The 62,933-nt window shown below is 45.1% G+C and overlaps 1 protein-coding gene across 1 annotated transcript; it reads left to right on the top strand.

The window, feature by feature from the left end:
* The first annotated feature begins 36,509 nt into the window (after positions 1-36,509).
* On the top strand, positions 36,510-61,643 carry LOC133351696 (transcription cofactor vestigial-like protein 4). Its single transcript, XM_061567109.1, has 5 exons — positions 36,510-37,456; positions 47,334-47,556; positions 55,217-55,517; positions 57,744-57,852; positions 59,224-61,643. Exons 1-5 carry the CDS (start codon positions 37,354-37,356, stop codon positions 59,667-59,669), a joined length of 1,182 nt encoding a protein of 393 aa, XP_061423093.1. The 5' UTR covers positions 36,510-37,353; the 3' UTR covers positions 59,670-61,643.
* The last annotated feature ends 1,290 nt before the right edge of the window (positions 61,644-62,933 follow it).

Here is a 62,933-nt window from a genome sequence, read left to right as displayed (position 1 = left end):
TGATCGAATGACCCCATGGACCTCACCTGGTGTAGGGAGGCCCTCGTCCATCCAGCAGTGGATTGACATATGGCTGTAGATGTACTCAGAATTGAACGTTACACTCGATGAGAGCCACTTAGATGCCGTGTCTCAATGGAACCAACTGTGTTGGCAGCGGCTGAGTGAGACGGAGATTGAAAGCACACCAACGCAACACCACCGCCGTCATCATTCACACGCGTTCTCTAGTGTGTGTGTGTGTTTGCCGAAAGAAAACGGCAGCGTTTTAATTGGTGGCAAGTAGCCGCGGTGATTTTTGGACTGCGCTAAGCGGTTGCGTATTCGTTTGAGTTCGTGTTTGTAGGGGTGTCTTTTGACGCGACTCTTTGATGAGTGGTAACACCTGGTGGGAGCCATCGTGCATGTGGTGTGGCGGATGGTCTCTGACGCACAGCGTTCGGGCAAGCGACTATAATTGAATTCACTATTGAGCGGTTGAAGTGACCGACAATGTGAACCTTACATCAACAATTAACACGCATTGAGTGCGTTTTGGCCAACGCTGCGCAAGAACAAATGCAGGAAGAAGTAGAAGAAAAAAACTCACCACAGTTATCATTAACAATGCCAAACAGTCATTCATGGAATTGACCAAACATCCCAATGTGGGGACACCTCCTGAAAGATGAAAGAGTATGTCAGACTCGGCGATGCTTTCCTGGATGAGTAAAGGGCATTATTGATCTTATTGTTAAAACAGTAGAGCATGGTGTGACGGGATAACGTTTCAGGCAGTGGGCCTTCTTCACAGTGAGCAGAGCGATACTAATGCGCGGGCTTTCGCGGTCGTGCCATATACCTCTCTGGTGTGTGTTTATCGGGTTGTGCCGCGTGTTCTTCGGCCACGATATCCGACAGTTTCCCTTCCTGAAGAAGCTCGGCAGCAGCGTGGAGCAAAACGTCGGACATCGGCCTCGCAACATGCGGCACAACCAAAAAACACACGGTGGCGGTGTAGGACCGTTGCTCAATACGTTCGTGTGTATGCCGAACTTCTTTCGCACCGTACGTAGCCAACCGTGCTCGGCGGGGGAAGGACAACAAACTGAGCGCAGAACTAAAAATATGCATTAGCTTCTTGCTGTGCATACGAGTGTATTTCTGTTGAAAGGCAAAGATAGCGGAGAAGATTGTCAACGTGTGTGCAATGGTTGGTGATTCAATCAGATCCCACTCTTGTCACTGACAAGTCTTCAAGACTGTCCCTGGTGTTCTTGTGCATCACGCAGTGTTGTGTGGAATGGAACTCCTCCTCCTCCTCCTCCTGCAAGTCGAGTCTGGGCTTGAGCCACCTCGGGCTTTTTAGCGAGTCGTGGCAACGTGCAGCAAATGTGCTCCGTGCCGTCAAAGTTCATTTCGTGGGCCGGAAGGGATGTTCGTCGGAGCAGGAACACGAGTTTGTTTGTTTTTGCAAAACGTTGGTTTATAGCGCACGGTTCAAATTGGACTCTACCGTTTTGCCTTCGAAGCCCAGCTGAGGTTTCCCGAATGAGCGTGCCCACACGCAGCAGAGGCCGCCCAGTGTCGTTTTCAAATGGCCCCAATTTGGCCTGGGCCTTTACACAGTTAGAGGGCCTCGCATGAGGCCCATTTCTTTATCGCTAATGAATTAAGGGGGCCCTCCCTCCGCCCACAGTGGCTGCCCAGAGGCCTGGACCGCCAGGGCCTCCAGGAAGGAAGCGCTCTGGGATGGCCCTGCAACACGCCATGAATATTTATGGAGGATTTAACTCCTTGTGGTAACATTATGCTACACTACACTTAAAACTGTATTCTGTTTGCTGCATCAGATTTTTATTTTTAAATACATAGCAAAATATATAAAGGTTTGCTTTTTTATTTTAAGTGAGTGAATTACAAAGTTAGTGTCAGCTCTTTGACTGACAAGTCTTTGCCTAACCACATTTGACTATAATGGATTTTAGCGATTAACTGTGGTTTAAAATTGTATTTCGCAATGTAATTTTAATAATGTCATAGCCCATGCTAATATGTACAAATGTATTTGCAGTGAGTAATGTTTAGAAAAAAACTTTCAATATTAAGCTCACAACCATTTTGCGTATCCATGAAACTTAGATTAAAAAATACACTTGTGCAGCTGTTTTTATTGAGGCATATCATTTTTCACATATCACTTCTGATTGTGTTAATAATATATTATATCATTACATTGCATAAATTGCACATTTTTAACCGTGGAATGTAGAACGTTAAAGATTGTAATATCAATCAAAACTGTTGAATGGGGTTTTTTTCCAGACTCCCTTGCACAAAAATCCTATACTATTGGAGTAAATAAAAATCCCTAAGTATCCTATAGGGGCATGGTACTGAGGGCACCGTAAGTGAACCTTACATTATTCACTTACAGACTGTTTTGGAGCTTCTTGCTCTTTAATGATATCCTGCAAGGTCATTTTGAATACCCTTTTAGATGCTTAGTGAGTTGGAAATAGACATAACCTCTGACGATTATTGTGAAATTTGCTTTAAATTCTTACCATGATTTATAATTAGTTTCTATTGGGTTAGGTCGTGTCGATATAATTATTAATTATATATTTTACTCTAACCCTCCACCACTCGACAGACACAATCAAGTCGTCACGTGGGAGCTGAGCTTTTGTTGACACTTAATACTCTACAAACTATTGTTATTTCACCAGGTAAGGCCCATTGAGCTATATAGCTTCTTTTCAGGAGCAACCTGGCTATCAGAAATGATAGCTCAACGAATTGGCTTATCATGTGGAAATGTGTAGCAGCCAAATACTCTAAAAGCATGTTTCCAAACGTGGAGGGGAAAATCGGAGGACCTGGAGAAAAATCCACACGGACACGGGGAGAAAACATGCAAACTGCAAATATACAGCCGGTGCCAGGGTAGGGATCGAACCCACGATCTCCTGTATACCAAGCGAGGTGGTTAAGATCTCGCCACATTGGCGCCCAGCCAAAAGCACGTGACGGTTGAGCCTTTTGATTTAAAGCTTTCGTGACTGCAGGGATTCATATTCTTGGTTCTTTCGGTAAAGTCACGTAGAAGGGAAATAAAAAAATAATATAAATATAAAACAATACAATTTTCTTGCTGTGGATTTCGCACCTGATGATGATTGCTTGTGTTGCAGTCGAAACGTCGTGAGAATTTTTATTGTTTTATATTTATATTATTTATTATTTCTCTTATACGTGGCTGAGTCTTTGTTAACACGTGATGATACTGGTTGGAACCTCCAGCGAAGCGTCGTACAAATATTGTCAACATGATCATTGCTTTTTAAAATTCCCTCCCTCCAGGTTTTGTTGAAAAACCACATCAATTGGCACATTTGCTCCACGTGACAACTTTATTTGATGAGCTTTGTCGCTGTGATGATCTAACACAAAATAAACTAATTACACTGATCAACAACAAAAAAAACATTTTTTTTCTGGCCTAGACTTTTGCAGCTGTTTTAGACTAATTTCAGGGTGCTGATTCCAAATCTGATCTCAGATTTGCTCTATCACATCTCATTTTTATGCTATCGGCATACCCCATTTTCATTGATTTTCCCCGAAATTAACTCTGTCACTTATGATGGCAAGTTGTTGCGAGTAAGTGACTGCTTTAGTGTTAAAATATGGTGCTGTATTTTTAGGATAGTGTGTTTATAATATCATTTTCTGTAGATATCCACATTTATTTAATATTTTTCTTCTGTAGTTTTTATTGAAAATTCTATATTTTATATCTCAAAAACCTGATGCGATAGGCAAAAACTGATGCCAGATTCGGAATCAGCACCCCAAAATGACATTAACACCGTTGAAATATCTTATGCCAGAAAAAGTGTGTTGACCAGTGTTATGATTCGTAGTATCAGTCGTGAAAGCTTACGTTTAAAACGAATTAATCATCTTCAGCAGCCACTGTTCAATGCTGGATGAAGGAGGCTTCTTCCCTCCACCGTCACCATCCCTCGCAGTCCAGCAATACCAGGATTCGTGTGGTTCCTTCGCATGAGCCAATGTTAACTGTTGCGTTGTATATTCCGTATCAATATCTTTTGTAAAAAAAAAACTGCAGGTGTAGTTTTTTTGTCAAGTAAAAAAAACCCACAGTATTTTTGGCTCACTGGGAATGAAAGGGAAAATGTCAACGTTCCAATCCTCAAGCGCATGATACGTGCATCAAACCGGTTTTCATTCGTATATATTTGGCAAGCAAATGCTTCACGTCCGTCAGCCCTGCAGCCACAACAGAGGCGTCACGATGGACACACAAACAAATCGGTTCTCAAATAAAACCACGACACTTTAATTGTGCCAATGCGTCACATCGCGATGGGAGTGGTGGACCACAGCAAACCCCCTGAGTCGTTTTTATTACGAACAGTTTCAGTTTAACCTAGAGGATCGTTCAGAATTGGGTTTTTTTTTGCGATAATCCGTTAAGGATGTTTTTGCAAGAGAGCAGGATAAACTTGATCAATTTTAAATAAACCTTAATGGACTGTGTTAGCAATAGCATAGCAGCAAGGACTGAAAATATTCTACCACTGTCATTAACAACAAACACTGCCTGTATTAACTTAAAACTATATCAGATGACATTTCATCTGTTTTCACAGACCTCGCATAATTTAGTTTTGCAGATTGAGATTGACGAGTTTTATTGATTGACATGTTTTATTACAATTATTATGAGACGGTCCTATAGTCGGATGTTTGACCCAATCCACCGGTGATTATTGGCACGTCGGAGTAAAATGTAGTACTCGAAAAGTGCCCATGCATCCTAACAGAATGACACTGTTTGCTTTGCGCAGATGGAGTCAATAATTCTGTTAATCTGCTCAATATGCCGGTCGCCTCGCGGCCCAAAGGCTACGTAACCCCGGTATATCTTTGGCAGCCAAACACCAGTGGCTACCTTGGATCTTGGCGACGCCGGCTTAGTAACCCGAGTCATGAGCACCTCCCGACTACCATTAAGGGCAGTGTTTCTTTGTGATGAGTGGTAAAATTATTTTCATCTCATGAGCCAGATCTGTGCGTGTGTGCGTTATGCAAATGCCCTGCTCACGATCGGGAGTATTTTCGGAAGGTAAAAACACATCATTATTATTATGATTATACTAGCCGTCTACTTAGTATATAGTAGTGTACGAACTGTGTGCGAGGCGTTTTACACATCCAGCGTTGAAAGGATGTATAAGCCAATTGAAAAAGCACCGCTTCTGTGAATGTTTATACCCATTATTCTTTAGGTGTTCATCCGTGTTTGTAAAAAAAAACTAAAAGAAAAAGCAACAACAAAAATGACCGGACACTCGTTTTCAGTTCCACGTTTAATTAGTCACTGGCCTGTTATTAAACGCATACACTTACCACTCTTTCGTTTATGACTGTTTTACTAGGCCAACATTTTACGCTTAACATTATTTTAACGTGCAAAAGAGAACATCCTTCAGGATTCGTTTTTTTATATTTCACGATTTTGTTTAGACCTTACTATCTAGGGTACTGCCGTGTGTGTAATGGTTACAACACTCTACTTGCAAAACCCAGAGATTGCTGGCTCAGTAAAGTGGTGTTACCCATTTGTACTGCTGTCCACCCAACAGGGTACACTGACCGGCAGGCCGCAAGTCCTTGGGTGGAGTGTGGTTACTACCGTCGCTTCCAATATGTCTGGCCAGCATGAAGGAGTAGGCCAAGATACCCTTTTTTTGTAGGACTCCTTCTATTGGAGGTCCTTCTACCAGCAGTGGTATGAACAAAGTGATGATTGTGCAGGGCTGCACATTTTCTTTTTCACATTTACGATCCAACCGGATGTTTTATTGAATGGAATACGTATGAAAGAAAACGTCCTGATTACACTATTTTAACGGTATCAGAATGTTAGCTGGCCACAGCTAACACCAGTTTTTTTTTGGTACATATCTAAACTGGTCGTGACTCTCCCTCTCAAAATTCACCAAACCCGCATCGACCAGCACGGTGAAGGGTATAGTCCAGGGGTCGGCAACCAAAATAACAAGAAGAGCCATTTCTTTCCAATTCGGTACAAAATTCTGTATTTCAAGAGCCGCAATGCATCTGGGTACATACGTACTCATCGTCAAGAAGCAGCCCGTAAAGAGCCGCATGCGGCTCCGGAGCCGTAGGTTGCCGACCCCTGGTATAGTCAAACGACCTTCTCGGCTGACACGGCGTGGGCAGGCCTTCAACCAGATGTGGATAAAAAAAAATGGCCTGTAAATTATGATTGTTGTCACCATAAAATATTACAGAAATTCATAAAGAACCCAATTATGAACCTTATAAGAAGTTTAATCCACTTTGGATTTTATTGACATTTTAAATTCCATAGGACGTTTTGGAAGAGTTGAACATACCACAACTGTGATTATACTTTACAGACGGTTTTTATTGACTCTCGAACAGAAAAACAAGAACAAGAATCACTTTTATAGGCACAGTAGTTTGTGAATACAGACGTCTCAATATTGCCATTTATGATAAATGGTTCAAATGTCGTGTCTTATGTTTCACCCTCTTGTCGTGCCTAACAATGTATTGTTTGTATCGTAACATTACTGACCACGCTTGCCAGAAGTTCTTAATATCAAAAGTATTTTAAATTCTTATCGTCGATGTATTTTTTTAAATCTTGTAACCAAATTGCAGTACAGTATATCCTAAACAAATGTTAACCTTGAACCTGATGTCATTAAAGGAACTAAAGTATATAGACGTTGTATCGCAGTGGTATGTTAAACAGAATATTGTCTTGTCGTTTTTTCATCGCAATTATAGCGACACTTTTATACTCGTATGCATGCCAATGATAGTAATCATTTGCAATTGTACAGCGCACAGTATTCACTGACTCCCGTAGAAAGGGAACAATTTCCAGGTGCGAGGACATGACAAACCACAATTATAATCACGATACGGTATTTCTCAATAATTCTCGTCAGTCAAGCACTTGAATAAATTTAATTCAAAGGTAAAAAAGTGGATTCAGGTTTTTTTTTCTTTTTGCGTTTTATCCTGACCCGCAGATGGTAGTTTTTGGAAATGGACATCAACGGGTATAGATTGCCAGCCCATGAGATAAGGTTGGTGGTCAGTGCCACAGTGGGTGGGTGGTCAGTGCCACAGTGGGTGGGTGGGAAATTATACCATGCGGCAGGATCGACCAGAATCAGAATATGTATTTATCCTGGAGGGAATCCGATGAACTATAACGCTCTTTTTCCACAGATCTCCAGTAGTGGCAGCAGGTTTAGAATTTTACAAAAAGAGACGATATAAAAAAAAGCACGAAAGGAGTGCAAAGTTTAAGAAAGGTAAGCAAATCATTTTTCATAAAACTACATTATTTGTATTGAGCAATTATGCCAACACGGTTCTGTGGCAGCATCCATGATTATTGTCATACATGTGATTATTGTCATACACACACATGATTATACTGGTAAGAAGCTCCTGGTTACACCAGCCCACAGGGGATTATTGTGTCCGTCCGTCCGTCGTTCATCCAAAAATGGGAGGGGTGGGACAGGGTAGAGAGGTTAGGGTGGGGAGGGGTTGGGTGGGGAGGGTGGGGAGGGACTGGGTGGGGTGGGGCTGGGTGGGGGTGGGAGGGGTGGGGCTGGGTGGAGAGGGGCTGGGTGGGAAGGGTGGGGAGGGGCTGGGTGGGGAGGGTGTGGCTGGGTGGGGCTGGGTGGGGGGTGGGAGGGAGGGGTGGGGCTGGGTGGGGAGGGGCTGGTCACCCCGTGGTGCCCTTATAAAACTCAACGTTTAACCTACTCACGCCGGCTTGTGCTCGCCCTCACAGTCGGGCATATTTGCGGAATACACCATGACACCGTTGACCCTGGCCATTGACCGAGCAACCCAACGTTCCTACCAGCTCCCTCCGCAGGAATGTGTTTGTCATACACACACAGAAAGCTGTTTGTTCGCCAACTTGAGTGACACCAATGATTTAGATGACTTACATTTGTTGGGACATGACGTGATTTTTAAAATAAGTTTGCAGACTTTATTTTTTTAGAAAACAAATAATTAAATTGTGTGTATACGTAATGATAACGTCGTTATATCTGATTGAAATGAATAGTATGCAAATAAAATACAATTCCAGCCATTATCAATCGATTAATGAATGATGGCCTCTCCACACCATGTCGGTGATGTTTTTTTTTGTATTTCAACCATACTTTACCACGCTGGTCCGTGCAGGTGAGTGAACGTTATACATTTGTTTTTCTCATCTAAGAAACGTATTATTGAAAATGCTCAAGTGATCTTGAGAAGCCTGCATAACCTAATTTGCCAGTAAAAATATGATAATTGGTTTTTTACCCTTCTATCTGGCAACAAAACTGACGCCTTTTTTTACAAGGAGTCAGGTTCCAATGGTGTAAATGCTTACCCCGAGCTCTCATATTCTGATGGTGCATTGTCTTTGAGATGTGCGCCTTTTGGCGTCATCTGGTCCAACCCATGTGAGACTAGGCTCTAAGGAAAGCTGTCTCGGGTGTGGACCAATCAACTTCAAGGACAGTGCACATTATCAGAGTTATGTTCTTTTGTTTGTATTATGACTGCAGGTATTGCGGTCTATGCAAACATGACTCCTTGCAAAAAGGTGTCAGTTTTGTTGCCAGATAGAAGGGTAAAGAACCAATTATCATATTTTTACTGGCAAATGAGGTCCCCATAGTGTAGATGCTTGCCCCGAGCTCTCATACTCTGATGGTGCATTGTCCTTGAGTTGTGCGCCTTTTGGCGTCATCTGGTCCAACCCATATGAGACTAGGCTCGAAGGAAAGCTGTCTCGGGTGTGGACCAATCAACTTCAAGGACAGTGCACATTATCAGAGTTATGTTTTTGTTTGCATTATGACTGCAGGTATTGTGTTCTATGTAAACATGACTCCTTGTAAAAAAAGGTGTCAGTTTTGTTGCCAGATAGAAGGGTAAAAACCCAATTATCAAGCCTGCATAATCCAACAAAAAATACATCTTTGTCCTTTGCCCCAACAAAATAGTGAAAACAATTAAACATTTACAAAGTGCCACGTCTCGTCTGATTCTCGGAAGCTGTACTGGGTGTTGTAAGTTTGGGCTGCGATTTGAGGCCAAGAGATGGCGGTGCTGAATGCTGCCACTGTGGATGCGTGGTGGGATTTCTCTGGGGTTCACAATTTTCTCACACATGTAAGACTCTCATTTATTTAAATTAGCCAAATAAGTGGAGTTGAACCATCTTGAAAAAAACTTTTAAGACTCGCTGAGACTTTCTGAGGCAAATAAATTCAACTATTATTATTTTGCATCTTGACACTAATATAAGTATAACCCGTAAAAACAAAGTTTTTCACTCTAAATCCTTTATATGCGTGGCGGCTAGAGTCCTCTCGTCCTCTGGCTTGAGATGGCTGCCACCTATGGGTCAGATGATTGTCTGCCAGTATTAAGCAATTGGTAATTAAATATTTAATTTGTTTTCCCTAAACAGTGTAAAATTTTGGAAAGTTTTTTTCACGAACATTAATTGTCTCGCACAACGAGTCTGTGTGCAAAATGTCAGCTCGATTGGATCACGGGAAGTGGGTTAAAAAACGACCGAAAGATTTGCACGGTCGTAAGCGTGCAAGCACGCAAGCAAGCAAGCGAACTTAATATAAAGAATTTTTAAAAAAAGTGTTATCTCTTCCAATCCAGAACACCAACGAGGTGGAGTTGGCAAAGTACCCTCTTAAACTGCGATATATGATTCCTTAAAAGTGCTGTGAATGGCAACGCACAAGGAATGATTTTCTGTTTCAGTTCAGTGCATTTATTAGGTATTGGCCCTGTGAGCCATGCGGCTCTTGAATCGGGGGCAACCGCCACAAACAAAAACATGAACAAGAAACATCTTGAAGTGACTACGCGCAACGGAAAAATCCAGGAAAAAACAGCAAAGTCTTCCAGAAAAAGCACCGTTACCCTGAGCAGCCATCAGACGGCACCATTGAGCCACACAAAATCCTCGATGCAGTTTTACGCTCAACCTTTCGGTGTTTCATAATCCTGGGCGATTCCGGTTTTAGCCTTGGCCGTGAGACTTACATCCGCATTGAGGATAATCGTTTTTGTTGTTGTTGTTGGGGATAGAAGGCAAATCTCCCTTAGATTGTAAGCTAATATCAATGTACCGTATTCAGCAGACTAAACAATTCATGCATTGAAATAATTGGTCGACGAGACACATTAGTTGATGGAATAAAATATTAGTTGTGTTGACCGACAGATGTTTGTCCAAAGACTACTTTCCTGCTCGTAATCCGCCGCAACAATGCATAATGTACCGTGTACATTTTTTTGCTGCATTGCATTGAACGGGTTCCGTGATGTGGGATGGCTCTTGCCTCTGTATCTGGAATCCCAGCAAACATTACTTAAGGGATTCACAAAACCAGTCCGGCTTTTGCTCGCTTGAACAAACGATGCAGGAAAGAAAGGGTGTTCAGATTTCCCGAAGGTTGATGGACTAAATTGTAATTGTATTGTAGATTTAGATGGTTAGACATTTTTTTTACGTATGACAGAGGTAGCCTTATTTTATAATCAACCCATTGGGAACAGAAATCTGATACATCATCGTGTCATTTGCCCTCGAACACTGTTAATAAGTTGAACGTTTCATTTATTTATAAAAACAAAACTTTTACCCAACTACACGTATCTGAACAATAATAAGTATAACCCGTAAAAACAAAGTTTTTCACTATAAATCCTTTATATGCGGGGCAGCGAACTTAATATAAAGGATTTAAAAATATATTCGCCTGTGGAGGACGCGGGGATTGATCCCGCGACCTTTGGCATGGGAAGCGAGGGCGCTACCAACTGCGCTACTCCACCACGGCCTGTGGAGGGGTTACGCTCTGGGCTCTTACACTCTGACGTTCAGCCAAAGCCATGAATGCGTTCTATTTGAATACATGTAAAATATTTTTTTTTGCCTAAAAAGTGTAAAATTTTGGGAATGTTTTATCACGAACAATAATTGTCTGGCACAACGAGTCTGTGTGGAAAATGTCAGCTCGATTGGATCACGGGAAGTGGGTTAAAAAACGACCGAAAGATTTGCACGGTCCTAAGCAAGCAAGCAAGCACGCAAGCAAGCGAACTTAATATAAAGGATTTAAATAAAAAAAGACATCTGTGAATTATGGGGGGGGGAGATTACAATCCTGATCAAACCCACAGGATTGAATATGTGACTTTGAGAGCCAACAGCAGTGGTACTGTGTTTGACCCAGCAGGGGGTCGTGATGATGAATGCTTTTAAAGAACCACGCTCTTTGTTTTACGGCAGCAATGTGTGCGCCCGTGCCAACTGCCACTCCCCAGCTTTGAAGGTCAGTGTATAAACCCAGCAACCGGGATCGCCGCCCACAAGTTTTACACGCCACGGAAACAAGAGATACCAAATCGAATTTCTTTGTTAATCATTACAGTACTGTATACCTGAAACGCTGCAACAATGACGTAATGTTGTTGCCCCCCCCCTCCCTCTCCCACCCACCCAACACCTCCGATAAACACTTACGTTGGTGCGAAAAAAGTTCAACATACACACGCAATGGTTAGCGCCACTCGATTCGCGGTCCAGAGGTCGCCAATTCCATTCGATCTCGCGGCGCGGCAGGTCGAACGACGCCGCAGTTTTTAAATCCTTTATATTAAGTTCGCTTGCTTGCTTGCGCACTTACGACCGTGCAAATCTTTCGGTCGTTTTTTAACCCACTTCCCGTGATCCAATCGAGCTGACATTTTCCACACAGACTCGTTGTGCGTGACAATTTATTTTCGTGAAAAAAGAATTTCCATAACTTTACACTTTTTAGGAACAGTTTTATTTATTTAATTACCAATTGCTTAATGGTGGCAGGCAATCATCTCACCCATAGGTGGCAGCCATCTCAAGCCAGAGGACGAGAGAACTCTAGCCGCCACGCATATAAAGGATTTATAGTGAAAAACTTTGTTTTTACGGGTTAATTTTTTTTCTTCTTCCAACCCACGCCCACTGCTGCCTCTGTTTCTGCGCCAGTTGGATGAGCGGGGTTCGTACCGCGGTCCATTGGCAGGTCGCGTACGGCGGGGTCAAGTGTGGGGGGCTGCCCATCGTTTTTCCTCCCAAGCGTGGAAGAGAAGACCGAAAACTCCCGTCATGGAGGGGGGAGGGGGGGGGGGGCCTCTTTAGAGCCCTCTCAGGTGGAGGCCTTTCCGCCAGCGGCGGCGACCGCAAGCAGTTGCAGGGCTGCGCATTTGCCTTCGCTTGTACATCCAATCACTGCGAGTCTCAAAGTAGCGCTGTGGTAAATTCAAATGGGGAAAAAGGTACTGGATTGAGGCGCATGGCCCCGCTTGACACATTAACAGATTGTCAGGTGTGCGCGGAGCGGCAGCGCCTTCTGTGCTACGATCCCGGCCACCTGAGATCGATTCCCCTCCACGGCTAACATCAGTGGTGAGTAATGTCTGAACCAGTTGGTTCCCCCCCCCCCGCCTCCTTCACCAACCTGCCATGATCGAACATCTCCCATGACCCACACTGGCATGGGGAGGCCTTCATCCAGCAGTGGAATTACAAAGGGCCGTGCATGATTAATGAGAACAGTATTATTATGCCTTTCAATGGATGTCATTTGTACTGGGCAGGGACCTAAGTAACCACTGATGAGGGCTGCATAGGCTGTGGTGTACTACAGCCTGCAAGCTTTCTAAGTCCAATCAACGTTGGAACGTTTTGCCAACGTTGGCACGCTTCCTGGGAGGTGGCTCCTGCTTTTTAAAATGCATTTAAAGCCATGTCAGGAATTGTCCTCGTTAACACATTAATGGAATAACCCTTACCAAATGTTTGCTGTGGCTCAAGCACATTTAATTTGCACTGGGGGAAATTTCTCTGGGACGATACTTGACACAGTTTTCACATGCTAATAACATGCCTTTTAGAGGCAGCGTAGCAAGTCGGTTATTCACCAATCTGCATAAAGTTGGAGTCTTCTGTAAGAATGAATAGTATATGAATATTATCCAATTTCTGTAATATAAACCAGTTCAATTGAGGCCCTTTGTCAATCTTCTGCTGAAGGTTTCCCCACTCTTTGTTGGTCGTGAGGGTTATTTGACCGGACTTCAGCATGCTGGTCATCAGTGTGGATCTGTGAAGGTTGCACCGGGGACTGGATCAGATATAACTATGTTAACCATGGCCAGGAATCAAACTCAGGAGACCAGGTTCATCGTGTGGTGTGATAACCACCCAGTTAAGAGGAATATCCATCGCAAAATGTTTGATGCAACTAAGAAGCTTTGTTTTCTACTGGAAACATCCCTCTTGGACACGACAACTATATGATAATACTAAAGATGTTTTGCATACTTCTTACTATGCTCGTACTTTATACAGTACTGTATTCCAATTTGCACAAGCGCGTTCCAATGGTGTGCTGTAAATGCTCCTGCTTCGATGCTGGTGTCCTGAGTTTATTAACAGCCATTCATTTACCCAGAAATGCCTCGCTCAGTCTCCAACACCCCGGCTTTTCCACTGCCACATCTGTGCCGAGTCAGCACGGGACCCTCACGGGTACAGGTTGGTCTCCACTGGCTGCCGTGCCGAGCCGTAACCAATCCCCGTGATGCGTTGGCCTCACAAAACGTCTGATTCTGTTTCTGGGCCGAGCAATGCCATGGGCCGTGCCAAAGACGCGTTCATTGTCCGCGATGTTAGTCGCTACTGCTTCACTGCGTCATCTACATGCATCTCGACTGAGTTCATCGCGTGTGCTAAATATTTCTAGATTTGAAGCTTTCGTGACTGCAAGGATTCATATTCTTAGGTTTTTTTCTTGATACAGCTTTCGTGGCTGTGACGGTACCATCTGAAGACGGAAGCTTGTGTTGCCTCCGAAACGTCGTGATTTTTATTTCATTTTATTTTACTTTTTAATGTTTTTTTACCGACGTGACTTTACCGAAAAAACCTAAGAATATGTGCTAAATATGTTTAGCAAATTTACACCATTAGAACCTCATTTGCCAGTAAAAATTATGATCAATGTTTTTTTACCCTTCTCTCTGGCAACAAAACTGACACCTTTTTTTTTTTACAAATTAATTGAATCGTTTTTTTTGCCAGTTACCTGAGTTTAATTCTTGCCCATAATGCTCACCATAGTGCAGTGCCATCGAGTACTTTTTGCGGTCTATGACTCAGACCCCTTTAAAAAACGGCGACTAGCCGCACACATCCTGCCTGCCAAAGGTGGGAAACCCTTCCCCCCCCCCAAACTCCACCAATCAGCAACATTCCAGCCGCACATTAGACCAGAGGCGAGTGAAACCCTTACAACCGTTTTTCTTATCTGATTAGTCGAGCGATCGAAGCTATAATAATCGGCCATCGGGTAATTCCGGTGGGCCGGCTCTTGTGATAGACCGTGTTGGTGAGCGTGCCCTTGGACCCCCCCTCCCAGCCCCCTTTACCCCTCCCCTGGTGGCCCAGGAAATACACACAACAGGGCTCAGCTCATGCGTGAACACAGGCGTTTGTTGATCGAAATTACAAAGAGCGACACTCCAGACCCACGCAATAGCTGAGTGGCTGAGTCACGTCTAGAGAGAGAGAGATACCAGATTCCCCGCCCACCAGAAGCTTGTGTATATTAACTCTTTTTTTTCTTTTTACCAAGTAGGGCCCACTGATCCATATAGCTCTTTTTCAGAAGCGACCTGGATATTACAAATGATAGCCCAACGAAGTGGCTTATCATCGCGTGGAAATTTACAGCAGCCAAATATGCTCGCTCTGTCTCCTTTCTTTTGTGTACAGGCTTTGTCAAGATATATATCCCACTTCAAGTGATATACATTTTTTGGAGAAAGTTGATCTGCAAGCTGCCTCTATCATAGAGACATCGACGCCTGGTCGGTGTGGAGTTCAAGCACAAATGAACCCCATCGAAGGGCTCGCTCTCTAAGGGCTCCCTCTCACTGAGGCCAATCTTCCATCAGTGACACGAGCAGGAAATGACAACGCCGCAGCCTCAATGCGTTTCCTTGCTCATAGTTTTTTTTTTGCGATTTGATGATCTGGATGCGGGGGCCGCGTACGGTATTGAATCATTCCGCGCTCGTCTCTGTGAGATACGCGGGATTCGGGGATTAGTTGACCGTATTCTTGATTCTTTCGGTAAAGTCACGTAGATAGAAAACAAAACATCCAAATTACAAGCAAAAAACCCACGACGTTTCGATCGCAACACGTGCGGTCTTCTTCAGGTGGAGAGAAAGAGAAAACAATAATTAGTTGACCCTACTTCGCCACGCCGGTCAGTAAACGTGGTGTGAAGGCGGTCTCTCGTGCAGCATGAGCGCCCGCACACACTGCTCCGTACCGCTCTGACTGTAGGTATGTCTCTGGCAGTGTCTGTGTGCTTTTCAACGGGTAGAGAAAAGGTGATGCGTTATTTGTCGGCCCCCTTCTGCTCGGTGTTGCCGGCTTGGCAAGCGGTGCATTCATTCAGCTCTTTGTTGTCGAGGCAGAGAGAGTGAGGGCAGTTGTGGGTACGGTACTGGGTGATTGCGACTGGTTATAGCCGGTGTTGCTGTTTTCCAACCCTGGTTGGTGCTTGGATGAGCAACCGCCGTGCAACTAGGTTGCCATAGGCTGCTTCGTATGTGTAGTGCGCGAATTAGACGCAGGCTTGTACTTGGAGGCAACACTTTTATTTAACACAACGGGTAACTCTTCAACAGGATTGTAACATAGGGTGGTGACCACCACGGCTGACTACTCTAATACTCGCGGGCTATTCTATCACCGGACCGGGCAGCCAACGGGCTCGTGCTGGCAAACACTGTTCCACAGAGCGTTACGTATTCTTTATCCCAATAAATAATTGTACTCTTTTCATTGGACACATCCAAACGTACTCATTATATGAACATGACAGGAGGACACAATGTGTAAAACACATCTGCCGTTTAAGAAATGGATTCTGGGGAATATTGTGACGCGCGATTGAACATAGGTGCCAAGTGTTTTGTCATTTTGTTAAAATCGATAACTGACGCATTGACCTGCATTTACAGGAAATTGGGTAAGTAAACACTAAATGGACATCCGAGCAAATTGATTCCTTGGAATAAAAAAAACGGCTAAAGCTATGGATGTGGGCGCCACGGTGGCGAGATGTTAACTACCTCGCCTAGTAAGCAGGCGGTCGTGGGTTCGATCCCGACCCTAACGCCTGCTGTACATCTGGAGTCTGCGCATCTTTCTCCTTGCAGTCGCGTGGATTTTTTGCCGGGTCCTCCGGTTTTTACCATCCACATGTCGAATCAACACGCGTTTAGAGTATTTTTGGCTGCCATAAATTCCAACGCGATAAGCCACTTCGTTGAGCTATCATTTGTGGCCAGGTCGCTTCTGAAAAAAGAGCTACGTAGCTCGGTGGACCTTACCTCGTAAAATAAAATAAAAATGTATTGTTATTGTTTAATGGTTATCACACGGGTCTTGCAACGCAGACGTCCCCAGTTTGATCGCGCTCGCGGCACGGCAGATGAAACAATGGAGACGTTTCTTGAACTCCAACCACCTCTGTCCAACTCGGCAGCATAAATGGTCATGCTAAAAATCTGGCAATCGATCAGCAGGTCACCTGCGGTGGGGTAAAGTGTGGGTAACTCTTGACTCGACCAAGCCGTCCAGCCGGAGTGGAAACGTTGTCAGAAACACCTTCTGGAGTCCATTTCCCGCTAGTGTTGACAAGTCTTCTTGGTTCTTTCGGTAAAGTTACGTAGAAGGGAAATAATAAAATAATAAAAGTAAAACATAATAAAATAAAATTTAATTTAATAATAAAAGTAAAACATAATAAAATAAAATTTTATTTTATAATATTTTTTATAATATTTTATAATATTTTATTTTAATTATTTTATTATTTCCCTTCTACGTGACTTTACCGAAAGAACCAAGAAGATTAATCCCTGCAGTCACGAAAGCTTTAAATCGAAATTTAGTGTCGACAAGTAACAGACATTGCGGGGCTGCACATTGATTTTCGCAAGGGTGTGCAAGGCTGCATTCATTCATCACGATGCGTTTACCGATTCGCAGGTGTAAGAATCGAATCGACGTTCTGCTATTCACGTCTGGACATTCCCAAAGGGCATGTCTGTGTGTTTGAGGTGTGTCCGGGGTCATCGTGGGCAGTTTGGGGTGAGGTTGTTTTGTCGAATTTGGCTCTTCTTTGGTTAGTTAAGTAATAGCCATGGAGACATTTAAATAGGGTTTCTCTGAGGGGGGCTGCGTGAAGATTTTGTAGCATGCTCGCCCAGATGTTGCCTCTGTCGGCACTTCCTACTGGGGCACCATTAAGGGAAGACCTGGTTTTGTCGATTTTCGGTCGTGATACGGACGCTTGTTTTGTTAGCAGAGCCACTACGTTGTTTGGGGGAGCAGTAAGGTTTAGAGATAGGTCCTTATCCCGCAAGGCCGCTCTGAGTGACGTTCTTATATTCATCAACTATTCAATCGATTCGCATGGCCCGTCCAGCCACTGGCGACGGCTATACAATATTTGCCATAACGTTCCTTTAAGAAAGGATGGGGGGGGGGGGGGAGGATCGTTCCACCTCTGGTGAGATCATGAGTGAACAAACTGCACTGGGCTTCAGTTGAGAACAACACACAGGAGGATGTACAGGGCGATCAATTCATAGACGCCCCACTGATATCCCATGATCCCTCTTGCTCAAGATTACGCATCATCGAATGTTTAAAGCAAACACGCAAGGTTGGAGAAAGTGTTGCGGGAGATTGTGAAATGATTCAATACGTGGATTGAGATTGGTGGGGGATACGTAGAGGATTTTAATTAAAATGTTATCTCTATACTGTCGCCCCTTTAAATTGTATTTCTATAAATGAATCACTATAATATAGTACTGGCTTGTCTTTTGTCAAGTCAATGCTGGATGAAGGCCTCCCCATGTCACGCCGGTCATGGGAGTTCTTTGACCATACTTCACCATACTGGTCAGTGCATGTTGTGTCTACCGTGACGGGGATCAGGACCAGTTCGGATGTACATGTGAATCTATCACTCGCCGTTGATGTTTACAGTGGCTGGGAAGCGGGGCATCTCGAAACGGATCAGCCATGTACAATGGTAGAAAGCGACGTGAAAGAATGAAACGTGAAGACGGTAGCCAAAAAATGTTTTAGCCAGCGGGCTGAAGTGTGAGGTTACAAAACTACAAAGGGGGCAAGACATTGAGCAGTAAATAACACGAAACTCTGTTTAGCATTGTGTAGGGGGGCCCAGCATGTGATCGGTGTGTGCTTTCGACCCCGGCTGCTCAACGTCTCTGCGTCGGGCGTTATTTAAGCCGGGGCATGAATAAGCGATGATTTGGTCGTCACGTTTGCAGTCTGTAACGTGAGGTGCGGTTTGCGTCTCATTGTCTGGCCATCTCCTCTCATTTTCTCCAGGGCATATCATCCCCCCCCCCTTCCCCTCCCCACCACCACCACCACGTGGTGCCGTGAACTTCACCCTTAGGGAATTCTGACCACGGGTTTTTGCGCACTCGCGCACTGCGTTGGTGCTGTCACCGTAGATTCCGTCTGATGGCGAGATAAGGTGTGGTTGCGTGCACGGAGCGGTGATGTCACGACTATGTGTCAGTGGCAAGGAATCCGAGTCGTGGAATTTTTTAGAGAAAAATAAAGTAAGGGAAATCGCTCGCTGTGTTTTTATTTTCTTTCTTTGTATGCCGACAACTTAAAATGCAATCCGACGTAGCATTGATGAGGCCAGATACAGTGATGGGGTTTTTTTTCCCTTGCAATATTTTATCTATCGAGGTTGTATTGATTGCAAATGTTCGATTGTCATCACGACATGAGACAGGAAGGTCGTCATTTCGGACTCTCGCCAAGCAGTGCATCCATGTGGCCACACAATTCTCTCGAACATAAATCCCTTTTATCAACACACTATGGGTGTTTACACAATTGGAACCTAATTTGCCAGAATAAAAAACATGATAATTGTTTTTTTACCCTTTTATCTGGCAACAAAACTGACACCTTTTTTTACAAGGAGTCATGTTTGCATAGACCACAATACCTGCAGTCATAATGCAAACAAAAAACATAACGCCTTTTGGCGTCATCTGGTCCAACACCATGTGAGACTAGGCTCTAAGGAAAGCCGTCTCGGGTGTGGACCAATCAACTTCAAGGACAGTGCATACATTATCAGAGTTATGTTTTTTGTTTGCATTATGACTGCAGATATTGTGGTCAATGCAAACATGACTGTAAAAAAACGTGTCAATTTTATTGCCAGATAAAAGGGTAAAAAAACAATTATCACACTATTGGTGTGTTATCCCACACACACTGTTACAGAAAAAATAGTCCAATATGCGTGTTTATTCTCACAGCTGGTGCTTATCCGAATTAATTAAGAATACAAATTTAACTTGATGGGTTTTCTTTGTGCAGTCTAGGTTCAGACCATTAATGCCCTACACTTGAGAATTGTAATTAATCACAGATGGCTGCAACCAAGAAATTATCCCACGATCTCAGCAGTGCTCGCTCAGTGTCTGTGACCCCTTGACCCACGCAGTCACCTCCAGGGATTTGAATACGTTGTGATTTCCCACATGTTTAGTTACTTTGTATAAATGAGCACGATCAACTGGAAAATTTTACATATTCTTCTTATTATGCACTTACTTTATTTGGCTTTGGCCTTCAACATGCTGGGCTTCTGTGCATATACAGAGACAATTTTGTTCATCGTTTATTGGACCATTTGAGTCAAATCGCAAAGCTATCACTGCCATTCTAGTCCATGTTTTTACATGAGCAAACCTTCCTCCATACACATGTAAATTATGCAACGTGCATTTAAATACCTCTGTTGAGCGCAAGAGACACGGAGGCCTGGATTGGGTTAAGCCCAATAAAGCTGGCAGGTAACACCACCTGGCATGAAGTCAAGTTCTTCAGTCATACGTAGATAGAGACAGGTCATCACAAATTAAGTGGTCAGAAATTGGAACACTGGCCTGGCAGTGAGGAGGTGGTTTAAGAGACAAATGGGAAGGGCACTTCAAATTTGATCCGGTTGAATATGCACGTATGAAGACAAATAAGCCACAGAATATATATCCGAATAGAAATTTGTTATTTTTACACCGTAGTGCACACATTTCTCTTATGAGTGTGGCTTTTATGGAAATTCCACAGACCGGTACGCGGGCAGATAAGGCACGTGGTGCAATGGCTGGAGAATTGTGAAATGCGCCGCAAGTGTGTGCTGTTGACAAAGAGGCATTATAAATGCATAATTTATTCCAAGTACTCTCCGTCGTGTCCTCGTTCCGTGTTGATAATACAGAGCTGTTATTCATCACAGGCAATGTCGCAGCAGTTACTTATGTCTTACTCAAGAGACACATTAGGAAGTGATTTTAATATGCACGGTTCAGCGTCTTTCTCGACAAAGCTCAGATGGAGCTCGCAGATGGGCTAATGGACTACCACAATAAGGCAGTTCGGCCAATATCATCTTTAAAAAAAAAGAGGCGAATATACATAATAGACTGGTTATAACCAGTGTGTCCGTACTTTAGCTGAGCAGGCTTGCAGCATCATTAGATAGGTGCGGCAAACTTCAATGCGAGAGACTGAAACCAGTGGTGGCTCTGGGCATTAGCAACCGCCATTCGCCACTAAGTGGCGGTGACGTCTACACGACGCTTGTGCCAGGCCATGTGCACCTTGAGGCCACGTGAAGTGTCGAACGCCGAACGCCCGCTGGCAGGAGGTCACGGGGCAGACCCAGGTGCCACGGGTCGACTGACTCAGATGACCGAGATGACTGGCTAAAGCACCACCTGTGTCCCCTACTGTGACAATGCAAATGCTGAGACCCCACCAAGTAGCTCAGGGAGGCCCCCTGATTAAAAGGAAACATTTGTGCTTGAAATATCAACTCTAATTAAATAAATATAGCAAAACTAATTAACATTAATAGCCTATTCATCTCCAATTTGTCTTGCAGATCTCTTCTCTCATCTCACTCCACGAATGTGTGTATCCACATTTGCTTATTTAAATCGTTTCTTTCGAACTGCTTTTTGTGTTTAGTTTGTTTTCCTTCCCTGCCGCACCTCTGATGAGCACGGTTGGCTAGATACGGTACGAAAGAAGTTCAACATACAGGGACTCCTCTACTTAACAATATTCGACTAACGAACCTTCAGAGATATGAACAAACCTGTCCATATCTCCAGTTGCCTGTTCGGACTGAGAGTCGTAAGTTCAACCGCCGCACAATAGATGGCGGTGGTGGCATCTACATCTGCAGAACGTGAAAAAACAGTGGCATCTACATCTGCAGAACGTAAAGAACCAGTGGCATCTACATCTACAGAACGTAAAGAACCAGTGGCATCTACATCTGCAGAACATGAAGAACCAATGGCATCTACATCTGCAGAACGTGAAGAACCAGTGGCATCTACATCTGCAGAACGTGAAGAACCAGTGGCATCTACATCTGCAGAACGTGAAAAACCAGGGGCATTTACATCTGCAGAACGTGAAGAACCAGTGGCATCTACATCTGCAGAACGTGAAGAACCAGTGGCATCTACATCTGCAGAACGTGAAGAACCAGTGGCATCTACATCTGCAGAACGTGAAGAACCAGTGGCATCTACAGAACGTGAAGAACTAGTGGCATCTACATCTGCAGAACGTGAAGAACCAGTAGCATCTACATCTGCAGAACGTGAAGAACCAGTGGCATCTACATCTGCAGACCATGAAGAACCAGTGGCATCTACATCTGCAGAACGTGAAGAACCAGTGGCATCTACATCTGCAGAACGTGAAGAACCAGTGGCATCTACATCTGCAGAACGTGAAGAACCAGTGGCATCTACAGAACGTGAACAACTAGTGGCATCTACATCTGCAGAACGTGAAGAACCATTGGCATCTACGTCTGCAGAACGTGAAGAACCAGTGGCATCTACATCTGCAGACCATGAAGAACCAGTGGCATCTACATCTGCAGAACGTGAAGAACCAGTGGCATCTACATCTGCAGAACGTGAAGAACCAGTGGCATCTACATCTGCAGAACGTGAAGAACCAGTGGCATCTACAGAACGTGAAGAACTAGTGGCATCTACATCTGCAGAACGTGAAGAACCATTGGCATCTACGTCTACAGGAGATTATACACATTTTAAAGCCAATCTCCCTGTTTAGTGTACATTCCGTACAAAATATTTGGAATTGACAGGCGTAAAGTTGGACTTACAAATCGACTTACGAACAGACCTCTGGAACCCCACTCGTTCCTAAGTAGAGGAGTCCCTGTATATACATAGCATTTGTCTACAAACAAAATCAACAATACAACCGTGATGAATATGTTGTTTTCCTCTTGAGGCAAATGTTATTGACGATCGTGTTTATATTTTGCCAGCACCACTGGCAATACCAGCATCACGCATTTTGTTGTTGTTGTTGTATCACTTTTCTCAATCTAATTTTGTCACTTCATTCGAGTGTTGCTGATTGAAAGGGGGTGAAGGGGTGGTGGGAAGAAAATGTGATTTCTGTTTAGGGTCCGCCCCCCCCCCTGCCCCATTGAGCCAGCACCACCACCGGCTGTAGTGGCAACTCGAGTGGATATTTCGCCATCCGAGTCAACGCAGAAGCCGCGGGTGAAATTAAGGGCTAAACGGGCGCGGCACGGGCTAGAGAAGAGATGGAGTGATGTGGTACAGGAGGACGTGGAGCTGAGTGGACTTGCCGATGACCGGTACCAGCGGTGTCAAGATCGGCCTCTGTGGAGGAGGCTCGTGAAAGACGCTACTGGGCAGTTGGAGGCAGTCGCCCTCCAGCAACAACGGAGGGCGGAGGAGCGACGCTCACAACAACGAGCGGAGCGCCGGGTGGCTAAAGCACAGCAAGTTGGTACAGTAGGGGGCACAGGTGGTGCATCAGCCAGTCATCTTGGGCATCTCGGTCAGTCGACCCGTGGCACCTGCTGGGTCTGCCCCGTGACCTCCTGCCAGCGGGCGTTCGACACTTCACGTGGCCTCAAGGTGCACATGGCCTGGCACAAGCGTCGTGGTGACGTCACCGCCACTTGGTGGCGAATGGCGGTTGTTGTTGTTGTGTCTATGCGGTAGTGTAGTGGTTAACGCGCTGCGCTATGAACCTGGCGACCCGGGTTTGATTCCCGCTCACCGCCAACACCCAGTGACGATTCTCTCAACCGGTCCTGGGCCTCCCCTAGGTCGACTCAGCCGCAAATGAGTGCCTGGTGCGGTGTGGAAACATCGCCACGAGGGAGAAAAAGAGCTGCTGGGCACGGTTCTGGCCACCCACCCCCTCGTGTAACGTTCCTGCCTTCGTAGGTGCTCGCTAACAGCACTTGCCCCAACAGTATGTTAAGGTTACATAGGGAATCTTTGCATGTTGTACTGTGTATAGACACAGTGGAGAGAAGAATTATGCAACGATTTGTGAACTGCGCTGTGAACCCAGGGACAGGAGTTCGATTGCCGGCCCTGGCTCAAGGTGATTATCTGATCCTGTAATTGAGTCTCCTCGTGTGCCTCGAGGCGTGTGTCAAACGCGAACAGCAATTGCCCCGACACCCCACGTAGGCTATAAGGGGGTTATTGCATATATAGAGGGTGCTTCAACAAATGTGTAATACACGTAGGCTTTCGCGACCAATGTTATTCATAATCAACGTTTTTGGGTTTAGATCGCGTTATTTATAAATGTGTCGTAACCCTCCACCACCCGACACGGCCAATCAGTAAAAAAGTGTCACGTTGACAAAAGACAAATAGTTCACTGCTTTAGCCCACCGGTGTGTTGAAGCCACAACATTTACAATTTGAGTACGACGTTTCGCTGGTAATTGCATCCAGCATCATCGGGCAATTCGCCAGAATGGTGAGGCTCTGCTGTGTCTCCCGTTCTTACTGATTGGCCGTGTCGGGTGGTGGAGGGTTACGACACATTTATAAATAACACGATCTAAACCCAAAAACGTTGATTATGAAATGTGTAATACACTGTAACATTTCGATTTAAAGCTTTCGTGACTGCAGGGATTCATCTTCTTGGTTCTTTCGGTAAAGTCACGTAGAAGGGAAGTAATAAAATAATAATAAAACATAATAAAATAATTCTCACGACGTTGCTTGCGCTGTGGCCGAAACGTCGTGAGAATTATTTTATTATGTTTTATTTTTATTATTTTATTACTTCCCTTCTACGTGACTTTACCGAAAGAACCAGAAGACACTGTAACATGATAACAAATGTAATGTTAATAGCTTGAAAAATTCAAAGATTCTCCACTGGTTCGCCATCGTTGTTAACACGTGGCCTGGAATTTTCTCCAGGTGGTCGCCAGAGCTCGGAGGCACATTTATCGTGGTATTGTTGCAATACTCTGGATGCAATGGTGAGTGGGTTAGTGCACTCTCCTATGAACACAGCAGCCGCAGCTAGCATCAGTTGCGAGTGATGCGTGACGCTTTCCTGGCCACCTCCTGAGGTCAAACATCCCGATGCAGGAAGGACCCTTCTGACACAAATGGTTCTGAGACTCGGTGGAGGCTTTCCTGGGTAAATAAATGGCACCCTTGTATGTTGTTGATATTGTGACAAATTTATATCCGATTGTTTATGACAATGGTGGTTAATCACTCGAAGCAGTTTACATTTTTCGTATACAAAAGTCACGTCTGTGAGCACATTTGCGTCCAAGTCGGACATAAACATTGAAACGTTTATATTATTAGCGGATATAAACGCCTCCCAAAAGCTGCATACAATGTCGTACAACTTCGCATATCTGACTGTGGCATATGCACCCTGACCCACCCCTCAGTGCAGTGTTTGTGCACGGCTTGACAAGACGTTCACAAATGCGACGGTAGAATTGGAAATAAAAATAAATTTCGATTTAAAGCTTTCGTGACGGCAGGGATTCATCTTCTTGGTTCTTTCGGTAAAGTCACGTAGAAGGGAAATTTGTATTTATTATTTTATTATTTCCCTTCTACGTGACTTTACCGAAAGAACCAAGAAGAGGAAATAAAATACTTTCCAAAAAGGGAAATCTGTACGTTTAAACCAGTTTTAGCATGGTGCTCTGTGTTAGCTCTATTCGGACACTATGTGTGTGAACATGTTTCAATACACACATTTCTTTGTAGGTTCATTCCTAAAACATATATATGAAGGCTCCCTCAATGGACTGGGTTGCCAGCTTGTTGTTGGCCTGCTGTTGAGTGGACTTGCTGTGCTCAGGCTCGTGCGTACCCTCACTGGGCTTTGCCTGCTAGGGTAGCGATGGTTTAGTTTTATTTGTATGTATTTTGGGTGATTTGTTAACCGTTCTTGTACTTTGCACTGCGATCGCTTTTTTGTATTGGCCGTTGTTGCAGCGTTCTTACCCGCCCGCTCTGAGCTTTATAGTGCATCGGATTCCTCCAGTATAAACAAATATTATTTTATACGGGGACAAACGTGGACAATTATGGCCCACTTCAAAGATAGGATGGATGGACGGATGAATGAGTTGCTCATACAAAAACCATTGACAATCTGCTAGGTGTGTGTGACCAGATTTTGTATCACTAATGACACCGTGCACACTTTTTTTTATATGTCTTAATTTCCGGAAACGTCTACCAACCCAGACAATATGGTAATTGCTGATTCTGATTGTACCAATCTCTTAGACCAGGGAGACCGGCAACCAAAATTACAAGAATAGAAATTTTTCTCGAATTCGCTTTAAAACTAAAAAAAACTCACTATTTCAAGAGCCGCAATGCCTCTGTGCGGTGAACACGAGACGGTGGTGGTCCTTAATAAACGACGTCACAAAGCGGTCCTTCAGGAGCCGCACGTGGCTCCCGAGCCGCAGGATGTCGACCTCTGCTGTCGACCGTCAGGTGCCTGAGCGTAAGCCAGAGGTCGCAACCGGGTACCCGATACCCGTACCCTACCCGATACCCGGCTACCCGTACCCGGCCGGGTACGGTACCCGTTTGCGACCCTGGTGCGGCCGGGTAGGGGTACGGGTAGGCCGTGAGTCACTGGTGAGTCACCGTTTGTCACTCATTTTGGGTAGGGTACGGGTATGGAACGGGTACCCGATACCCGTACCCTACCCGATACCCGGCTACCCGTACCCGGCCGGGTACGGGTACCCATTTGCGACCCTGGTGCGGCCGGGTACAGGTACGGGCAAGGAATCAAAACCCGTTTGCGACCTCTGGCGTAAGCGGTGTTCCCTTTGTGTTGACACTAGCACGGAGGGTTACAGAGGCCCATCCTCATTTCTAACATTTCTTGAGTGCTTTTAGTCCCCGGTAGGGAATGTGAAGAATTTCTAGCTGATGTATGCTCGGAAGAAAAAAAAAGTTTGCTCAATAGGCTTCCAAGGATAAAGCGAAAAAGATATAATAGTCATAATAGCAAGAGTTCATTCTTTCCATTGGATTTTTTTCTAAAGGAAATTTCCTTTCTCTGAAAGTCTTCACTTTAAAAACAGAAGCCCTAGCTGAGTTCCTGCTGAATTGCTTTTCTGCATCATGAGCCACAGATGTTACCAGACTAATGTGCTTGGCGATGCTTTAAAGTCTTGCTGCAATTACCATATTCTCTGGGTTGGTAGACGCTTCCGGAAATTAAGATGCATCAAAAAACGTGTGCACGGTGTCAATGGTGATACAAAATCTGGTCACACACACCTAGCAGATTGTCAATGGTTCCTGTATGAGCAACTCATTCATCCGTCCATCCATCCTATCTTTGAAGTGGGCCATAATTGTCCATGTTTGTCCCCGTATAAAAGGGTCCTCTTCGCCTCGCCCCATTATCCTGCATTCAGTTCTTCAGTCTCATAATGAGACCCCAAGAATTTCTCATCTGACTCTGCTCCCTTTCGCCCAAATGTGTATGGCTAATTCCTTACATAGTCAGGGAGCCAGCCTTACTCCTCAGCCTGTTCTGAGCGTTTTCTTCATTCAGATAAACATTTACATTATTATGTATTCAATATATATGTGCTATTGCTACTGAATAAAACGTAGCCAGTGCAGTGTACTGTTTTTTTCTGAAAAAAATGCAGGGATTATTTGTCTTGCTCCTTGTCAATAAAAATATAAAAGTACTCGCCTTTTGCCCGTCCAGGGACGGGTGTATTGCAGTAAATCTGAAACTTTCAAGTGCAAAGCAGACCGCGACCTGATATATTCACTGCATGACTGAGTGTGCAATTTGTAAGGGCGCGGTGACACAGACTTATTTCCTTTTAAGGTTATAATCCCTTGTTCATCACGACGTCCTTTTTACTCCGATGTCTCAACAGCGTGACGGAGATCACGTGACGTGCGGGTTCTGCCTTTGTCGTGAGGGTTGTGAGTTGACGCCGAGGAGGGGGAAGGAGGCGCCTCGCCCCCCGCCCCATGTGGAGTGACGTCACCGCTAATTATTATTAATGTTGGGGGGTGTTCATTTGGAGAATGTCACCTGTTCATGATTATTAATGAGGGGGGCTGTTCGATGTGGAGTGACGTCACCTGCTCATGATTATTAATGAGGGGTAATGGTCGATGTGGAGTGACGTCACGAGCGTTAAGGACATTCCTGGGTGATTATAGTAGGTATACTAATTATCAAAACCATGACTCGTTGCCAAATTTGACAAGTGATGTATCTCATTGGAACAATATAGTACTCATATTTATAAATTACTTTCGAGGGTAGGCATGCTTTTGCATAGAGAAGGAATGACACCAAAGGTAAAACATGTATATATTTAAATCCCTGAAAAATAATTTTGGATGAAGGCCTCCCCATGCCGCGTCGATCATTATAGTTTGACCATTGGTTAAGTTTGGCTTGGTAAAGATGGCTTGGTAAAGATGGGTGGTCCAAGACCGGCCAATATATCACTCAGCATTGTTGTGAATGACACTTTCAGTTCTCGCCTAGTAGTTAAATACCGCACGTACATTTTGCTTGACTTGATGTTAGCCATGGCTGGGAATCACACTCAGGCAGCCTGGTTTACAGTTCATAGCGAATTGCAATAACCTCTGCGCCATCTCTGCACCATGAGCTTTAAATCTCGTTCGGGTGCTTCAAGCCCTTGGGATGGTTATTAATGTGCCGCTGCCTCTGCTCACCCAGCAATAAATGTGCACGCGATGCGTGGGCACGAGCCATGGCATTATATCGCCGTAATTGTGAACATCATATTAAGGTTTAGAGTCACACACACAGTGCGTGCACCTCCTGTGTAATCTGACTGATCAATTTGAATGAATTGCATCGCAACAATGCAGTGCGGGTGTAGCGGTGACACAGTGAGTAACGCGCTGCACTACTACGAACCTGGCGAGCCGAGATCAATTCCCAGCCAAAGTGGTAAGGGATATCTTGACCCTTCCCCCAACACCCCACCACCTCATCAACCTCCACTGGAAGTGAGGTCAAAACAACCGGTTGAGACAATTGGCAAAATGTTAAATGCCCTCCCCCGCCCTCCTGCCTCTGTCCACTCAGCGGTACACATTCGTTAGACCACAATTGAGTCGACCGGGCCATTTCCCGAAGCATTGCCGATTATGTATTTTTTTTCTTTTAAGTTTTGAGTTTTATTTTGGCGTTACACAGATTGTCCCGTTGAGCCAGTTTCGCATTTGTAAACGTCGTACAAGGGAGATCCGTGGTGCTGCGCGATCACATCAACGACAAAAAGGGAGACACAAAACTGAATTATTGCCGAGAACAAGCACAGGGTCCTTGGGGAATACAGCACAGCGAGGTCATTGCGATTGACAAACGTGTCGGCGTGCTTTGTTATTTGAACGCGTGCCCCGCTGCCAACGCGGAATCACGAAAAATAATTTGTTTTCATTGCGTGTTCAATTCCGTGGAGAAACGTTAAGTTGGGTGCGGGCAGGACGCGTCGCTAGAAATGGGGTTGGTGATCGAGTCGACGAGGCCGAACGATGGCTTGGCAGCCAACGGAGCGAGCGGGGCCCCCTCTCAAGAGGACGTTCGCCGCAGAGGTGGAGCGATGAAATCAGCCGGCATGCGTTGTGCTGGACGGGAGTTGTTGCATTGCGAGACCACGAGAGACAGCGGCGAGTCGGGGGGAGCCCGATGCTGACGGTGGTGATTGTGTGACACCTGCGGCCACGATGTAACACAAAAAAAATTAACACGTAAAAACAAAGTTTTTCACTATAAATTCTTTATATGCGTGGCTGCTAGAGTCCTCTCGTCCTCTGGCTTGATATGGCTGCCACCTATGGGTCAGATGATTGTCTGCCACCATTAAGCAATTGGTAATTAAATATTTAAATGTGTTCCCCTAAACAGTGTAAAATTTTGGAAAAAAAATTTTCACGAAAATAAATTGTCACGCACAACGAGTCTGTGTGCAAAATGTCAGCTCGATTGGATCACGGGAAGTGGGTTAAAAAACGACCGAAAGATTTGCACGGTCGTAAGCAAGCAAGCACGCAAGCAAGCAAGTGAACTTAATATAAAGGTTTTAAAGATAGAGGATTTATTGAATCGACAGGCGACAAAAAACATAACAATTCATCACGTAGCGAGGTTGTGAATTGCGACGGGCACAGTTGTTGGTAATGCGTGGAATAAAACATGATTTGTCGATGATGCTTTTTTCCCGAATTTAACGTGTGTAACTTCGCGATGGAATTGCATTTGATGCAATTCTGCACACGTTAATTATTTTCTCAATTTTAATAGCTTTACGTATCCATTTGAAACGGTTTAGGACTTGAGCATTTAAATCCATTAATGTATCCAGTTCAAGCATTTCAGGACTTGATTAGCTACTAATGTCTATGCTTATGTCAATGTAAAACTGTTGCCACTGTAAAACTGTTCATTTGTCTTAACATTTCCCATTTAATTAAAGCAACCCACCACTTGAAGGGATCTTCATCCACGTCGGTATTTCTCCACCCTGCTCTGTCAGTCAATCTTTCCACCCCTCCCGCTTAGAGGTGCCATTAACCGCATCTTTTATCCAGCGTGTAGTTTTTTTCCTGTTGTCAGAGTGTTCATAATGCTGGTGGCGAGGACATTTTAATCTTAGTCGGGCATCTGGCCAGCCTGATTCAACTGCACGGCCTCTACACTCGGGCGACGTCTGCTTCGGTTAACGTCGCTCTGAACGTCAGGGCTCTGACAAACACATCTCAATTGTCTACTTTGGCTACAGTGGGCCTTTTTGCCTACCTTAGCTACGGGTCAGGAGCAGGTTGAACTGCTCGTGTCATCCGAGCTGAGAATGGCAGTCTTCAAACTTAACACTGAACCACTGCTGGGTCACATATCATCTTATTTGTTGTCTTCAATGCCCCTTGTGTTGGCCAATTCCGGGACTGATGTCCATAATAATACGTCACATATCTGACCCATATCCACCCTGACCAACTAGCCGCCCACACCAAGTGCAGTACTTGTGCATGGTGCAACTCATATTCAATAGATGTTCACTTATCCGACCTTTTGATTTAAAACTTTAGTGACTGCAGGGATTTATATTCTTGGTTATTTCGGTAAAGTCACGTAGAAGGGAAACAATAAAAGAATAAATATAAAAACAATACAATTATCACGACGTTTCGACTGCAACACAAGCAATCATCATCAGGTGTGAAAACCACAGCAAGAAACTTTTCTTGCTGTCGAAACGTCGTGAGAATTTTATTGTTTTTTTATTTTATTGTTTCCCTTCGACGTGACTTTACCGAAAGAACCAAGAATATTATCCGACCATGTCACATATCCTCCTATACCTCATTATCTATCTTAGAGAGATCATTGAGGTTGTACTGTAATGCTGTCTGTTCTTTAAATAAGGCCTCAGCAAACACCAAGGGCTTATTTTTCCGAATGATACGATTTGGGATGTTTGACCAGTTCCACGAATGAGTGTTTGTTACGTGGTAGCAAACTAGAGAACCCAGAGAAACCCCATGAATTGAGGGGATAACATTCAAAACTCCGCACAGAAGCGTTCAAAGCTGTTGTACTGCCGTCTTCTGGTCCAGTTGCATCGTATTTGGGGGTATCACAACCCTGCGTGATCTACCAACCCTGGGCCTCCAATGTTGTTGGATCGCACTTCCGACATAGTGGAAGTCTGGCATGCCCTGCTGACGAAGTGATGGACGTGAACATTTGAAGCGCATGGTCAAACAATGTCAGTGAACATTCTATGAACAAAGCGCTCGCGCATGCAGCCAAACAACCTTTTTCATGCTGAAGAGGCAGGGACCATGTGTAGATGTTTAAAATACGCTGTGTTGTGGAAAATAATTCCCAAGCCAAGACTTACTGTACGAGCAATTATCAAACACAATCCAAGCGAATTATGTGCACCGACATTAGCGTAATGACAGTTAACCTTTGAAAAGTGTCCAAACGCTGAAAAAATATTTGCAATCGTGGCTCTTTGGTTCTTTCGGTAAAGTCACGTAGATATCAAATTAATAGATGTGCATGCAGCCAAACAACCTTTATAAAATTAATAGATGTGATCTATTAATTTTCTATCTACGTGCCTTTACCGAAAGAACCAAAGAGTATGGATTCCTGCAGTCACGAAAGCTTCAAATCAAGATTTTTGCCATCGTGGCAATGAGGTTATTTCGTGTAACAAGAGCCCGCCACGGTGATTTTTTGTTGTCGGCCTTTGCCTATACGTTGTCAGAGAACCCAGACAACATTTGTTTAAGAAGTCTGCCTCTGCTGATTAGACTCTGAAAGTTGAGGCCAGGCCAGAATGCGCCGACCTTGGCACATTATTCCCCATGGACAAATCAACTCGTATGCACCCTGCTGATCATCAGATCTCGGATGCTAAGCAGGCATGAACCTTGATAGTGATTGGATGGGTGATCACACGTGCACCAACAGGAGTTAGAGGCTACGGATTGTGTTTGGTGGGCAGCAGAGGGCAGCCGTTCAAAAACAATTGTTGTACTGTACAATTGCAAAGCCAAAGTTCCCCCGTATAGTATTTAACAGACTGTTGGGGCAAGTGCTGTTAACGGGCACCTATGAAGTTCGGCACGGCACACGAGGGGGTGGGGGGACCAGCACCACGCCCGACCGCCTTTGTCTCCCCAGTGGCGATGTTTACACCGCACACCAGGTATTCAGTTGAGGCTGAGTCGACCTAATAGTGTGCAATACTCCTGTACACCCTCATCGACGCTCCTTGCCTTCACGGCGTGAGAAGGTCCTCAGCCAACAGCGGGTTGACAATACGGGCCGTCACATATACAAACAGATGCTTATGTCAACGATGCTCCAGAAGGACCCTAAAATACCTTTGAACCTAAAATTTTATTTATTTATTTTTTACCCAAAGAAATACATCATTGTCTGCAAATGAATTAATTATTCATTCATTATAAATAGCATTCCCATTTTCCAGATGGAGTCAGTGTCTCCCTGACTCGAAGTTGAGTCACGGTTCCTGTAGCGGCTTCTCTCAGAGGAAGCAGGCGAGGCGAGACGGAAAATCACCTCGTCCACAACGCTGGCGACCTCTGGATTGCAAATCCAGTGTGCTAACCGTTAATCATACCACATCACTCCATAGCACTGCAAGGAACTCAACATAATAATATTAATTCCATATGTTAATCCTGTAAAGACTCCCTAAGTGTTACTACCAGCTTCCAGGAGGGCCCCTGCATTGGAATGTTTTGTCAGTTCGACGAATGACTATTTAGTTTCATGTGGGAGGAAACCGGAATAGCCAGAGACAACTCAAGAATACGACGGGGTAACACCGACATCTCTGCTCAGATCGAATCGATGCACAGACTTAATTCAGCGAGTAGACCAAATCTATCCGTGGACTAGAAACCCATCGCTGTTGAGCCCTCTCTACTGCTGGCACCTCGCACCTCTTGGCAACTCCATGCCTACGACACCTGGCAAGCATTAATTTACAACAATCCAAACACGAACCAGCCACGGACCTTCTTAGTTTCTGACATACAACAAGATGCAGGGGCAATCAAGGTGATTTACTTTGTGAATTTGGATATAAAGCCAACATTTCCACATTGGCCAGATCGCACATTAGACATGGGTATGTATGTTGAACTTCTTTCACACCGTACGTAGCCAACCGTGCTAATCGCAGGTGCGGGACTTCGATCACCTACAGTGTAGGAATAGTTTTCACACTCTACCCCATCATGCCAGGAGTGAACCTCCTTTGATTGCTGCAGGGACCGAGGCAGTGGTGGTGGCGATACAAAGCTATTGTGTTTCTTGTTTGATTTTCATGGCCGCTTTATTGTCGGTTCAGTGTGGGTGTTGGGTTTTTTCCTCTCCTGCTAAGTGCCATGCAAGGAGACTTGTGCGGAAGGCACTGTAAAAAAAAATATGTCATGCTCTATTTACTTTTGTATATTTTTATTTATTTTACCCAGAAAAGCTTCACCGAGTCTCAAGACCGTGTTCAGGGGGTCATGATCCTGCCTGTTATTTATTCATAGCGTTTATTTATTTATTTTCGAGTGCTTATGCGTTTGTGAAGAAAATTCATGCACGCGTTTGTACATACGTAGAAAATAATCACTCAGTTTCCACAATTACAATGCTGTGTGGTTTTACATATCGTGTTCTGCAGCTAATAAGTTGCTCTGGAAAGTAAGAGCCACCCCAGACTTATGCCAAGTGTCAGTACGGTCAATCTCGCCGCCACAGACACACACATACCCGATTATAAGACGCACCATCCTTTTAAAATATTGGGAGGGGGGTGTATGCCTTTAAATCCAGAGACTACGGTAGCGTCTGAATGTGACCACATCTCACAAAACTGCATGGAAACAGTGGGCACATTTATCCTATAAGAGAGTGACAATCAACCATAGGCAGAAGAGAAGATCAAGGACTTCAGCCTGAACGTGACCAGACGCCTACTATGCTGTACTGCTCTCCATTATTACTCTTATTAATTCATAAATGGGAGCAAACACACACTACTCGTACACAGAAACCACACGCTGTTTATATTACAGCTTGCGGTTGCTCAGCTTGTTGTGTGCGTCAAGCTGTCGTTATTGATCGGGGCATTGATACAACAGCTGAGTTGGGTCGTTGTTCTTTGAGTTCTCCCACCCCCTCCTCCCATTCGGTCATCTGGCAATGGTGCACGGACTGACCTTGGCAGCACCTGAGCTCACGTAGACGAGGGAACCAAAGTGCACGCGATTCAACGATTAGGCTCGATTATGACGAGAGAGAGGGGGGGAGGGAGTTATGGTGGTAGCGGTGGTGGTGACGGTGACGGTGGTGGTGGTCGTAGCTGAACGAAGCTCAATTTGGAATGTCCTTCGTGAAGGCAGTTCGCACGCACTGTATGCGGCTGTAAAAAAAAAGAGGCCGGATTTGTTATTCATTTACTTGTGAAGTGACCGTGACTGGGTCTGACTCACTCAGACATGATGGGTCAAAGGACACGAGGGGGCAGGCATTTAAAGAAATGATTTAAAACGAGTTCTGCCACTTGCCGGTGCTGCAATTTAGTAAATGCATCGAGGGAGCTGTTGTCACCGTTTTTTTTTACGGTCTTGTGGGTGCTAATGTGACTCAGTGCGGGAGGAGCAAGTGGGGGCCTAGAGAGCATAGGGTGGGCCTGGGCCGAGACGACTTTAATTATGATAAAGCAGCACATACTGCATTGAAGAGCTATAGCCGAGGGGATATGATACGAGGTGGATTTGTTTAATCCATCAAGGAATCATGACTGAATTCAAGTCAACATATTACAGGATACCTTTATTTAATTTTAATCTACCCCCCCCCCCCCCCATGGCTCCATTGTCTCTCCAACGACAGATACTTAGGTGGACCAATCAACTTCAAGGACAGTGCATATCATTATCATCATCAGAGTTGTTTCTTTTTGTTTGCATTTTGACTGCTTGTGTTGTGGTTATTGCAAACATGATGCCTTGTATAAAGGTGTCAGTTTTCGTACCAGTTGAAAGGGTAAAAACCTATCACTGTACTGTATATGTTGTTTTAACAGCAATATTAAGATGTTTTCACAACAAACATAAACACTGGGTCAATTGGCTCCTAATTTCTCGTGAGCAGGGATAATTATGAGGACAGACGTCTACATTGCCGTCGTTCTGCTGAGAGCATCTCGACTATTTTCCCAGGAGCCTTTAGTCGCATTCCAACTTTGAATTCCCAGCAGCAGCAGCAAACTTGCAAATACCGTCACAGCACGGGAGCTTTTCGTACTTCCCGCAAGGCAAGAAGACAGCGAATCGCTAAGGCGTGCGGCGTTCACCACAAGCAGCTCCCCGAACTGTACAAGTGTGTAAATGCAAACGCAAGTACGCTGTGGTTTGTCTGCCGCATATCCAGCCACAAGTTGCAACGTCCTATTCACGTTGGATTCGAACGTTCTCTCTCCACCAATGGTTTGCGGGGTGGTGGGGGGTGGAGTTGTGGGTTTGGTAGCTGCAAAACCAAAAATGGCAGGGAAGGAGGGGGTGCCACCCAAAAGTTGAGGGAGTGGCAGGGCTGAACATGGAGAGAAATTGGAGAAAAGAAAATAATGGGGGTGGCGGGGGCATGAGTGGTAGATGAACCCCCAAAAAATATATTATTTCGACAAAAATTGCCGCATACCGAACATAGCGAGGATGTCTTAAGCCCCCTGTAGTTTTTCTTTTCCTGGGCGACAGGCACATTTGTGCGTAGCGGCTGAAATATTTTGAATACATAGGGAGGAGTGCCTTGGCTGGGAGGGGGGGGGGAATAGGAGAGAGAAAGGCGGGGTGCGGTGAATGGGAAGAAGTCTGTGTGTGACTTTGAGGCAGCTGGCTGAGAAGGGATTGTAAAAGCAGGGGAGGAGGTTTTGAGACGGGGAGAGGATTAAAAAAAATGTAATAAATGGAAAGGCCCCCCACCTCCACTCCCACCCTACCCCACACCGGGTCGCGTTGCACCGCCACCCACACCCAACACGCCCAATGCCTCCTCCTCATCCGAGCGGGGTACGCCTCGCTAAGGAAGAGGGCCAATGGTAGCGTCGAAAAAGAATCTTTCACCTGGAGCGGGTCTCTCTCTCTCTCTTGTCTCCGTCTCTCGCCTTTCGGTTTTTTTTCCAGCCATTTCGCTAATCAACGGGGAGGCTTGCTGAGTCTGGCTGGGAAGGCGGGCATGCTCGGTTTGACAAGATAGCGGATTTTATTTTGGTTTGTTCGCTCGGCGGGTCGTTGTGTGCGCGCGCGGTCAGCTGCGAGATTTTTTTTTCTGTTGCGTTTGAATTATTCGCTTGCGGCTTTCGAGCTTATCGGCTGAAGATGTTTTGAGTTCGCACCTAAATCAGCCCCCACTGTGGACTCTACGCCTACCCACCCACCCTCCCATTCTTTACATCAGCCGCATGCGCTCCTCCTTCCTCCTCCATCCTCCCGCCACCAAACACCACCACCACCATCGCCTGCGCTCACCCACCCAACCCCACTTCAAATGCCACCTCCCAACTTGCCCTACCCCCCACCCCACCCCTCTTCTCTCCTGCCGGGCTCAAACCTCCTGCTCCGGCGAGGGCAATCGGCAAACGCAGCGTGAAGCTCCGCTGAGAGCCACCGCAGAGGGATGGATAGTCGCGCACGTAACGCGTTAAACGGCACACGTTATTAGCGTTAAGACAACAGCAACAACAACATATACATGTTTCTTTCAACCGAATGAATGTCGCCGATTTATCATCGGCGGTGACTTTGGCAACGGGCAAGTTTCGAGAGAGAATTAAGTTGACAAGTTCTCCGCGCACACGCGAATCTCGATTTCGGTTTTAAATTGTTTTTTGTTGAGAGGCGCTTTCCTGAAGTTTGCGAAGCCTTTTTTTATTTAAGAAACAACGGTGCAACTCCCTTCGAGTTCATTTTCGTGTGAGCTGACAACAACAACAACAGCAACGCCTTGAGAGAGAAAGAGAGAGACCTTGGCAGGCGTTCCCACGAGGACCCCGGGAGAGAGCGAGAGCGAGTGGTGTGTGTGTGTGTGTGTGCTTGGGGTGGTGTGTTTTGGGGGAAAGAGAAGACATGGAGCTGGCAAGCTGCGTGCAGCCGTCGCTCAAGGAAGAAGGAGACGCGCTCTCAAGTGCCCACAAAGCCCCGAGCCAGACCGTGGCACTCCACCCTCACGGTAAGGACAGCCGAGGAAGCGCTGTCATCGGCGGGCTGGGCGGGGGGGATGGAGAGGAGATGATGATGATGATGGTGGTAGTGGCGAGGCGGTCGTCTGGGTTGTTGTCCCTCCTTCCCCATCACACTGCTCCGCTATCTTTCTCGGCTTCTATGGCAGCTGAGTCGATTTCTTGACGCTATTGATCGACAAACAGCGATCGGTTCGCGACGCGCCAGGCTGCTGATGATGCTGCTGCTGCTGCTCTAGCGGCGAATGTGCCCGTCCCGTTAAGCCACTCTCGTGCGTGTCTGGTGAAGTCCGTGGTTGGTGGTGGTGGGGTTATAGAGCAAAGACACCGCCGGTGAAACGGGACAGGTTGCTGGTGGGTAGATGTTGGGGGGGTACGAGCGTTCCGCAATAGCATGCGAGAAGGGGGGGGGGGCATTCACGCTAATATCCCTCACCCCCAACTATTTGTTGTTGTGTGTGCGTGCGCACAAGGGAAAATCATCATTCTTAATTTTGGAGCTTTCGTGACTGCAGGAATTATTCTTTGGTTCTTTCGGTTAAGTAAATAAATTAAATAATAGCATATTGTAATATGCTGTTATTTAATTTATTATTTTATCTTTAGACGTGACTTAACCGAAAGAACCAAAGAAAATCATCATCTCTACGACGTCTTCCTACTTTACAGGAGCAGTGCTCGTCACTGCCCGCGGTTGTAAATGGCAGAAAAACCCCGAACTTCACAACTATTTATGGCTGCGAGGGTGGTGGGTTGGGGGGGTTCTTGTCCATTAACGTGGTTGCTGAATTACAGGTAGGCTGCAATAAAACTCCAAACGAAGATAAGCTTTCCGCACTGCAATGTGGCGTTATGGTAATGGCAGTGTGTGCAGGAATGTTTTCATCTGACCTCAATAAATCCATGCTCGTGGGTGCTGGGACTTCGTGATGGCACTGCTGCTGCTGCTGATGCTGCTTGCATGCGTTTATAGCCTTGAATGCGTGCACGCACACACACCACACACACGGTGTATTGTTCCTCGCTTCGCGTGCCCTCTCGCCTTGTGTCTTGCGCAGAAATGCATTGAGCGTCCGAGGGCGACGCGCTGATCAAAGACGCGAGACGTCGCATCGTCGTAAACACCCGAGTGGAAAATTTACACGTAAAAAATACATGTTTGGTGCAGTACTGTGGACTAAGTAGTACAAGGAGACCGGAGTCAGAGCAGCAAGTTGGGTTAACGTAAGCGATGTGAACGATTTGATGCAACTGGGGGAGCATCTGGTGCAAAGTTCTTGAGTAGACGTCTTGGTACAGAGATGAATGTGGAAGCAAGACCATGATTGCAGGCGTCTTTGAGAATGGGCATTGCACAGATAAAGAGAGATGGTAATCGAGATATGTGGATTTATGCTTGGTTGTTAACTGAGAATAACCATATTTTTTTTATCTTACAGTAGTAGATGTGATTTTACTTTTTTAAATAAAAAAATTTGATTAAAAAATGTAGAGTGGTTGGCACACTACACGATGAACCCAGAGATGTGAGTTTAATTCCTGACCGTGGCTAACACCGGCGACTGATACCTGAACCGGTCCTTGGTGCAATATTATCATGGAAAAAAAACCTCCCAGGAATGACACGGCACATAGGCGCCGTCATGAAGCAGTGAATTCGCCAAAGGGTTTCCCTCTGTCCACGAAAGAATTTGCGTTTAAACCTGCAAAATTATTTCACACTCAATTGCCGGAGTCGGGCTCATCCAGTTTTGCACGCACCGAGCCAGAGTTGGAAATGTCACATTCCTATGACAGGAGTGAGTGGGGTAAAATCACTCTTGACTGCCCCCCCACTACGTGGTCCTTGCTTTATCTGCCCCGGAGGGATGAAGAATTGTGAGTGGATCCCCGACTAGAATTTGAACTCGTAACCTTCACACTGTACTGCTGTGCCACCTGGACATATGATATTATCCCATGGTGTCATGATCGCAATAAGATAGATTACATAATGCAGCACACGTTCTACTTTAACGTGCAATGGCTCCAAAGTTGTTACGTATTTTACCGTGTTAAATTGAATCCCGCTTATTGACGTACAAGGAAAACACGCTGATGCCCCTAATACTTTGAATGTGCTAATATTTAGCCGGTACACCTATGATGCTAAGCAGCTTTGAACCTGGATAACACTTGGATGGGCGACCACCATGCATGACAAGTTGTTTTTAGGCTGCCGTGGGGCAACAGAGAGACAACACCACAAAAGCCATTGCATTGTGGCTTCCTTCCAAGTCTTTGACACCTTTCACCATCTTCGGCGACTGACCAAGCGCGATAAAGTAGGGGTCATGGGGAGGCCCTCATCCCACTGCACCTGTTGCCGTGGACCGCGTTAATGTAGCGGCTTTAAAACTAAAAATTGCGGGTCTTTGCCTCCCACGCAGGCATTTCAAGGTAAGGGGGGCAACAGGCAGCAGCCATGGACACCGGTGCAGGATAAAATGTCGAACACGCGCGGGGAACATCGGCGTCAACGTTTCGGCAAGCAAATCAAATCGCGCTCCTGCACACGGCGAAGCAAATGCCTTATTGACACCGTGTCGACTCGACGTGTGGACATGTGATCTCTCTGAATCGTGATCTTGGTTGTGCCATAGATACCGGTGGCCTTGATTTGGATTGGCGTAAGGGGCTGCGAGAACAATTGGCTCGATGGTTTCCATAAAATCCTGTTAGACCAAGAGAGGCGTCCGTATATATGCAAGAGAGCAAAACGTTGCCTTTAAAACACAGCTCATATGAAATTCACCGGGGCAGCTTTGACGCAATTCGATTATTGCGCCGGCGCGCACCTGAGCTCGCTTTGCGTGCGTACGCCGGCCGACCGATAAGGCTCTCCGGCGACAACGCTTCTGTGGCTTTTCGCGTCGTGTTGAGACTTGCCGAGCGGTGTGTCGATCGCTGCGTCCGTCCTCAAGGAAAAAGGGGGGAGCCCGCCTTGTGATATGCGAGAGTGGCCGCGTCGTTAAACATGTGGCAGCGGTCCTATGGGGCAGGTGGCCAGCGGATTAAGGTAAGAAGAACTGACAACCACAGCCTACCATCCCCTGAACCTCCTCCCTGCCCTCCCTCCCTCCCAGGCCCCCCTCATTATCTGAACAAGCAGATGGCGTGGGGAGGATTAGGAGTAAGGCTTGCTTGTCTTCACAGCAGGGAGGCAGGGCAGAGGCGGTTGTGCCTCCAACTACAATGCCCAACCCTGTCTTACCTAATCTTCTTTTCACTTTGAAAAAAAAAACTCTACACAATCATTAAGCTGTTGAATTTCCTGAATAATTAATGTACAATTGTATTTGCTCATATTTCACAGAACAGGAGTGCCGTTATTTTTAAACGGCTGGTTTCTTTTGGGCATTAAAATCTTTTTTTAAACGGTTATGTCATGCACAAGCTAAACTATAGCGTGCCCTTGAAGTTGTGAAATATTATGAATAATCTACACTCTAAGTATAGGACACAACATTTATATATTTTTTAAACAGCACCATTGATGTATGGTACTCTTACTTTAATCAGACATGTTACAAAGGCCATCGATGAAAGACACTCATTAACGTACAGAATAGAGTTTTTATATACCGTAATGAATTCCAAATATCCAAACGGGCGCATACATTACTTGATAATACATTTTTGGTATGGCTTTTTTACACTTAAGAGCTGGCTGAAGGCATTCTGCCCCCTGAAAACTCATTATTACAACAATAATATCACTGCACGCGTTACACGCAGCTTGAAAGCGCATCAGAGAGCTGTAAAGCACAATTGCGAAACCCAATGCACTCGTAATAATAATGTCCTGTACAGCCCTTTGTCAATCCACTTATGGATAAAAGGCCATGTTTGTCCTATGGGGGATGTAGCGGTTAGCGCGCTGCGCTATGAACCCGGCGACACGAGTTCGATTCCCGCTCACGGCCAACACCAGTGACGATTATCTGAACCAGTCCCGGGCCTCCCCTAGGTCGACTTAGCCTCAAATGAGTACCTGGTGCGGTGTGTAAACATTGCCACTAGTGGGACAAAGGCGGTCGGGCGTGGTCCTGGCCACCCACCCCCTCGTGTACCGTTCCGGCCTTCATAGGCGCTCGCTAACAGCACTTGCCCCTACAGTGTGTTAAGGCTATACGGGGGATCTTTGTTGTTTGACCATATCCCACCAACCCACACTCCTCGGTACAGGTCGGTGAAGTGAGAAGGCCCAGGACTGGTTCTGACATCACTCGCCAATGATGTTAGTTAGCCTTGGCCGGGAATCTAACTCGGGATCGCCGGGTTCATAGAGCAGAGCAACTAACCACTGCACCACTGCTATGCCTTCTTGACAAAACCAAATTATAATGGCCTGATATGTAACTAACAATGCTGCTCTTCGGTTTTGTCATTCCCAATCACTATGTTTCGTAATAAGTAGCCTGCATTTGGTTTGGCTTCGTCTTAAAATCATGATTTAATCGGCACTTGCAAGGTGACGTAGAGTTTTCAGCACAGACTGTGCTGCAGCTAACTGGGGATGCCGTGCGTCTCTGCACATCTCCAACATGTTTGCTATAAAGAAGGTCCATTGCACACAACGTCTATGCTACATTCATCTTTTTCCTTTTAAGGCCACACAGTGTTTATTGACACGCGCAGTGTTATTTTGTCTTGTGCTCATGCGCCACTGGCAATGCGGTATCACTGCGTAATTTGTTTGATTTTTTTCGAGATATGGCTAAGCAACACCCACGCAAACTTAGACAAAAAAATCGTCGTGATTATTGTTTTCCTCCCTGTAAGAAGGTGACGTAAATGCATAATGCGGATTATGCTAATGACGAAACATTTAAACACACCACAGCGCATGAATGGTTAGCTTGGTGTTGAGTTAGTAGCCAGTGTGGTTGTGTAGATTTTAATATTATTCTTGTGCAGCAGAACTCCTCGTGCTATCTTGTAATCAAGCCACAGACCAACGGGCGGGGGGGGACGACGACCATTCGCTGGTTGGACAGAGAGTGGCTGCGTGCTCTCAGGATGAACCCATCCCGTTCCCTGCCGGATTACTGATATCAGTTTTGTGTCGCGTCACCACAGTGTCTCCCCTATGTCCTTGCGTGATGGTTCAACACGCAAAGCAGAAGTCGCAGTTGCTCGCGAGCGGGGTCAGTTGCGTCCGCCAAAACAATTACCCCGGGCACTGTGAGTGTTTTGTATTGCCGCAGAACGCAAACACTTGGGCAGCGATATTTTGTAAGTAGAAATCGCATTTCGATTTAAAGCTTTCGTGACTGCAGGGATTCATCTTCTTGGTTCTTTCGGTGAAGTCACGTAGAAGGGAGATAATAAAATAATAAAAATAGAACATAATAAAATAATACAATATTTAAGCTTAAATATACACTGCCAAGCTTGGTGGTGTTCATTCAGACGCTGTCTTTCCGACAGACCTGTTCTTCACCTGAGGACGGCTATATTGCGTTGTGGCCGAAACGTCATGAGAATTGTATTATTTTATTATGTTTTATTTTTATTCTTTTATTATCTCCCTTCTACGTGACTTTACCGAAAGAACCAAGAATAGAAATCGCATTCTTTCTTATTTTCTTTTTTAGGAGCTCATAAACACCGAAAACTAGCACAGAGTGTACCACAGAGTGTCGTGTTCAGACAGAGCGCTCAGTGACCTTGTGATGATGGGGCTGTACCATATTGCTAGTTGTAATGGAATTAACCATTGAATAGATGTGATGATGGTATTGTGCTTAGTTTAGACGTCTTCCTGTTTATTTGAGCTTGCCCCCTCCAAAACCACCCCCCCCCCCCCACGACAATTGCTGCTATCCTGGATTCCTGTTGTACGATCTAAGTCATCTGCGTGCGTAAACCTGTCTGACATTTTACACGTCTGACTGAGTGTCTGTCTCTCTTCCGGAGTAAATTGTAGACACTGCTTTGTGTACGCACACATGGCTGGGTTTTTTTTGTTCCTGCATAAAGGTGGGGAGGGTTGGTGGGGGACAAATGTAGTTCAAGAGATCAGCCTTACTGCTGAAGATTGATTTTAATTGAGCTAAATTATACACTGCAGTTGTGTGCGGTGTTTTGGGTCAGATTTTTTTTATACATTAAATTATGAATAGTGCATCTGAGTATTTTTTTAAGATGCTGTGTGTGTGTGTATATATATACAATGTACATATGTCACAATTAGCTTGCTCGATATATTTATTGTGATTATTTTCAGCCCTAATGAAAAAAAAATCAAGCCAATTATCATGACTCTAATCTGTTGTAAATACCTCACTATTCATTTGTGTTACAACAGACGGTTTCAAACCTGTCATAACACCCAATCCTATAAAGAACAATTCCCAGACCGATTTCATTCCACAAATCCGAGCACAATTCCAGCTTGTCAGAAGCTGCCACAGTTAATCGATTGCAACTGCAGCTCACATTCAGCTAGGGTTCGATCCCATTTAAATAGACCAACGATTGTCACTCCTGTCTGCTCTGTGGGCGAAAATATACAGGAATTGTCACAACGAAAATATGCCATTGCCATCAGAGCGCTGAACATTCCTTGGGAAATGCCGCATGACGGCGAACACCGATTGTCCATTTTATTGTCGGTGGCGTATGGCATTGGATGGCTAACGTGTGTCATGTTTATATTCATGGGTATTTCCGTGCGCGTATTATCGTCTTACAAAGCCCCCTTGTCGCTATACACACTGCCGGGTGAAATGTTCACACCAGGATGAGCTCCTCCCAAATCCACTCGGGTTATATAATCCAGGATACGAGCCAGAAATGTGTTCTAAGGGCACGGGGTAACGTTTGTACGTTGCCATATAGATGCACGGATACATTTGGCAATGTGTACATAGCTTACTTACGTTGGAGTTAAAATACTCGTGCATTTTTCCATCGAGCCAAATTGAGGGGCTGATGCAAACAATGGTTAAAATTCAAGCACCGCACAACAGGAAAACATCGTGGCGGCACTGTGCCAACGACCGAACGACCGAGGTTTTGTTCCCGGCGACAGCAAGAGATATCTTAGCCAGTGCTCAGTCTGGGCCCCCCCCCCCCTCTCTCTGCACTCGCCAGCATGTGAAGTTTGGTTTAAAAATTAACATTATGACAAGAGTATGGGTAGAGGCGTCATCTAGCAGTAGATTGACAAAGGCCTGGAAATGATTTATCACTCTGCGCTATTATTTTTTTAATACCCACCAGAGCAACAATATTGGTGGGCCATGAGGTGGCCAGGATATGGCAGTGCGTGCGGCAAGTGGATTTAATATTTCTGTGTAGAAATTTAGACTTAAAACTTTCGTGACTGCAGGAATTCAGATGCTATGGTTCTTTCGGTAAAGTCACGTAGATAGAAGAAAAAAATAACAATAAAATGTAAATAATGTGAATAAAAAACAATAAAAATATCACGATGTTTCGATCGCAACACAAGCAATCGTCATCAGGAGAAACAAGAGGGGGATGACGATTGCTTTGTGTTGCGATCGAAATGTCGTGATATTTTTTTTTACTTTATTTTTATTATTTTATTGTCATTACATTTTCTTCTACCTACGTGACTTTACCGAAATAACCATACAATATTCTGCGTAGAACTTTGAGTTAAAAAAAGATATATAGTCTTATGACTGATTGAGGCTTTCCTGGATAAACAAAGGCATTATCCATAATAGACACTTTTGGGTTAGATCTCGTAACTATAATGTGTCATTAAACCCGCCACCACCCCACACAGACAATTAGTCAGGTTTGTCACGTAAACAAAACATGCCAATTAACGACACTTATATTTCTAACGACACGTTTTTCTCTACGCGATCTAACACAAAAACCTTTATTATGGATAATATTGGTCACGTAAGCCCATGTGTTAAACAAACAAGGGCATTATTAATGTCATGTTGCAAAAAAAACATACTACACCTGCATATCTGCACAAGGGAGAAGCAATATTTCTTTTAATTTTCTCAGTTCGTCTCAAGGAGCGATGTCTGCATTTCATGCCTCCCACCTATCCGGTGATTGAGAGACAAATCGTGCAACTGCACAATCGCATCGGACACTGGGTACGCGCCAAACGTGAACTCGGACGGCAAGCATCGTCAATGTCAAAATAAATGTTCAATGACAATGTTTACAATCTTAATTTTGGAGCTTTCGTGACTGCAGGAATTATTCTTTGTTTTTTTCGGTAAAGTCACGTATAAAGATAAAATAATAAATAAAATAATAGCATACGACGTTTCGATTGCAACACGAGCAATCATCATCAGGTATAATGAAATAGCGACATAGAATCTAACCAGAAAACTATAGACAGACATGTAAGCAGACAGATATCACCAAGATACATAGAGAGAGAGTAACCCTCTCTATGCCTGTGTTACTCTCTCTATGTATCTTGGTGATATCTGTCTGCTTATATGTCTGTCTATAGTTTTCGGGTTAGATTCTATATCGCTATTTCATTATACCTGATGATGATTGCTTGTGTTGCAATCGAAACGTCGTATGCTATTATTTAATTTATTATTTTATCTTTATACGTGACTTTACCGGAAAAAAACAAAGAATAAGGACAATGTTTACATTCTCAGATTGTGAGACGTTGGCTCGGGATGCAAATGAGAAACGTTCCTTCACTTTTGCTTTCACTTTGACTTCCCCGGGAGATTGTTGTCATTTTTGTGGGTACAGTACGTTGAAAACTAAAGCGTGGGCGCTTATTATGTCTATTCTCTAATGATGAGGAATTTGTATATCCTACCATGAGCCCCTTTCCCCACACACCCCATCCCGGTGTCTGAGAAACTCTGCTAAGTGAAGAGATGTCAACTCTAAAGGAGGTCGTGGGTTCGATCCCGAACCTGACGCCTGTATATTTGGAGTTCGCATGTTCCTCCTGTGGATGGGTGGCTTTTCCTCCAGGTTTTCACTCCATATTCAGAATCGACATGCGTTTAGAGTATTTGGCTGCTATGTATTTCCACGTGATTAGCCACATCGTTGGGCTATCATTTGTAGCCAGATCATTTCTGACAATAGCTATATAGCTCAGTGGGCCTTACCTAGTAAAAATAAAAAGTTGTTTATTTTTAGTTTTCGTGTGTAGACGGGACAATGTTATTTTTGGTCCATCAGCCTTTGGGTTTTCCAGACCAACAGAAGTATTTGTTTAAGCAGACAAACTCTGGACTAGTTTAGACGATCGGGGTCTCATCAGCGGTTTCAGACCTCTCGAGAAAATTCTGCTGTGTTGCCAGATGTTGTTCACAAGAGCCATTCACTCCAGCTATTGGATCTGTTCAGCGCAAAGCAGCAAAATAAATCCACGGCCACCACTATACAATGAGTTTAACCTGCTTCTGTCGCGACGTTTTGGCTTCAAGGACATACATTTACGTGGATCTATTTATCTTCATAATCTCTTATGCTAAGATTTATAAAAATGCGTACAAATGATAATGATAATCTTAATAATCAAAAGCAAAATTATAAATGGTGACGATAATAATTGTGGTAGTCGTGTAGCTCTCCAAGGTGGTTTTCGAAATGCCACTGCGTGTTGTTCGGCACGATAAACCGACGTTTCGCTGCACGTGCTGCAACAGCTCCCGGCTCGTGGAGCGAAACGTCGGACATACCAAACAACACGTGGTGCCACCCAACAAACACGTCGAAGAGTTGTAGAGCACAGCTGCGAAAACCCACGCAACAGTTGTTGATATTTGTGCGTACGTTTTTCTTTTGTTAATTGTGCGCACACATTGCTCTCGTCTTGCCTTTCTTGCTGTGCAGGTGTGGCTGATAGACTCGGCAATGCAAGCACTGGAGGCAGTGGCAACGGAGGAGGAGGAGGTGGGCAGCAGCGGTGTCAGTCGGCTCCGCTCGCGCTCACCACTCACGAAAGGTCTCCGCCGTCCCCTGGTGCTTCGGGCCCTAAGCGGAAGCGTGCCGCCACCCCCGAGGCCCAGGAGTTGCTGCTCCTGCTGCAGTCGAGCCGGACAGGCCCTCTCAACTTGTAAGCTGCCAGTTTGTTCGTTTGCTATCCCAAGGGCCACTCGCTGATTCGTAGGCATGACCTAATGGCAACCGATTCCCCGCTCGGCCCATGACCGGCCCAAGCTCAGTGCAAAGGCCCGGATTTGTGTGTCCCCATGCTTCGTGAGCCCTATCGGTGTTTAGGTTTCTCACCTAAAGTTTTCCAGTGCCCCTTGCTACTGTCGGTATCCTCATGGGGTAAGGGTCAGGAGGCGTTCTTTAAAACCGAGGTAGACCAAATGGCTCGGGTCAGAGCACTGAGCTAGCACCGCCGATAGGCTGAGTTCGAATCCAGGTTTCAGCCACCCGTGATTGAACCAGGTTCTATTTATGTGCAATGAAGAAGGGCTATTGCCCGAAATGTCTCCTAATATATATTTCTCAGTGTTATTGACGAATGCGTCTAGAAATTTGATGATTTCAACCCAGCTACCAACAACTACACCAGGTCATTAAATGTAGGTTTTCACTTGAGTTGGCAGAGTTCTAGCTCTGACAATTAAATACATACGTTTGACTGTCATGTGATGTCAGATCCCAGAAGTAGTTTCATGATTTATCCTTCTTCGGACTACTTTTAAACACAGGGTTATGCACTGCTCGGTGAGAGTTCAGTATGGACCCTTCTTCATCTCCTGACATGATGCCGACAGCAGAATTGGAATACTATTGGGATGATAGTTTTTTTTTTTATGTAAGTTTGTTTGAAAGGCATTTCATGTTTCATGCAAGCATGAGTTGCAACCTACAATCTATATTGTCTGTAATTATCCACTGTGTATTCTTAACACCAACTTGGCCCAGAAGTTAAACCAACTAAATGACATATTCTTGGTTCTTTCGGTAAAGTCACGTAGAAGGGAAATAATAAAATAATAAAAATATTAAACATTAAAATTGCTTGTGTTGCAGTCGAAACGTCGTGAGAATTGTATTGTTTAATATTTTTATTATTTTATTATTTCCCTTATACGTGACTTTACCGAAAGAACCAAGAATATGAATCCCTGCAGTCACGAAAGCTTTAAATCAAAATTAAAGTGAATGACTTCGCAGGAAACTTGTCTGTCTTCTCCAATGACCCCTTGACACTGCAACTCTTTCTGGGGTCAGCCTGGGGTGATAGTGCACTGTAGAATTGTGAGAAAGGAGGCCAGGGGTTATAGGTTTGCCGAGCTCTCACTTGTGACAGGATCAACCTGGGAGGACTGGGCTCATGAGGACTGGACCAGTTCGAACACCGAGGCATCTCCGTTGCCAAGCGGTCCGGGAAATGTGGAACCTTGTTTACCGCATGACTGAGAACCAAAGATGTCATTGTTAAAGCCACATCTAGCATTCAAAGCAGGGCTTATCTCATTCGGTGAATAATCGGGGGCACTCGCTACTAAGATCATGGATTTATATCTCACTTAAAGTTTTGTCATCGTCATCATGGCTTTTGAGTCAGTCAAAATGAGCATGACCTGGTGAGGCTTCATCATTGCCTATCACCACCAACTCACCCTAAATGCATCCAATCTATTCATATCTCAGACGCTAAGCAGGTTTGATCCTGTTCAAGTACTTAGATGGGAGACCGCCATGGCTGGCTAAGTGTTGTAGGCATAGGGATGCGAGCTGGAATGAGATGGCACTGTTTAGTGACACCCCTTTCATATGTGTGCTGAGTTTTCTCCGGGTTCTTTGGTTTTATCCCACATGAATCCAGGGAGGCTTTCCAATGTTAATAATAATGAGCATTATGATAATGAGAATTATTCTAATTGTCATTATCATGACGCCTATTGCAGTTGTTTTCTGGAGAGGGCTGGTCTCTGCCATGTGGAATTCAACAACTGGCCAATTACCATCAGTTGAGATTAATACCACCAATAGTTCACGTTGATTTGGTATATTATGTTTACTTAAAATTAAATCAAAGTTTTCTTTGTTTACGGATCTTCGTGTGTTCCGAACGGGTTTGTGAGCTCCGGACACGATGCCGATAGCACAATCGCAATACAATTGGTAACATACTTTAAATTTTTTTGTAACATGCTTTCATAGCATTTTAATGTTGAATGTAGGAATGTCACAATCTATACATTTTATAATTTCTCTAAATTTCTACCATGTAGCTTGAGCACCAACAGTATCCAATTACTTGGACGCATTATTTTTTTATTTCAGAAACTAACAAAACAATAAGACGTAAGCTTTCATCTTGATACACGGTGGCCGTTCATTGTGAACGATGATGTCACATTGTCACTGATGTAATTTCACAGCAGGAGAAATTGCACTTTGGTCACTCGCAGAGGCTCTGAGGAGTCGGTTGTCCAGTTCCATCTATTCCCTTGGTCAATTAGGCGGTGGAAGAATGACCGTTTTTCTCTACCCATATCTCCTTGCAGTGCTCACTCCACTTTTCTCTCTGTCCATCGCTGGGGTCATTCAATTGAGATGGCTTCCATCCCGTCCAGTGTTTGGTGTTTGACGTCCGGTCAGAAAGCGGTCTTCGCCGTCTTCCCCTAGCACCCTTCAAGTGTTTTCTTCAGCCGAAGAGGAAATATATCAGCGTCTAAGTGGAGGACAGATTCTTCCGTATATAATGGGAATAAAAAGATGAAACTTCTTCGCAAAGCATTTTCAGAGGTTTGCATGCCGGTCCAAAACGGTGACATTGCAGAGCAGTAGCGCATTCGCCATAGGTCCATGGTTCGAACCCAGGCAGCTTCCCTGGAGAATACTGCAGTTGCATCGATAAAATATGTTTCACGGCAGACGTTAAAATTTCTCGTGATATTTGTCAAGAAAAGGAGTAGCCCATGCACACTGGTATCACCGTCCAAGTTTGCTTTTTTTTTATTAACACCAGCAGACAACTTGATTGTGCAAAACCAGATTGCAACATCACCCCCCTACTGGCAAAAATATGTGTCCCTGAAACATATCATTTTTGTGATAACTTTATGCCGTGAGAATGGTGCGCATGCCACTTGTATGAACTTCTTTTAGTCATCGTTGATTATAGTTTTTTTTTAATTGGAGTACAGCGGCGAGCTAAACAAAGAAGAATGAACAACATTTATTTTTCTGCGATGCTGTGCCTGGGGGAACCCTGGAATAAGCCTTGGCACCTGGCGAGGCGCAAGGTCAACCTAAAATTCCAACAATTCCTGCGTCTAAAAGAAAGAAAGAAAAGTCTGAATGTTGGGTGTGTTGTTTGCTTGTAAAAAAAAAAGTAAAAAAAAATGAAAAAAATGTACATGAAGCGGACTTGGGTCTGGGCTAGTCGCTTGCATTCCACTCAAGGACCCCAACATTCTTGGCATTTTTCCGTGCGTGCGTGGCGTGTGTGCGTGCGTGACGTGTGTGCGTGCGTGGTGAGTGTGCGTGCGTGGCGTGCGTACGTGGTGAGTGTGCGTGCGTGCGTGGTGAGTGTGTGTGTGCGTGCGTGGTGAGTGTGCGTGGTGAGTGTGTGTGTGCGTGGTGAGTGTGTGTGTGCGTGTTGAGCGTGGTGCATGAGCTTTGGTGAATGCCCCTGTGCACTGAATTGCTCCCATGCCTTAGAAGACCTTGGTGCAAAAATTCCACGGGCTCGGGAGTGGGGAGGGATGGGCCTAACTAAGGGCATGTCTTTGACGAGAGAAGAGTGAAAAAGAAACTAACCAGGGATAAAAAAAACAGGAGCCAGGCAGCAAAATCCAGTAGCACGTGTAGGCACTGCACGGGCGAAAAACAGGAGAGAATAGGACCTTGTATAGATGGCTGCCTCCTCCCCGCATGGTACACTGGCAGCCGATAACTGTCGTACAGCGGCGTGGAGAAGAGTTTGATGTTTTTGACCGCCATCGAGCAAGAAGGCAATTAGCAGTTCGCAGGCCGTGTGTGTGCCACTTGGCCGCCTTGGCGGTTGCATTTTGCCATGTGACGATGCATCGATTAGTAGATTACGGCCGATTCACGCTGTTGATACACGCATTCATTTGTACGTGTAAGATTTCGTGACCGTACTTGTATTCACTTGATATGTCAGTGTAACATTTAAGCTAATGGAGTGAACCAAATTGCTCAGATGAGACAGGAAATAAATGAGAAACAACACAAATGAGATACTGAACTAACAATTCAACCAAATTGGTTCTCCAATCGAATAGCAACCCTGATTCGTGACAATTCATCGAAATTACTGGCGGGGGTGACTCGTCACATGGACAACTACATTCTTGTGATTCATTCATTAGGCTGTCTTCCTTATAAAATTAATTAATGAATTAATTGTGGCAGTTAGATGCATTTACAAGACTGGGCAAGCATCGTCCTTGTCACTGAAGGATGTTATATAACTTGATAATTTAGTTCACCGAGTGCAAATGATGACATTTCATGAACATTATATTTCACGATATGTTATGCAGGGTACCTAATTGCGCGTAAAATGTAATCGCTGTAGCAAATGATGCATACTTTGTGACTATGCTTCCTGCTAAGGTCACAAAGCCTGGACATAGGAAACAAAAATTAGGGACTTCTAGTCACGAGATAGAAAGAAAAACAACTTCACTAACAGTCTGAAAAATAAATTTGCTGGGGTATTAATCAACGTTGAGTATCTCGTACAAAGTTCTTGAGTAATATGGATTGAGCTGAATGGAAGGCCCACGGTCGTCTTTGAGCAAGGACATGGCACATAGTAGAGAGAGAGAGAGAGATTAATTCATCATCTGTTTTTTTAAGCTAAAATTAACATGAATTGACTAGCCTTTTAAAAAAAATATTGCAAGTGATAATTTTACAGCTCGTTCCAAGTCCGCTTGCCGCACGGATTGCTTCTTGTCCGTGCCGTGTCAATCTCTGGGGATTGTTTCATCTTGCTTCACAGCGGTGGCAAGTGGCGGTTGATGAAGCCAGTTAGGGGCCACAGCTCAGAGGTCACAAACGGGTTATGATTCCTTACCCGTACCCGTACCCGGCCGCACCAGGGTCGCAAATGGGTACCCGTACCCGTACCCGGCCGGGTACGGGTACCCGTTCCCTACCCGTACCCGTACCCTACCCGAAATGAGTGACAAACGGTTACTCACCAGTGACTCACGGCCTACCCGTACCCGTACCTGGCCGCACCAGGGTCGCAAACGGCTACCCGTACCCGGCCGGGTACGGGTAGCCGGGTATCGGGTAGGGTACGGATATCGGGTACCCGGTTGCGACCTCTGCCACAGCTATGTGGGATTTTCCAGTTGCTTCCCTCTAACCCAATATCTTCAGTTTGTTTCGTGGTTTATTTTTAACACGTAGCCTTTCGCAACCGATATTATCCATAACGTGTCTTTTTTGGGTTCGATCGCATATATCGTGAACTTTATGTACTCATCGCCTCAATCATTTCCTACAGTTAATTTCCGTTGGTTTTATAGTGGCCGAATGATTAGCAAATTCGAGACGGTCAATGTCTTTTCCGTTTATATGTATGCATTTTGGTTCTCCAATCCATATTTTCAGAAGAAAAAAATTACATTTTGGGGTGCATAATTGGGGTGCGCTAATCACTGCGCCACCGTTCTGTCCCTCCAATGTTACTATACAATGAGCCATTTAACTTTGCATAGGGAACGTTTCATAGGGAACTTTTTGAAACAGGAGAATGGTCAAAATAATGATCCTAAAACACACTTAAAAAAAAAAAATCACAAGTATGTAAAACGCCTTAAATGTTTTGTTGTTTTTCTGGACCAACATATTTAGCAGCAATGAACATTCCGACGAAGCTGCCTTTACCTAATGACTGTCGCAGTGTTGGCTTGCCGAGCCCAGGGGCCAAAGGAGAATTCCTTCCACAACACAACATTTAAACACAACTGTGTGTGTTAATGCACTCGTTCATCATTGATGTATGTGTTCTAATTTTAAACGAAAATCTAGTCCAGATTTCCTTTAGCCTTGCAAATAAACGATTGACGCATGTGCATACATATGACAAAAACATTTATCTGGATTCCACGGAAGGAATGGTAGGTCATATGTTTATTTACATATTATTTACCGTTGTCGATTCGATTCCATTTGTGCTGTCGCCGTCACGCCATGAGACGAAACAACGTATTCTGAACAATCGCGGAGCGGTGCTTCATACCACATTAGAAAACGGACAGCGGAGGAGTGGTACCACAGAACTCTCTCTGAGCTCAATTCGGGTGACATACACTGCTCGAGAGAAAAGTTCGTCGCACATTGACGATAGTTGGATTTTTTGCCAAAGTAAGGTGTTTTTCACACCTGATGATGATCGCTTGTGTTGCAGTCGAAACGTCTTGAGAATTGTATTGTTTTATGTATTTTTTATTTTATTGTTTCCCTTCTACGTGACTTTACCGAAAGAACCAAGAATAAAAAAAAATTTATTTGGCAAGAACATGATTTTGTGCCATCATTGGTCACCAGACTGAGATCATCAGCTCTCTGGCCCCTGAGCATTTATATTGCCTGGCAAAGAATGGTGCCTAATTGAAAGCTTTGACCGTATTTGGTACCTAAAGTATTAAATGCCTGGAAATTCCACAGGAATAAGTGTGTTTGTTAAATAATACACACAAGAGAGGTTTTAAATTTAGAGTCATGGCATCATGGAAAAAGGTGCACAGTGGCTTTCAATATTCCCCAGACCGTAAGGGCTTTCATAAGCTGCTGACCATAATCCTACATGCCTTCCAATGGAATTTCTTGAAATATGTTACCTTTGTAGCTTTCCCGAGTCTAAAAGGGGTAACACAAATACACTCTATAATATTAATCTCACTGCATCATACATCCTCGAAAAATGTAAGTAAACGTTTGTAATACATTTATTTTCTTTGTCAATTGGATGGAAATTAAGATGCAATTCAGTCAACAAATCAAAGCCTTGTTCTTTTCTCAATGATGATTGATAACAAACAAAAAAATCCTGATTTATTTAATAAAATCTAACAGCATCTACAATTCACATATAGAATTTACATCAGGGGGGAGTGGTGGCGCATTGGTTTCTGCACTGCGCTATGAACCTGGCAACCTTAAATTTCTTGCACAGCAACGGGCCTTGCATCAGTGGCGAATGATATCTGAAGCGGTCCTGAACCGCCACCCTTCACCGACCCTTACTGATCGGCGTGGTGAAGTTCAGCCAAACAACGCGGTGTGGGGAGGTCTTCATCCAGCAGTTGATTGAGTAGGGCTGAAAATTATAATCGTCGTATTTACCATGTACACTTTGGGCTAAGACATCAATCATCACATTCCATCACTTCAACTAAACTCCAACATATAATTTATTGAAAGTAAAAAGAACGGTACGAATTCGTGAATACAATGTACTAATGATCATAAGTATAACACCAATATACTACAATATAATGATGTGTTGTGAATTGTATGTTTTATTAGTCCAAATAATAATAATTTACCCAGAATCCTGTGCTGGGGTGTTTTGCCCAATTGCAATAAAACAAGCGGGTTTGTTTAAATAACGACAACTGTGACGACGAGGATGACATCGCGATCGCTGCGGCAACGGAGAGCTTCGCTGACGCCTAACGAAAACTGAAACCTGCGCCTAATTATCTCGGCAGTGCCTAATCCCCCCGCCCTCCCCTGCTGTGGGCGCGTGCGCATGACAGGAGCAAGGCGCCCCGCAGGGACGAGCGGCCCGAGGGCAGGAACGACGGTGGGCTGCTCTCCCCGGACGGGCGGCAGTCCGTCCCCCCAGCCACCTCGCTCCGTCGCCCCGGCGACGGCCACGGTGGCGGAGGAGGAGGAGGAGGCGGCGGCGGTGCCGACCTGGCGGCGACCCCCGGTTGCCATGGCGATGGACCGAGCGCGACCCCGTGTTGCCACGGAGCTGGCGCATCATGGCTGATCGTCCCTGAAGACGATGTTCACCTCCATCATCGCGGCGCGATGGCGGTGCTACAGCAGCAGGTGCAGTAGCGGAGGTGGAAGGGCAGCAAAGTGTCCTGGGGTCAGAAATTCCTCATGCGTTGCTGTGGAGCTTTATGGGTCAGATTTGTGAAACCGATGCTGCTGGGTTACCAGATTGTCAAGAGCGCTCCATATGAACTATGGGGCCTTGTTCAACGCAAAAAGCAACATTGTAAATATTAGTGCCGGAAATCTGCTAGCTCTGTGACCTCCTACAAATTGACATTCTCAGAACAGTGGTTTATTGGCTTTAAAACCAGTGTAGCAAGCCTGACTGCTGATGAGCTCGGCCACCCTTCAATGCTGGATACGTTGAAGGGTGTCCTGATGAAAAACATTACACCGTGGTGCATTGTAGTGCTTCTCGCGGCTGCAAGTCATGGGAACGCAACCTGCCATCACCATCATCATCATCGGCCATAATCAATACACTGCTGGATGAAGGTCCTCTCCCATGCTGACGCCATCCCTCGCATAGTTCTGCCGTGTAACAATCCATCCGGAGCTTTTGAACGCACGAGCCGAGCTGGGATTTCATCGCTCCATCTTCGTGGTGGATGTCCTCTCGGGCACGATCCCTCCTGTTGGCTGGATTATTTTCTTCTTCTCCTTCAGTAATCCATGGAATAATTTATAATCCACTTTTGATAAGTTTGTTTTGTATTATCTCCCCACAGATGGCAGCACAATGCACTTGATGCGTATTCATTTCAGCCACTTAATCCGCCTACTCACGACAAAAGCCAGCTTTTTGGACAATGGGATTTCATGGGTTATCAAGATTCTTCGAGGGCACCCTGGGTTATGCAGGCCCATTAATTTACACATTAATGCAGGGCTTCACATTAAGCCTATAATTTGGTCGAAGTGTGGCTACTTATTTCATTCGCGTTCATTATAAAAAAAATGTGCTCAACCTCAACTGCACTTTTGCAGTCAGGTTTCTGGTTCACCGTAGAAGATATTTGTACATCGATGTTTATAGGGGGAGTGGCGGTGAAGTAGTTAGCACAGTGTGCTTCAAGCCTAGCAACCCCAGTTTGATTCCTGGCCATGGTTAACATCGGTGGCGAGTGATACCTTAACCGGTCCAAGCCCCCTCTTTTACCATCACGCTTTGCCAGCATTGGTGAAGTATGGTCAAACGACTGCTCCTGAGTTACGCGGCATGGAATGGGTTTGAATTCTGTCGTGCTGCTCATGAGGCAAGGTCATAGTTCGGTTCAAGAATCCGTTATTGTTTTGTTTGCGGTTATTGTAGTGGGCTCTAGTGGCTGGAGATGGATATGTGAACCCCTTACAAACAGTAGATACGAATCTGAAAACGTTGATTCTTACACATACGATTTGGTGCATTATGAGCTTAAGAATCTATGTTATCAATGATTAGGTGCATGTTTACACCAGTAACAATCATCATAAACTGTATTGTCAGTCATTTTTATTATCTGTTGTTGGACAGGAAACATTATTGTTTTTAGGATGTTGACTCAGCGGATGCTACTCGGACCATCGGGATGATGCTGGGGAAACCCTCTAAACCTGTCACACCAAGTTGCTGCTGACTACACATGAGACAGATCTGGATAAACTAGTTCTGAGGAGTGGTTCTCGTCTTGATACGTATGTGTATACCTGAGCACGGGTGCAAATATTTGCCTGTGTGTGTGTTTGGGGAGAGGTGGCACAGAAGTTAGCAGGCTGTGTTGACTTGACTACTGAGTTAGCATCGGTGGCAGCATCGGTGGCAAGCGGTATCATCTACGTGTCCTGGCCCTCGCAAAGGTCGACTTGGACTTAAATGAGTACCTTGTGCGAAAAGTGTAAAACACCGAGGAGACAAAGGCGGCCAGGCGTGTTCCTGCTCACATCACTCCGCTGTTGCTGCAACAGGCGCTTCCCTCGACACTGTAAAGCTAAATGTGGATCCTTTGTTTTTTGCGCGTGGATATATTATAAGTTAAAATGTTAATAGAAATATATCATAATAGGTAGTTATACTGTCACTTTGAGGAGATGAAGATCTTGATTGTATTGGCCGACAACTCGTATATTTTTTTTTTATTAATTATTATTTTATGTACAAAGTTCACCGAAGCGGCAACTCGCTAAATTTTTTTCAGGATAACGTATTTCACGTGAAAAAAACAAAATGACGAGTGGGTAAAAAATTCACCAACCGTCTGTCGCAATTTTATGTTCCCATGTCACGTGTGCGTCGTGAAGATGCGCCCCTCCGTCATTACGTGCGCACCGGCCCTCAATCAGAAAAACCATCACGGCAGCCGCCACGCATTGAGGGGCCCCAACAAATCACACAAGCGCGGAGACGTCCGTAAGTACACGCGCGCACGCACGCACGCGCACGCACGCTCGCTCGCGCGCGTTGATGTGCCACAGCATCTGTGGCGCATTAGACGGCGTTTCGGCATTATTCGCCGCGCAGAAATCTGAAATATATCAACGCAAATAAAGTGAATGGTAATGTGACTTGTAATTTCACGCGCGGATGTGCTCGCCGCTCAAAGATCAAAACATTCTGCGCCTTTTTAATCTCCGCCGCTTTCATGAATACGTAAACCGGGCACGGGCGTAAGCGCACGCACTCGCGGTTGTGCGGAGTGGTGGTGCAGCGGTTGGCACGCTGCGCGAACGAACCCCGCGACTCGAGTTCGATTTCCGCTCACGTGACGATTAGCACTCGTGATGATTATCTGAACCGGTCAACCTCTAATGAGTACCTGGTGCAGTCGGGCATAGTGCTGTCCACTCAACTCCTCTTGTGCCATGCCGGCCTTCATAGGTGCTTGCTAACAGCACTTGCTCCAAAAGTCTGTTAAGGCTATACAGGGGGTATTTGTCTTTGGCATGGCAGTTAGCGCACTGCTACGAACCTGCTGACCTGAGTACCATCCCAGGCCATGGCTAACATCAGTGGCAAGTGTTATCCTGACCCTTCGTGGTCCTTCATAGGTTGACTCAGCCTTAAATTAATACCTGGTTTTGTCTGTAAATATCAGTTCTTGGGAGACAAACATTTGCCAGGTGTGGTGCTCGACACACCACCCCCTTATTTGATCTGCCGGCCTTCATAAGTGCTCGCGAACATTATTTGCCCAAAGAATGTGCTATGGAAATATGGGAAATCTTTGTCTCTTTAACGCTTTCTGACTGGGATTGAACGATAACTTGATGCGAACAAAATTTTATCATAGAATTGTGGTGCTGTTACGGACGACTTAAAACCAGCTAAATTAATCAAAGGGTTAGCCGACCTTGGCGATAAAAGAGCAGCTCTTCAAAGGTTCTCCTTGCTGGCCAATGCGGCGATGTCATTACGTTTGACGTTATCTCTGTATGTCACACGTGTGCCTCCCCTCTCAATGACGTCGCAACGTATGGTGTCATCAAGCGAACGTCATGCACCACGTAACGACATCATCTCATTGTGCGGCTTGAAACGTAATGGTGTTGTCACAAATTAAATATGTCTGAATGACCGGATGCATTCTGAATTTTATTACAGAATGCATGCATGGGCACTATTTTTATTCTGATATGTTTTACGCGTGCGTGTGCGCGTGCGTGTGCGCGTGCGTGTGTGCGTGTATGCATGCGTGTGCGTGTGTGTGTGCATGCGTGTGTGCGTGCGTGTGTGCGCGTGTGTGCGTGCGTGTGTGCTTGCGCGTCCGGCAATTCCGCGCAGCGTCCGAGCCGTCGGATGCGACGGCGGTGTCGGATCCCGTCATCGAGGAGCACTTTCGCCGCAGCCTCGGCAAGGATTACCGCGAGGCTGACTCGGTGTCCATCACCGGCTCTGTGGACGACCACTTCGCCAAGGCGCTCGGCGACGCGTGGTTCCAGCTCAAGACGACGACGGCAGCGGCGGCGGCAGCGGCGGCGGCGACAGGCTGCAGACGCGTGGCACCGACGCCGGCTTCCGTGTCGAAGGAAGCGGCAGGACCGGGGGGACCGCCGCTTGCTGCACCGTCGCCCTCCCCAGCTTCGACCGACGCCTCGGGATCGGCGACTGCGTCCGGCTCGCAGTCGGACAGTGACGCCGAGGAGGGGACGCCGGTTGCCCCGCGAGTGGCCAATCACGCGGCGCCCGCCGAGCGTGTGACGGCGTCGTCGCCGCCCGAAGTCTCATAAACATTGCGCAGAAGCAGTGGGGGAGTGTGGGGTTTACACACGAAAACTAGAAATAAACAACTTTTTTTATTTTTACTAGGTTAAGACCCACCGAGGCTACATCGCTCTTTTTCATAAGTGGCCTGGTGACAAATGATAGCTCAACGAAGTGAAATTTACAGCAGCCAAATAGTTTTAAACGCGTGACGTTGATTCTGAATGTGGAGGGAAAAAGCGGAGGACCCGGAGAAAAATCCACGTGACCATGGGGAGAACATGCAAACTCCAAATATACAGCAGCAGGCATCAAGGGTCGGGATCGAACCCTCGACCTCTTGTATACCAGGCGAGAGAGACAACATCCCGCCGCTTTATTCACACGGGCGGAATTACACTGGTCCCCACTTACAATAATACTCATCCGTATCACTAAGAGAGAGAACACTGGCTGTTGAGCCCAGAGTTTTGGAAAAATGTTTTAATCTGGGGGGGGGAGGATTTTTGTTGTTGGTGGGTGGCAGTTTTCTCTCGTGTTCTGTGAGGAGCGGCAATCAATTTGCATGTTTGTTGTGGTTTGTGCGATAGGAATTGCACGGCCGGCCAATGAAAACACGGTGCACTTGTGCCAAGAGGCTTCATGCCTTGCAAATGAGTCTGAACCAACATTCTAATCCCAAACTGTATTTTCCCTCCTTCGTCACCTTTTTGGGGCAAAATTGCCGGCTGCGTTTATGACGATGCTAAGTTAAGAGTATTGGACCACATTCCACTATTTTTTCACGTGTGACTTTTCCTACCCTGTCATTTAAACAAAAACTGATTGGTTAAAATACACTGTACATAGATTGTAACTGCAGCTGAAAGAGCTGTTTTTTAACTTAAAATGTTTTTTACCTATGTTTTATTATTTAAATGATACATTTCATCGTATATCTTTGTTTTTTTACCTTGAAAAAGCAGTTAGAAACTGCTTATTTTGTTAGACAATTTTCAATTTTAGTTTTTTTACAATTTTACGGTTCTTTGACCCATTAAACGCGTGGTTTATTTTTTTGTTGTAATGCAATCATCTGGTACTTTTTTTTTCCATCTTACCTGTCATTCTTAGCAACTACGTGGATTTTTTTTCACCACTGCTTTCCACATGGATAAGTAACACCAAAATAAAAATGAAAGATGGCAAGTGTCATAAAAACAACAACCTTTCAACAACCAGCTTTTTGAAAGTGCACCTTTTGAATCGGATAGGCCTACAAATGTGAATCCTTTAAAAGAAAAGATAAATCTACGTGATGGCCCAAAGCCTTCGCCATCTGCGGCACGAGCTGTCTTTTGAGAATGGCAAATTGTGCATGCGTGCATCACTGCAGCGTGTTCACGTGACAAATCTTTAATGGCAAATGGTAACGCACACATCACGATATTCCATTTTTTTTGTAAAGTGCAAAAAAAAAATCAACGCTTCAACCTTAGCAAGGTCTTCAAATTTGCTACTTAGACCTTCACGGGGCCTTTAAAATGACGTTGACCTTTGCAGGCCTGTTCAAGTCAAAAGGTGTGTGGGTTTGTAATTAGGTTTAGATAATGGTTATTCTAAAATTAGGTTCAGATAATGGTTACTCTAAAATTAGGTTTAGGTAATGGTTACTCTTTGTTATTGTCACATCATGAACAACAGCCACCTTGGGGAAAAATCCCACCAATGTTGCGAGGAGTATGTTTATGCGTAGCTCTCCAATGTGTCTCAAGAGTCGTACCGTGTGTGTTGTTCACAAACTTCTTCCACAACGAATCATTTGAGCCGACAGTGTGACGTGGAATTGAAAAGTAAAATACACCGCAACGAAAAGCTACAATTGTGCCATCGTTATCAGCTGTGTGTGAAAATACGAAGGCTGCGTGGGCAGTCGTGTTGAAGTACAGCGCTGCTTCCGATTTAAAGCTTTCGTGACTGCAGGGATTCATATTCTTGGTTCTTTCGGTAAAGTCACTTAGAAGGGAAGTAATAAAATAATAAAAATAAAACATAATAAACATAATTCTCACGACGTTTCGGCCACAACACACGACGGCTGCTTGTGTTGTGGCCGAAACGTCGTGAGAATTATTTTATTTGTTTTATTTTTATTATTTTATTACTTCCCTTCTACGTGACTTTACCGAAAGAACCAAGAAGATACAGCGCTGCCTTGTGCAATAAAATGTGTAAACGTGTCGCAATGAGACCACACTCGAAGGTGCTGTACAAGAGGAAGACGTGCCTTATTACGACATGAGGGCAGAATATGGGGTGCGGTTTTTTTCTTAGGAGGGATAAACCTGGTATAAAAAGTATGTGGCCAAAAGGATTTCTCTGCCGCATTAGACACGAATACATGGAAACTCAATTCATAACCTGAAATCAATCTGATCAATGATCAATTCAGAGGTGTAGCATGGAAGAGTAGGCCAATTACACGTGACATCTTTTTTCACACATTCATGCCGACGGCCTTGTCCTTCACACGCACTCACGCGCGCCAGGAGAGCGCGGGTGACGGCTAAAGTGTACTGATGAGTCTTAATCGTAACAAAAACCAGCAGGGCGTGCGGACATTGCTATGAAACGTGAGTCTCGGCTCTCGACTTGTTGGTCGTGGCGAGGCTGTGTGAAGAAATGTGCGCAAGAATGGCGACGCCATCATGGCGCATGCAAAGCGTGCTGCAAGGTTGCTACCAACTTTGTGGATAGGTCAACAAGGTGGTTGTTCTCTGACAGGCTCGCCCCTGCCCATAGGAATGATGAATTGCCACCCACTGCCCCAAAACAACAATGCGAAATGCGTGTAAAGAGTAAACGCGCAAATACTGCCGGATGTGCTGTGGACCTTCTGCAATGTGGTTTTGAGTTGTACTGTACCCCCCCTCTCCCCGGCGTTTTTTTTGGAGGACCTGAAGAAGATGCTCCAATCCGAAACGTTGGACATCATGCCGAGGCAACATCCGGTGCAACCCTCAAATACATGGGGAGACATTGAATGCTGGCTTTCTCCACAAATTGGCCAAAGTCTATCATGGGGCGTAAAATATATATATATATAAAAGAGGCCAGTCTGTACATCATTGCCATTGAATGTCTTGCCTGTTGATTCAATTCAGCTTGAACCCAAAAGTGGTCAAAAGCAACCACACGGCTGAGTGAGCCACTCTGTGTACCCTGCCCCTGCACTCGCTCTCTTTACTTTGTGGCTTGGTCAAATATTGAAAGTCAGATCTTTTTTTGTTGCAACAATAGAAGCTGCATTT

This window comes from Lethenteron reissneri, chromosome 38 (genome assembly GCF_015708825.2).
Source record: "Lethenteron reissneri isolate LAM-NWPU_2019-01 chromosome 38, ASM1570882v1, whole genome shotgun sequence".
NCBI lineage: Eukaryota > Metazoa > Chordata > Hyperoartia > Petromyzontiformes > Petromyzontidae > Lethenteron > Lethenteron reissneri.
This window is presented reverse-complemented; position numbering and strand designations above follow the sequence as displayed.

Coding starts and splice junctions, on each gene's coding strand:
- LOC133351696 (XM_061567109.1), top strand. CDS start 37,354: ATGGAGCTGGCAAGCTGCGTGCAGCCGTCGCTCAAGGAAGAAGGAGAC. Junction 55,518..57,743: donor TGGCGGTGCTACAGCAGCAG/GTGCAGTAGCGG, acceptor TGCGTCGTGAAG/ATGCGCCCCTCCGTCATTAC. Junction 57,853..59,223: donor ACACAAGCGCGGAGACGTCC/GTAAGTACACGC, acceptor AATTCCGCGCAG/CGTCCGAGCCGTCGGATGCG.